Here is a 71,113-nt window from a genome sequence, read left to right as displayed (position 1 = left end):
AGAAATCTGGGACACTAGTACATTGTTTGTAGACTTGTGAGCTGATTCACCTTTCTGGAGAGCAGTTGGGAACTAATTCGAAAGGGCAATAATACTGCATACCCTTTGATCCAGCAATGTCACTACTAGATCTGTATCCCAATGAGATCACAAAAAAGTGTTAAAACCCACATGCACAAAACTATTTAATGCAATTCTTTTCATAGTTGCAAAGAATTGGAAATTGAAGTGCTGTCCATCAACTGGGAAATATCTGAACAAATTGTGGTAATTGAAAGTGAAAGATGACTGGAGTTTTGTAAGTAATCATGAGCAACTGAGCTTTAGAGAAGCAAGAAAACACTGCTTAAATTGAGGGTGAATGAAGGGAGCAGAACCAGGAGAACATTATACACTTTAGCAACATCTTTATGAAATGATCATGTGGGATGCAAATCAAGAACAATGCTGAGAGCCCTACTATAGACAATGCATAACACATCAAGAAATTAAAAAAATAAACTATGAAGTCTGAATGCTCACTTTTTAAAAACTTCTTTTATATTTTTCCTTTATCATGATTTTTTTCCGTTCCCTTACTTCTAATTTTGCTTTCACAAAATGACTAATATGTAAATATGTTAAAATGGAATGTGCAACTTTTACCAGATTGTTCCCTGGAGGGGGAATGGAAGGCAGGATGGTAGAAAAATGTGGAACTCATTAATTTGCAAATGGAAGAATGTTTAAAAATTCCCCATTACATGTAATTGGCAAAATAAAATAAAATTTCAATGAAAAAAGTAAAGAAGAAAAGAAATCATGAGGAACAGATCTTCAGAAAAGCCTGGAAAGAAGTTTATGAACCGATGCTAAATGAAATGAGCAGAAACAGAACAACATTTTACACATTAACAATAGCATTGTGTGATGATCAGTATGATAGATTTGTTGATATCAGCAGAACAATAATCAAAGACAATTCTAAACTATTTGGGATGGAAAATAAGATTCACATGCAGAGAAGGAACTATGGTGTATGAATGCAAACGAAATTTTCAATTTTTAAAATTTGCTTTACATTATATATTTTTTTCTCTCAATTTTTCTTTTTGTTATGATTCTTCTTTTATACATGATTAATATCAAAATATGTTTAACATAATCATACATTTATTTCCTATATTAGACTGCTCTCTTTTGAAGGAGGGGCAGGGAAGGGAGGAAGGGAGAAAAATGTAAAACTCAAAACCTGGCCAAAAAATGAATTTTAAAAATTGTCTTTGAATATTATCTAAAAATAAATAATTTACAAAAAACAGAAATGTTCCATGATGTGTATCAGACAGTACTAGTGCCTATATGTTGCCATAATATGTATGAGCACATTGACCTTAGTCCCTCTTTCACAAGGATTCATAAGCTGGCTCTCATTACCTCCCTTTTCACCACAGTTCAATCCCATCTAAAGCCTCCCCTCAGTATTCTGAACTGTGGGCTGCCTAGGTTCTAATTATCTTTCTGATCTTCAGACTCTATTTTACCATACCCATCCATTTCAACATCTTTCTCCTCAGTGTTCCCTCCTGCTCTCCCCTAGCCTTTATGTTCTCTACAAGCCCTGTTCTTTTGTTTCTTTTTTTAATCGATATTTTATTTGTTCTTACAAATACATGCTCTGGTAGGTTTTCCACCAATCATCCATTAGCAAATTGATAAGTTACACTTTCTTCTGTAGTCTTCCCTTCCCTCCCTCCCTTCCCCTTGACTGCAAACAGTCTGGTAAAAGTTGTACATATGTTTTATATTTAACGTATTTACTCACTAGTAATTTTGTTTAAGAGGAATTAGGACAAAGGAGAAAGAAAATCATGAGATAGGAAGGAAAAACATAAGAGAAGTTTATAAAAAGTGAACATTGTGTTCATTCAGATTCCATGGTTTATTGATTTTTCCCCTCAGAATGTGGATGGCATTGTTCCTAATAATTCTACCATGACTGTCTAAGCTTTCTGAACTTCTGAGATTTACTTCATTCAAGTTGATAAACTCACTATTTTGTTGTAAAAGTTTACAATATACTCTTGGTTCTGCTCCCTTCCCTCAGCATCAGTTCATGGAATTTTTTCCACACTTCTCAAAAGTTCAGCTATACATGGTTTCTTATAGAACAATAGTACTCCATCACATTCATATGCCATAATTTATCCAACCATACCTCAATTGATGGACATCCCTTCAATTTCCAAGTCTTTGTCATTACACAAAGAGCTGCTATAAATACTTTTGGAAATATGCATCTTTTCTCAATTTTTTTGATTTATTTTAGATATAGGCCTAGTATTCTTATTGTTGGGTTGAAGGGAATATCATTTTTATTACTTTGGGCATAATTTCCAATTGCTTTCCAGAATGACTAGATCAGTTCATAACTCTACCAACAGTGCATTAATGTCCTGACTTTTTCACATACTCTCCAACATTGATTATTTTCTTTTTTTGTCATATTAGACAATCCGATGGTTGTGAGGTAGTATCATTGCTCTTTTAATTTGCATTTATCTAATCAATAATGAATCAGAGCCTTTTTATATGACTAAATATAATTTTAATTTGTTCATCTGAAAACTGCTTGTTCATAGGCTTTGACCATTGGGACATCAACTTTAACCTTATAAATTTCATTCAATTCTCTCTATATCTTCAAAGTGAGGCCTTTATCAGAAAAAGTAATTGTGAAAATTATTTCCCAGCTTTCTGTTTTCCTTCTAATCTTGGCTGCATCGATCTTATAAGTACAAAAACATTTTAATTTAATATACCATACTTCCCAATGTATAAGATGCACCTTATTTTGAGGGCCCCAAATTTGGGAAAAAAAGTATCACGTAGTTATTGAACTCATTTTATGCACCACAAAATTCCAACTCCTCATCACGGTCAAAACTCCCATCCATGGGCTTGTCCTCATCTATGTTTGATGATGAATCACTGTCTTAGGAGAGGCTCTGCCCGCTCTACTGCCTGGACTCTGGTCTGGTATTGACCAGAAGCCCATCCTGCAAAGTCTGGGGCAAGGACACATGCTCAGTCCATTCTGGTTCATGAACCTGAAATACCCATTGTGTCCTCCTTGAAAATAAAGCACTTTTTCTTCATCAATAATTCTTCTTTTCTCCTGCTGAAACAACTTTCTGGAATCAGGAATTCCACTGGATCTTTGCTCTTCCATCAATCTCTTTAATTCCTCTCAAACTCAGGCCATTTGACTGCCTTGTCTCACATACTTCTTCTGCCATGTTGTTGTCAGGAAGGTTTCTTGTTCCCATAGGCAGTCTTGGATTGTTCACGATTTCCATTCACTTTGTAAACTGAATTCAGTACTGGATGAAAATCTTTTCTAAGCTATTTCTGGGCAGAATGTGGCAAAACATAACCTAATATACTGCTAACAAATGCAATAAAATGAGCGCAAAGACAAGCTTGAAAAACTGGAAAATGCAAGTAAAAAAATCTACAACCACTGTATAAGATGCTCCCAAATTTCAGACCCCAAATTTTTTGAAAAAAAAAATGCATCTTATACACAGGGAAATACAGTAAGCAGTCAAAACATCCATTTTGTATTTTATAGTTTTCTCTCTTTCTTGTTTGGTCATAATTTTCTCCCTTTCCCATAAATCCCATAGATAGAGTTCTTGATCTTTCCATTGGTATCACCCTTTATGTCTAAATCCTGAGCATATCCAGACCTTATTTTGGTATAGGGTGTGAGACATGGGTCTATGCCTAGATTTTACCATACTATTTTCCAGTTTTACAAGTTGAATAGTGAACTTTTATCCCAGATACTACTGTTTTTGGATTTGTCAAACGGTAGATTACTATAGTCGTTTACTAGTGTTTCTTTTTTATCTACTCAAATCCACTGGTCTATAACACTCTTTCTTTTCTTTTTATTTAATTTTTTTTTTTTTTTGGTTTTTAGATAGCAATGAAGTTAGGTAATTTACACAAGATCACACAACTAAGCATTAAGTGTTTGTGGCCAGATTTGAACAAGGTCCTTCTGACTCCCAGAACAGTACTCTATTCACTGTGCCACCTAGTTGCTACTATTACACTGTTTCTAAGCTATTTCCAGGCAGTTTTGATTACTACCGCTTTACAGTATAGTTTTACATCTAGTACAGCTACGTCATCTTCCTTTGAATTTATTTTTTCTCCACTTCGCTTGATGTTCTTGACCTTTTATTGCACCAGATGGATTTTTGTTACTATTTTTTTCTAGCTCTTTAAAATGATTTGTTGGTAGTTTGATTGAAATGGCACTGAATAAGTAATTTGTCTTGGGTGGACTTTTTATTTTTATTATATTAACTCAGCCTAACTCAAAGAACAATTGATGTTTTTCAAGGTGTTTAGAGGTGACTGTGAAAAGTGTGAAAAATATTTTTTCATTGTGCTCATTTACTTTCTGGGTTTGTTTTGGGAGGTAGCTTGCAAAGTATTTTATATTGTCCACAGTTACTTTAAATGAAATTTCTTTATCTCTTATCCTTGGGTTTTGTGGTCCATCATTAATCCTTTTTTTTTTCTTTTTTTTGTTATGCTTTTTTTCTCATGCAAACATCTTTAGCTATAGCCAGTAATTTTAGAATTTTTTATCAATTTCTTTTGAGCAATAATTATTTTTCTTTTGCTTGTTTCTCCATTTAGGATTTCATTGTTTATCATCTATATTTGAATTTCTGTTTTTTAGTTGTAATCCTTGAAATGAATTTTATTTTTTAATGGTCAAGAAATTGTACATTTTCTACTTTTATATTTTTTCCAAGGTTTGAAAAATCTTTAGGGATTAATACAATCATTTCTGTTTGATATATATATATATATATGTATATATATATATATATGTATATATTTATATTAATTAGGAGTCCCTTTTAGAAGATACCATAAGTTTTTTACTTGTAGTTTCTCCAGCAATATTTTTTTTAGTTTCCTTTTGTTTGGCTTTCCTTTCCATATATACAAAACTGAGAATAGCAGCAAAACTTTCCATCATTAATTAATCTCTATAGATTCTTGTTTTTTGTGAATTTAGATGTTAAGAGATGTTGCGTCACCGGTCCACATGTTATCTCACCAGAGAATGGAAGCCTTTATTAATTGTGTGAAATTGAGTAACTGAACCTTTATCTTCCTCAGTCTTCTCATCTGAGAAATGCTGATCATAGAGAACCTACTTCCCATGTTGTCATGAGAATCAAATGAGACAATATTTGAGATATATTACAAAGTTTAAAACGTTGTATAAATGATGAATATTGCTCTTGTTGATGGTGATATTATCGTTACAGTTGTTCACCCCAAAAGAGCAGAAAATGAGAGTGACCCAAGAGCCATATCACACATGGGACATAAGCTCAAACACCAGCTGAATTGGGACACTGAGACCTGGTCTGCCAGAGCCAGGGTGTGAGGTTCTGTGTACATCCTTGCTCTTTTAACTGTGAGGCTTTCATGGGGGTCCAGTCTTTCTTTCTTTCTTTCTTTCTTTCTTTCTTTCTTTCTTTCTTTCTTTCTTTCTTTCTTTCTTTCTTTCTTTCTTTCTTTCTTTCTTTCTTTCTTTCTTTCCTCATTGATTCATTCATTCATTTATTTTCATCCATATGCATATGAATATTTTTAAGTTAAAAAATTTCTTTCCATCCTCCCTTCCCATCTCTTGCCCCCATCAATGATCAGTCAGGTTAGCATCATACATACATATTTGGGTAAATATGTTTACAATTTAGTAATTTTTGGCACAAGGAATTAGGATTAAGGGAAAGAGATACATGAGATAATTTTTATAAAGTGGTCATCAGATTCTGAACAGTTCATGTTTGTGTGTGTGTTTGTGTGTGTGTATGTGTGTGTGTGTGTGTGTATGTGTGTTTAGTTTGGTTTTGTTATTCTTCCTGTGGATGGGGATAGCATTGTCCATAGTCAGTCAAATATTCTTGACTGACTCTGAATTGCCATCAAGGCTGATCATCTCACACTGTTATTAATGTGTACATTGTTCTCTTGGTTCTGCTCCCTTTGCTCAGCATCAGATCCTGTAAGTCATTCCATGCTTCTCTAGAATGTGGCCATTTATTATTTTACTTATAGAGCAGTAATATTCCTTAGTATTCATGTACCATACTTGTTTGGCCATTCCCTAATTGATGGGCATCTCTTCAATTTCCAATTCTTTGCCATTACAAAAAGAGCTGTTAAGAATACTTTGGAACATGTAGGACTTTTCCCATTTTTTATAATTTTCTTTGGATATAGACTTAGAATTGGAATTGTTGGGTGAAAGGGTATGAACAGTTTCTTTGCTCATTGAGCATAGTTCTATATTGCTCATCAGAAAGGTTGGATTCATTCACAATTCTGCAGCAATGCATCAATGTCCCAATCCTCCCACAACCCCTTCAGCATTGGTCATCTTCTCTTTTTTCCTCATCTTGAACAATCTAATTGGTGTGAGATGATTCCTCATTGTTGTTTTAATTTGCATTTTTTCTAATCAATAATGATTTGGAGCATTTTTCCATTGGATTATGTTTATCTTTAAGTTCTTCATTTGAATATTGCCTGTTCATATCTTTTGACTGGTCTAGTCTATTCCAGGCAAGTCTCAGTATTTTGGGTCCTGGTAGCCACTGATACCCATATTCCAACTCATAGTTCTTGCCAGGTTTCATCAACCTTAAGACTCACTGATCCTCTCAGAGCTCAACCTCGAAGGAACAGGGTCCTGCTTTCATCAGTATAGGATTGTATATTATGGGGCCTAAGTTTAGGAGTGTAGATCAAAAGAGCTGGTCACCACATCCTGGGCCAGTGCCTGGCCTGCCTACTTTTTCCACTCTGCACAGTTGAGACCAAACAGCCAGAACAGAGCTGCAGAACCACCATGGTACCCACAGTTACATTTTTGATCTCCATTGGTGAGTCTCCAGAGTCAGATCTGGGAAGGGATGGTAATGAGACTAGGCCTTTGCTTGGATGACATTGAAGGTAAGAGAGGAAGCCTAAGGAGGAAGCAGACCCTTCTTGGGGATTGGAGGACCCAAGTGTTTCATCAAAGGGCTCTTCTTTCATATTCTGATGCAGAATTAGATGCTCAAGGGCTTTGGTAAAAGCTGGGGAGGGGTCAATGTGGGTTGGAGGGGAGCCATCTGAACCCTAATCTTCTCTTTCAGGGCTTTGTCTGGACTGGACACCTAGGGAACCAAGTGAGTCCTGTCCTCAACAATGCTTTCCTTTCCTTATTCCAAATCAATAAAAAAAATCTACTCCTAGAATGAGCAGAGAGGGAAGCCATGGGCATTGGCATGAATGCATGGGGTAACTCAGGACGGGTCTTCACAATATGATGGTGATGAAGATAAGGAAGGTAGAGAAATCCCTAGGAATCTGCCTCTTTTTGTATTCAGACACCATTCCCAGGCCTACTCTCTGGGCTGTACCAGGTCCTGTGGTTCCTAAGGGGGCAGATGTGACCCAGGTGGCAGGGCCAGATGGAGAGTGGCAGAATCCAAGTACAGAAATATGGAGAGCTCAGACAGGAGAGGAAGTCATCCTAGGAGTTGGAAGAATTTGTGCTCTGGAGCATGGAAGACTGGAGAGATGTGGGGAGCTACAGCTGCTGCTCTGGGCAGGGTCCTTGGTGGTCAGAGCTCAATGAGCTCCTGGACCTGGTGGTGACAGGTAAGGGGGTGCTGGGATATGACCCTCCCTGGTGGGAAGGAGGCCAGTCCTGAGATGAGCCCCAGATCCCTCTCCAGAAACTTGGCAACAAGCAGGGTAAAATCCCTGGCTTTACAAGCTGCCTATTTTGCTGCCTTCACCTCTCATCTTTGGGAAGCCCCTGTACTTATATTCAATTTGGGGGGCAAAGAGAAGGTTCTTAGATAAAATCCCCTTGATACCTCTCCGAGAAGGAGAGCACATAGGCCATGACTTCTCTTTTAGAGATGGGAGACTGTGGGCTAGAGAGGAGGAAAGGGTGTCTAGAGCAGGTCAACAAGTTCATTGATGTCAAGGACAGGATTTGAACCCCTATCTCCTCTCTCCAAACCCAGGGATCTTATCCCCAGGTGACCTTGCCAGGAGAGTCAGGCTCCTCCTCCTTTAGAGGATTCACAGCAGCCTTGGAGACAAGAGTCCAGCAGCTTCTAGTGAGAAAGCTGAACCTAAATCAACATTTCCAGTCTTCTCTCAGGCACACACTGGCAGCATCCAACTTAGACCTTGAATTTCTCTTCAATAACATGAAACTCATGGCTGCATTATCCAATGGGGTCATTTGAACTCAAACCCCTGTGATCCTTGGCACTGTGAGCTCCCTGAGGCAACAGTAGTGGAGTCTTCTCTAAATGTTTGGGGCTCCCCCATCACTGACATGAGGCACCTGATATGTGTGTTCAGGGAGAGCAAGAGGATCCCAGAAAATTTGATTCCTTGCAGAATTGCTCCAAGGGAGATTCCCCCCCTCCAGTTCCTGGCAACAAAGGGACACCCCAGGTATGCTCAGACTTCACTGTGGAATGAGCAGGGGGTGGCAGGACAGGGATCTAGCATCACATAAAAGTGAGGGGATCCTGGATTTAGAAATAGGGTCTCTTTCTAATCCCCCCAACTGTAAGAGCAAGGTCTGAATTAGCCAGTGATGCTGCTTTAGGATCCAGCCTTGCCGAGAAGGTTCAGGCTGTAGGGGCAGAGCAGGTCCTCTAGTATGAGGAGAAAGACTGGCGGGGGAAGAGGGGGGCCCTCTCCTTCCCAAGTCCCTTCTTCTCCCTCCACTCTCTGACCTAAGAAATTTCCAGAGCCAGACTATCTTTCTGAGGAGGCCCAGGGAGCTCAGGCTTGAGCAGGCCACTAGGTAGGCACAAGGAGTCTGACCAGGGAGCCACAAATCATCTTCCCCCTCTTCAGTTCTGTTTTATGGAATGATCTGAGGGGATTAAGGGCAGACATCAGCTCCCTAACTTTCTTCCTTCCTCTGTTCCCAGGAGCCTTCCCCATTTCCTCCACTATAGCCTCACCTATCTCCCCAATACCCCCAGGCTTAACAGTGACCATCTGGTGCCAAATCCCACTCCAAGTCCCCCCTGAGGACTTCAATTATTCTCTGCTGGAGGCCAAGAGCCTAGAGACCTTGCAGATACAGAACCCCAGAGGGCCCCAGGCTGATTTCTCCCATCTATCTGTAAGGATGGAGGACTCTGGGAGCTACAGTTGTGTTTACTACAAGAAGACAGCCCCCTACCAATGGTCAAGTCCAAGCAAGACCCTGAAGTTGACTGTGCTTTGTGATGGGTGATGGGAATCCCCAAGTCACTGAATTCAACCCCACAGAGATAGTTGCAGGGTTAGAGTAACAGTATGAAACCCTGAGAATTCTGCAGGAATAGTTTTGGGGAGACAGGAGAAATACCTGGAACCCTCTCCTGTTCTACATAGACTCAGAGGTGGGTCCAGGATAGTGGGGCTGTTCCCAGCTTATGACAAGTCCCAGAGAAGAAATTGAGAACAGAGACAAGATTGCTATTTCCCCTCTCACTGAAGGGTTAGAGGGTTGGGTCTAGAAACAACATGTGACCTTGACTTGTGGCACACCTTTCCCATCAGGACCAATCTGGCCTCATGATGACCCCAGGGGCCAACATCACTCTCTGGTGCTTAAGGCCCAAACTGTCTACCCTGGGAAATGTGACTTTCCTTCTGTGGAAAACCAGGACACAGGAGCCCTTACAGAACCAGACCTCAGCAGATCTCTGGACCAGCTTCCTCCTCCCATCTGTGAGACCTGAGGATACTGGGAGCTACAGCTGTGCCTACAGGAAAAGGACAAGCTCTGGTGAAAGATCAGAGTCCAGTGATGTCCTGGAGCTGGTGGTGGCAGGTAAGGAGAATGTAGGGGCCCCAGATTACCTTGGAATATAACCTCAGTACTCTGCCCAAGCAGGGGCCTCACATAGTGTCTACAGGGTCAGCTCTGTCCTAGGTCCTGAAACAATTCTAGGATCTTTGAAGATATGAGGCATTTTTATTCTGGTTTAGAATCCTAAGAAGATAGGTGGGGGGGGGGGGGGAGTTGAAGAGAAGAGTCACAGAAATCTAGAAGCAGAAGGGGCCTTGGTGGTTCCTGTGACCAAACCTTCCCTTATGAATGAGCAAAGGGAAACCTGAGAGAAAGGACATGTCCAGAGTCACACAGCAAGTAAGTGATGGAGCCTAGAGATGAATGTGACTCTTCTCCATCCTGGACCAGGATCTGTGTCCTGGTTTGGGCCAAGCCCTGGGCCGGCCTCTGATCACCCAGGTGAAGAGTGAGGGATCGTGATCTTTCCTCCTGGGCATCATCGGAGGCATCAGACCAGAGACTGAACGAGCTCCCCAAAATGTTGATCTCTTAAACTTCCCAGTAGCTACAGTTAGAAAAGTTCCAGTGATGTTCTGGTCAAACCCTTCATTGACAGAAGTTTCAACTGAGGCTCATGGGCAGCCAAGGGATCTAGAGTCAGGAAGACTTATCTTGAGGTCAAATCTGGCTTCTGACTATCACTAACTATGTGACTCTCAACAAGTCACTTTTCCCTATTTGCCTCAGTTTCCTCATTTGTACAATGAACTGGGGAAAGAAATGATGAGCCACTTTCTACCAAGCAACCCCCAAATGCAGTCAATAAAGAGATAGACAAGAAGTAGAGAACCAGACTGAGAATCAAACAGGCCCAGTCAATGGACCAAGATCACACAGGGGCTTAGAGGCAGAGTAGGTACTTGACCCAGATGTCCTGACTCCCAGCCCCATGTTCTTCCTCTCACAGGATCTCTCCCCAGACCTTCTCTCTCCACCTTCCCAGGTCCTGTGGTGGAGCCCATGTGATTCTCCAGGGCACCTTTGGTCATCACTCTGGAGGGTGACATTCTTTCTGCTGAAGGTGGGGTCCCCTCAGCCCCTGCAGAGTCAGAGACCAGTAGGGATCTTGGCTGACTTCTCTCTTCTCTCTGTAAGGGTCCAGGATGCTGGCAACTACAACTGTGTCTACTATGGGAGGATGGCTCCATACCAGGGGTCTGAGGCCAGTGATGTCCTAGAGATCTGGGTGACAGGTGAGAGTGTGTCCCAGTCCCCAGGGCCTAAAGTATAGCATAGGGACACAAGACTGGGAGTCATATCTGGAAATCTAGGAGTGTCAATTGTTCTGGGATCTTTTGACTTATGAGATAGGGGTTAAGCCAAGTGATGAGGGTACCTAAGGAAGGTGAGAGCAATGGAGGCAAGATGGGTCAGCTCAAGGATTTCTCCAAGCTCAAAAGACAAAGATGGAAGAAAGCAACACCTCCCTATTTCTAGGGGACCCAAAGAGCAGGGAAGGAGATTTTGGGCAAGGAATGAGCAAAGAGTCTAAGCTAATTAAAGCTGATAGACAGGGAGTTTTTTTCCCAAGACCTCAAAGTTCTTGTTTCCTCACCTCCTCTTTCCTACCTTAAGGGACCTTTGCTAACCTCTGGTTTCTGTTTGAACTACTAGATGAACTTCCCAAACCTTCTCTCTTAGCCTGGACTGGCCCAAAAATGTCCTCAGGGGATGATGTAACCTTCCTGTGCTATGGGCCCTCATGGAATAGCAAATTTATTTACTACAAGGAAGAAGATGAAATAATCCTAACAAGAAATTGAGATCCCATGATGGTACTTGTGCTTCCACACTCATGTCATCCCCAAACACTCAGAAAATTACACATGCTCCTACCAGCTCAGTGCCAATGGAAAATCCTGGACACAATGCAGTGACCCTTTGCAGCTTAGAGTGAGAGGTCAGAGGAAGAAGCCCACAGGACCATTGGAGAGGGCAAAGACCACTCCATCCCTCAGCTGCTAGAAGGAAATGAAATCAGTCTTTGTTCTGCCCAAGAGACTTTGCCCAAAAGACAATCGAGTCTTTGACACTGTCCTCAGTTCAGGACTATTGATACCAAGGCTATAAGCTGGGAGAGGGGCCTTCCCTTCATAATTCTGCAAGTCCCCTTAGCTGTATTTTGAACCAAAGAATAAGGCCATTCTGAACAACGTTTGTGCCACACTGTGGAATCCTGGGGACCTTGGTGCCTGTGGATGGAGATTAGATGAGAACGTCCAGGGGCAATTTAAGGAGAAAAGGGAGGGTCACCACAGTATATGACTTAGGATGATTCTACTCTCTCCATCCTCCTAGGTGCAGGGAGAGTCACACCCTCATTGTGACCTTCAGCTGTGTTGCCTTCTTCTTCCTCCTTCACTGCCTCCTCATCCTGGAATTCTTCTATCATGGATCTATGCCTATGGGTGAGTGTGGAAAGAGAGCGAAGTCCCATGGGGTTTTCAGGAACAAGGAAATGAGAAAGGAACCTTAATTTCCTCCTGAGAGATTCATTCTAACATTCCATTTCCATCTCTCCCTACCAGTCACCTCAGGGAGACAACTCTAGGAGGTAAGAAGACTTAGCTTCTCCTTGCAGAATTCCCTTTCTTGTCATGTCCCTTTTGAGTAGAGGAAACTCCCAGATCATTCCTGAGTGACCTCCTTCCTCCCCTATCCTATGCCCTCCTCCTCTCCCTACAGGTGCCCAGAATTTTGCAATCCAACTGCATCCTCACTGAGCTTGACTACAAATTCCCTCCAACATTGATTTCTGACCAAGGACAAACTTGGTTTTGTTCATGAGGAGTCACTGATGGAAGAGTGAACTCAATGCAGGTGTACTCAGTTTCCAGCTTTGGAGGCCTGGGATAACAAGACTGGATAGTCAGGGTATTCAGCTCACTCCATTTGTCCTAAAGGCCCTCTATCAATCTTCTCTCCAGGATCCAGAATGATACATTCCTGAGGTCACAGCTGGTCTCCCGAGGGGACAGTTGATATTTTGAAGATCCAGACTCTTAAATATCAGTTTGTGTCTTGTCTTCCTCAAAGTGTTGTGGTTCATTAATAAATGTTCATCTCATGAAATGTAAGGAGAGACTCGACTCTGAGCTTCTTTTGGCATTTCCCTTGGATGTTTAACCTTTTTTTTTATTTCACATTGCCCAGGCAAGTCCAAGTCTCCCCTGACAATTGTACTAGCTCAGGGTAGGCCTGAATCACCCTTGGCATACCTAAGTACCCCCTGGAACTCTCCTTCCTCCAGGATAATTGGACAGACTTACTGTTACTGCGAGTCTTTTAATCTTCCAATCTCATCTGCACAAGCCTTGCGATGGTTCCCAAAATTCCTAAAGGAAATGTAATTTTCCTTAGTCTCTCATAGATCAAACCCTTGATTTGTTGTATGAGAGGAAGGAGACTTTTGCATATCTCTGCATGACTTGCTGTGTCTCTTTGTCTCCATATTTGTCTGTCCCTGTTTCCATCTATCCATTTTCCCTTTAGCTATTTTCAGACTCCTTCTACCATGATCACTCAGAAATTCTCCTTCAATAAGTTCCAAATTATCCACTTCTTATACCAGTGTATACTCAAGGGCTCTTCCTTCATATTTTTCAGTGAAGACTTCCATGAAGCAATTACATTTCAAGCTGCTCACAGTATGGCCAAAATAAAATTGAAGAAGTAATATTTTTAAGGGTAGCCACAGTAGAAGACAAGCTTTAGACAATGTAGCTGATGGAACTTGGGATTCACAACTCTATTATCAATACATTAGTGTCCCAGTCTTCCCACATTGATCATTCTTCTTTTTTTCTTTGTTATATTGGCCAATATGATAGTTGTGAGGTGGTATCTCAGGTGGTATCTTAATGTGCATTTTTCCTATCGATAACAATTTAGAGAATTTTCTATTTGACTATAGATTGCTTTAATTTCTTTACCTGAAAACTGTCTAGATTCTTTTAATGATTTATCAATCAGGAAAAGATTTTTATTCCCATCAATGATTCCTTTTCCTATATATTTGAGAAATGAAGCTTTAACAGAAATATTAGCTATAAAACTTTTTTTCTCAACTCAATTTGGCTGCATTGGTATTTGTGTATCTTTTAATTTAGTGTAGTATAAGTTGTTAACTTTGTAACATATAATGATTTTCATCTCTTGCTTAGACATAACCTCTTCCAGTTCCCTAGACCCGACAGATAGACTATTCCTTGTTTTCCTAATTTACTTATGGTATTACCCTTTACATCGAAATCCTGTTACCATTTTGATCTTATTTTAGTTAGAGTATAAAATGCTGTTCTATGTTTAGGTTTTGCCATACTACTTTCCATTTTTCACAGCAGTTTTTGTCAAATAGTGAGCTCTTTTCCCAGAAGCTAGAATCTTTTGGTTTATCAAACAGTAGATTAATCACTTACTTCTGTTTCCTTTGGTCCTAATCTATTACAATGATCCCCCTCAGTGTTTCTCAACCAGTACTAGACAGTTTTTAGGACTGTTACAATTTATTATAGTTTTAGATCTGGTACAGCCTGGCCATCTTTCTTTGCATTTTTTTCATTAATTCTCCTGATGAGATAGAGATAGAGATAGAGAGATAGAAAGATAGAGAGAGGGAGAGATAGAGAGAGAGAGATAAATTTTAATCACTTTTGTTTTTACTTTTTTTAGATTTTTTTATTGATATTTTATTTTTCAACCACAAGTTATGAAAAATTTTCAACATTCATCTATATGCATATGTATATTTTTAAGTTACAATATTTCTTCCACCCTCCCTTCCCAACACCCTCCTCTCATTGGCAAAAAGTCAGATTGATATTGTACATACACATTTGTGTGTAAAACATTTTTTACAGATTAATCATTTTTGGTATGTGGAATGAGGATTAAGGGAAATATACACAAGAAATATTTTTAAAAAGTTAATGTAATGTTCATCTGATTCTGAAGGATTTTTTTCTTTGTTTTATTTTTCTTCCTCTGGATCTGGATCTGGATGGCATTGTCAATATCCAATCTTATAGCGTTGTCCTGGCTCTCTCAATTACTGAGAGGAGCTGCATCCATCAAGGTTGTTCATCTCACAATGTTAATATGTAGAATTTTCTCTTGGTTCTGCTCCCTTTGCTCAGCATCAGATCCCGTAACTCATTCCATGATTCCCTAGAGTCTGACAATATGGTGGTTTCATAGAGAATTATAGTACTCCATACCACTCATATGCCATAAATTGTTCAGCCATTCCCCATTTGATGGGCATCCCCTCAATTTCCAATTCTTTGCTGCTATGAAAAAGATATGAAGGAATAAGTTATGAATATTTTGGAACATGGTAGATTTTCCCATTTTTATGGTCTTCTGGATATAGGCATAGTATTATATTGTTTTTTGGGTAAAGTTTCATATTGTTCTCCAGAATGGTTGAATCAGTACGCAACTCCACAAAATATGAATTATTCTTCCAATCCTCCCATATATAATCTAGCTCAGTGCCTCTCCTCACCCTCTTGTTCCCCAGATACCACAGCACAAACAACACTGGCTGAGCCCTTTCCCGAAATGTCCCTGCTCCCTCCCGCCCGTTCAGAATTGGGAGTTGTCCTCTGGGCAGCCAGAGGGAAAGGAAGATGGGGCAGTGGGTAAAAGAGAGAATTCTGGGACAGTGCTATTGGTGAGGCCTGGGGAGACAGGGGTGAGGGGAAGCAGGGACCCTTTGGGCTCAGCTTCTCTTGCAGGCTCATTGCCCAGAATGTCCTTCAGGGTTGATCCAGAATTGGTGATTCCCTGGGGGAAGTCAGGGAAACTCTGGTGTGAAGAGTCTCTGGATGTTGATATGGACCTTCTGGAAAAGGAAGGAGGTCATCAGTACAGTGAGATATCTGTAACTTGGACCAAGATCAAGTTCCTCATCTCTAACACGGGACCAAAATACTGTTAAGAGATAAAGATATCTCTACTTGAACCCATCATCATGGTTAGAGACCAGTGCCTCCTGGAGCTGATAGTGACAGATGATAGTGTACAGGGGACCCTAACCCAAAATGACTACTAGGAGGCCTCTCAAAGTGGCAGCAAAGAGTTAAAATTTATTTCCTTTCTTGCAAGAAGAAGGGCAGTTCCTAACTCTCTATGAGAGAGCAGGAAAAACCGAATTATAGAAATTGAAGCAGGGTTAAAAAAACACAGAAACCACAACCCATTCCCCCTCCTCTTTTCTGCTGCCCCTTACAACAATTGGTCAAACTTGATAGTCTGAAGAGAAGGGAAGTATACCTAAGAGTTCCCAGGAATGTTAGTCTTTGTTTACATCTTAAATGGTTAGGGTGACATCATTTTTCTAGCCTGAGATCCGGGTTCTCACTCTCACCTGATTCTTGAGAAATAGAAACTGAGGCCTATGGCTTAGACTAATTTAGCACTATGTTTCTGATTTAGAATAATTTAGCACTATTGCCCCTCACAATAGAACTCCTCCCCCTCCAACCCTCAGCCCCAGTCTCAGACTTTGACCCCAGGCAGGAATGACTATGGGCCCTGTATCCCCAAATCCCTGACAGCCCCTGATTCCCTTGAAGCCAGGAGAAGGAGAGAAGCATGAACCAGATGCTGTTTTTCCTCTTGCCAGCTCCAGCCTGAACACAGGGAGGGGAGGGCAGTGCAGATTCTAACTTCAGACTCCCAGGCCTTCCCAGGTGGAGCCAAGGAGACAGCATGAAGCTCGCATGTTCCCAGAGCTTTTTCCCTACCAAAGATAAATGAAGCTACTATTCTGACAGTCAAACTACAGATCCCATCAGGAAAAAGATAAGATTCAAAGAAGTTTTCAATGGTAGTCATCCTGGAGGATGTTCAGTGAAGGTTGACCTCTCTAGGGGAAAATGGGAAGTAAAGTTCAGGAGACAGGAAAACAGGAAAAGGCAGCAGGAGGCTTCTAGCCAAGTGCAATCCAAATTCCAATGGCTTTAAAAAAATCAGAGGTCCTGGAAACTGGAAAGCAAGCCAGGAGGGAGGATCCTAACCCCAAACAAAGTGTAAACTTTGGGAAATCTAGGATAAAAGACAGGACTGAATTGGAACAAAGCATTGCTAAATCATAACCTGGATATAAGGTAGGAAACAAGTTGGGAACAAAGCATTGCTAAATCATAACCTGGATATAAGGTAGGAAACAAGACACAGAAAAGGCAAGACATGGACTGCATAGGCAACATCTTGGCCAATAAGAAGACAGGCATCAGACCCCAGCCCCAGCAAAAAAAAAAAAAATAGCTTGGGTCTATACTCCCCATAACCCAGGAGCAGAGCTAAAACAACAAAGATGAGGAAAAAAGTCAAAAGAGTGCCTAAAATCGAAAACTACTTCACAGGCAAAGATGATAACAATGAATTGTCAGAAGAAGAAATGAGTGAAAAATTAAGCAGAGGGGAAGTCTCAAAAAACTCAAATACTAAAACTCATCAAAGAACTTAATAAAAGAGTTTAAAAATCAAAGAAAAGAAGAATAAAAATGGAGAAAAAGAAATGAAAGTCATTCAGGAAAATTAAGAAAAACTGACCAAAGAAATCAACTCTTTTGAAAATGAAAATAACCAACAATAAAAGAAAATACAAATGCCAAATGAAGAAAACAAAACTAAAAATTCAAATTGAACGAATAGTAAGCAATGAATCTACAAGACTATAAGATTCAATCAGACAAAATTAAAAGGCTGAAAAAATTGAAGAATATATAAAATACCTTTTAGGGAAAACAAGTGAACTGGCAAATAGGTTCAGAAGAGACAATCTACGAATCAATGGCCATGTCCTAGGGCACAAATACATGTTTAAATGGTTCAAGCTTACTTAGTCCAGAATGATTAAAATGGTTTTTATTGACATCTTAACATGGTGGGAGAAGGATGGGGAAATCCCAAATTACAAGCTCTTTTATGCAGTTTGAAAGACTTTGTTTGTGCTCCTTCATGTCAATCATAGGCTGGGGTCACAAATCTAATTGATACATTGGTTCCTATACATTTCCCTGGCACTGTTCATTATGCTAGTGAGCAAGAACAGCTAAATCTCCTTGCACAAGCACAAAGGAAGTCAAGACTAAGTTAACTTAAACAGTTTGGGAAGTTTTTGATCAAATGGAAGCTAAATCTTTTATCTTAACTCAGTACCTGCCCATAGGCAACAACATAGGCAGACCTTAGTTTTTGTAATGTAAACTATGCATCCTCCCTTCACATTCTGGTGGAACTCAAACATCCACATTTTCCTCACAATTTCCACTTTTTCTTTTATAATAATAATTTGGGGTTCCACACCTTTTAGTGATTTCTTGCTTGAATCACAATCCTGCTTATAGTAATTACTGACTTTTTCTTCTATCAAGATTTTTGCTTCCTCATTATCAGAGACATGGACCTGTCCTATTTTCCAGGTTTGTGTAGGGGCACATGTCAAATTTCTGATGTCTTATACTATTTGCATATTGACATCTATCTTGATAGAATCAATTTACTAACTCCTCCTTCTTTAATCAACAAATTTCTTTGCATGGCATAGCCAGCTAGCAAGTCGAGGCCCTAGCTGTTTAATTGGTAATTTTTCCACTCTGGGTTAGAATCTAATCAGGATATAAATTAGGGTTTCATAGTCCCAACTCCCATCCTGTGCCTAGGTAGTAGGCCTTTAGTCTAGATAACAACTCTCTGACCAACCCTTTGGACAAATGCATGTAGACAGTAGTCCCACAAATCCAATAATGTCCCTTTAGTGCTGGTGGTCTTCCAGGAATATAGTTTCTTAGTTTCCAAGAAATGCATAATACTGTTCATCCTTACTTCCAAGGGGTCCTCCTAAATAAACCATAAAATTATCATGATCCTAGGTACATTTCCAATGTTACTGTAACTCCTTCCACTGGCAATTTTTAAGCTAATGTCTTTAGATAAATCTTCCTGGCTCCAAAATTGATCAAACTAAATCCCTGATTTTGTGCCATTGGACCAACTCCAAGAATTGTTAATATATTTATTGATGTTCCTTAAATTATTTTTCTTTCAAATGTCCATTTCAGCCCTTTCTTTGCAAGTCCATACTACCTCAGAATCAGTTTACCCTAACAAGTCCCCAAGTTTGCAAATCTTTTCAAGGGATCCAGGTACCATCATTACATCTCACAAGAGTCTCAATCACCTATCTCTTTAAGTTGTAAAGTTCAGAATATGTGTATTCTGCTTCTAGACATCTCCAGACATTTTTACTCCCCAGGAAATTATCCTGGCCAGACTGGTATAAACAGTCATCCTGAACTGACTCAGTCATATGCCACTGGTATTTCTCTCCTCTCAATCAGGATCCTGTTCACCTCTGATCAGTAACTGAGAATTTAGGCAGGACCCAGAGGGACTGGCACCTAAGACCAATTCTCAAACCACTGTGGACCACTGAAAGTCCAACTGTTAGCTACACCAACAGACTAGACAATGACTTTTGTCAGCTAGATTCTCCTCCCATTCTCTAAATCAGAGAAAGGACTTTCCAAAGATAGTATAAAGGGACTCATGTAGGATATCATCATGCCACCTAATAATCTCCCTCCTTTTTTTCTCAGTAGAGAACATCTTCACCCTGCCTCTCCTCCTCCTTTCCATAAGGAGAGGGACATAAGTATGGGTGTCACACTTACAGAATCAAAGGAAAGTTACAAATAAACAGTGTACACATAGGCTAGAGATGGTGGAGATGAACTAGTCCAGTGCTCTCCTTCTCTTTTCCCCCTGGAGACATCCAATGTCCTTCATCTTCTGAATCTATTCAAAAAAATCCTGTGACTAGTGGAGTACTTGTCTTCTGGTAAAGAAACAGCTTAACATTTTACTCAGACCAAAACTTATGTTTTCATCACAACACAATGAGATTCTGGAGTTATTACAATTTACATTTTGCCTTATTGCCATATTGACACACATACTTCACTTTAATGCATTAAACATTCATTAGTGATTTACTACGTGAGCAAACTCCCAATGGGAATTATCACATTGACGTAGGCTTGTGACATATACATTCAACAATCATCTTAGTTCAAAGACTACCCAATATATGGCTTAAAAATAAAACAATCTTAACTGTTGATCTCATTACAATAATGACTCAAAATACCCTTAACCAAAATGATTTCTTTTTCCAAAATATTCCCAAATATACCGTATATTTTCCTTTTCCTGGTATACTTATCTGACTTACATTCTTTTCTTAAACTAGACCTTGAAACTGTAATTATCCTAAGAATTTTCCATTCTTTTTCTTAAATGAATATCCCTTAATAAAAAATTAAGGAAAGTTCATTCCTATCTTAACATGTAGCTGATAGCAGGTTTCAGAGCCACACACCTAACCTACATCCGGTTATTTGGTCCAATTCACCTAAAACTTCTTTTTTTTTAGTTTGCATAGTAACTATAAAGGTCCAGGATATTAAAGGAAACTTCCTTTATAGACATAAATATAGAATTTCAAGGTTCAGGCAGAGGTCCTTTGGGTAGTCAAATATCTTATGCCAGATTTATTCTTCCAGGTGAGACATTATCCAATTGTCATTTTGGGGTAATCAAATCAAAAGGGTCCATCCTCAGGCCTTACTAAGAAGCTGCCCCTTTGGCTGCACATCCCTGTCACCTGACATCTTTAATACATGGGCTTCCTTGGCTCCAAGAACATGACATTGACCCAGGAGCATTTCCTTTTGTTGATAATCCTGGTAGCTGACATAAAAAAGAGAAAATTGATTTTAAAGTCCTATAATCTAAAATAGTTGTTTTACTTAATAAGAACTTCCAGTGAATACAATTCACTAAATTCCAATTACAATCATAATGGAGCCCCAATAATTAAACCCCTACCTAAAGCTGTGAGTGTCTTTCTTGGGTCTGTGCTAAAGCCAAGTATTCTAATGGTAACTGTCCCTACAAGTCTCATCTCCTACCTCTTACTAGAAACACCCCTTTGACTGAAATTATATCTTCTCTATCTCTAAATATAGATGGTGTATCAAATTCCCCTAGATTAGAGAACCTTCCTTCTAGCCTATTGTATTTTACAACAAATAAACACCTCCTTTGTCCAGGAGATTACACAGAAATATCTCCAATTATCTTGTATTTATCTTTCTCATATTACATAAGTGCTTTTACTTCAAAGCAAACAATCACAGCTTTGGAATACACACACACACACACACACACACACACACACACAGACACACACATATCCAAATATTGCCAATTCAATTATATACTATATAGCTAGAAAACTTCTATACAAAAACCTATTTAGCTACTAGCCATCCTCAACATACAAATTGTTATTTTTATTTTGGCAGACAACTGGGGTTGACTTGGCCAAGGTCACACAGCTAGGCAATCATTAAATGTCTGGGGCTAGATCTGAACACAGGTCCTCCTGTCTCCAGGCCAGTGTTCTATCCACTACACCACCTAGCTACCCCCTAAAATAAAAGTTACCTTGCATACTTCTATAAAACCATTAGAACATCTTAGATGGCTTTAAATTTCCAACATGGGTTATTAATTTCAATATAATAGAACAGCAATAAGAGTAACATAGAAATTACTAGATTGTACAAAGCATTCCTTTCATTATTGATGGACCCACTGATCTATGCCAGAAGGGTTAGGGTTAGGGTTCTTCAAAGCAATCACATTAATCCCAGGCTTTAACAATACAGTATTTAAATAACTTATTTTCACAAAAGATTTGCACCTGATAAATACATCTTATTCATCAATAAGTTACCTTACAGTGGGACCACACAACTGTCATTTGTTCAGAGCTCCCCTATCAGCTGTCTGCAATTACCCAGAGAGAAGTCCATATTCTTGACTTCTTTTGTAATTAAACATACATTGTTAATATACATTAAACATAAGATTCTTATTTAAACATTTTATTCGCCATATAACAAGAGCCAAGTGAATATCTCACTATCTTTACACATGTGTCTTCCAGACCTCTTTACCCAGATTCTAAGAACCCAATTTCATACATATAATACATTTAAAACCCATTGCAATTACAATTAAACTTCCCAACAATTAAGTTTGATAAAAGCTAGAATACCTTATACAGAGAAACTAGTACTCACATTCCAAAAGCTCCATCCAAATTAAAACTACAATTGTTATTGTCAAGCTTAACATTAAAATGAATTAGAGCTTTTTCCCCCAAAATAAATCAGTAAATATCCCTTGTAAAATGAATCTTTCTCTTCTTAGTTGACCCAATACTACTTTTCTTTAACCCAAAGGTGTTACAATAAAACTTAAAATCCCAAACCACTTAACTCCCTGCAATAGTTACAATAGTTATTGTGTTAAAATAGTTAATATTACATAAGTAGTTAAAATAATAATAACAATAATAATTTTTTATATAAAATAGTTAAATGTTATAATAGTTTAAAATTCCAAACTAATTTAAAAATAGGTTATTTAATTCCTCCCATTCTGTACAAAATTTGTCAGAATGTAACAATGCTAATATCCCTCTTTTAAAAGCCTTAGAGCAGGGGCTGCCAGGTGGTGCAGTGGATAAGCACCAGCCCTGGAGTCAGGAGTACCTGAGTTTCAAATCCAGTCTCAGACACTTAATAATTACCTAGCCTTGTGGCCTTGGGCAAACCACTTAACCCCATTTGCCTTGCAAAACCCTAAAAAAAAAAAAAAAAAACTTAGAGTGATTCTGAAATCTCCTTTTCAGAAACTTTAAAAACAGTGAGAGTCATCACTCTTAGGCCACATAGCCAGTGCAGAGAAATTTATTAAACATGATTTCCTTTCAATAAGTGTGACTCCTAACCCTGATTTTATATTTTCTTCCTTCCCCAATCACATCAAATCTGTGGCAGGGTCTTTTTTCCCATTGAAACTCTTAAGTCTCTTTCCCTTTAAGGCATAGGCATTTTAAATCTCACCCCCCCCCCCCCATGGGAAGGTGGAGCTCTCACTTGAACTCAGTTTACAATTCAAGTCTTAATGAGATGGTGGATGGAATCCAGACTACCACATGTCCAACCCACCATCCCCTTCCCTCAATCTATGGAGAAAGCGTGGGATCTTTCCCAGACACTCATAAGGATAGGAAATCTTCCCTCCTATAACTTTTCACTCTTTCTCTTAAAAGTTCTTCCTCTCTTCTAAACTCTTCCCAAACCACAGCTTTTTCTCCTTAAGAATCCCCCTGCCCTTTTCTCTTTAACTACCCACCAGCACAGCTACCACCAGCTCAGTGAAGGAGGGGCCACTGCAAACCTACTTCCTTCTCCCACACCTTCTGAAACTCGTTGGCTCAACTCCTAGATCCCCCAGTTTAAAACTTAAGCTGAGTCCCCCAGACCCAGAAATGCCTAACACAAACACTTACACAAGACAGGACATTAGAACAAACACATACACTCCTGTGGGAACATTGGAACTCACTCACATAGCATTAGATCCAACTGGCTTCCTTCCTGTTTTCTTGGCTTCCATCTACCAGCCAAGTGGAAATTCCTGGAGAGGGAACCCAAATCCCCCTCCTTTAGGGCACCCTATCATCCTCTGGCCTCTCCTTCAGGACAGCTCTCCCACCTGGAGAATTTCTCAGCAAGTCCGAAGTGGTTCTCGCATCAATGCCACCCTGGAAATCACCCTTTACCTTGGTTCTACTCACAGAAATGTTATTCACTCTTGCCAAACCAGGGCCAATCTTCCCAGGAATCTCTGAGACATTTCCCCCAGTAAAGAACACCAAGAAAGTAGGCTGGAAATCAAGTCATTTGCATGGATTATTTTCTTGTGTTCTTCCTGGAAAATACAGGAAAAAAGATTTACACTAATATCTTGAAACAAGCCCCCAAATTGTTATAAATGACTCCTGAATACTTAGTCCAGAGCAACTAAAATGGTTTTTATTAAGTTATCTTAACAAAATGGCACACCTCTCTCATAGTGGGAGAGAGGGGCAGGGAAATCTCAATATACAAACTCTTTTTTTTTCTTTTATTAAAGATTTTATTTGAGTTTTACAATTTTTCCCCATCTTACTTCATTCCCCCCCACCCCCATAGAAAGCAATCTGTCATTCTTTACTTTATTTCCATGTTTTACATTGATCCAGATTGAGTATGATGAGAGAGAAATCATATCCTTAAGGAAGAAACAAAAAGTATAAGAGATAACAAGATCAGACAATAAGATAATCTGTTTTTTTCCCCTAAATTAAAGGGAATAGTCCTTGAACTTTGTTCAAACTCCATGGTTCTTTATCTGGATACAGCTAGTATTCTCCATTGCAGACAGCCCAAAATTGTCCCTGATTGTTGCTGAGTGAATCCATCAAGGGTGAACATCACCCCCATGTTGTTGTTAGAGTATACAGTTCTTCTGGTTCTGCTTATCTCACTCAGCATCAGTTCATGCAAATCCCTCCAGGCTTCCCTGAATTCCGATCCCTCCTGGTTTCTAATAGAACTATAGTCATACAAACTCTTTTAAGCAGTTTGAAAGGCTTTGTTAATGCCCCTTCATGCCAATCATGGGCTGGGTTACAAATCTAAGTGATACATAGGTTCTTATACATTTCCCCCACCCTGCTCATTATACTAATGAGCAAGAATAGCAAGACTAGGGTAAATTAAAAACAGGTGGGAGGCAACAATATAAGCAGACCTTAGTCTTTGTAAACTATGAATCCTCACTTCACATTCTCTTCTTTTTAGGTTTTTGCAAGGAAATGGGGTTAATTGGCTTGTCCAAGATCACACAGCTAGGTAATTATTAAGGGTCTGAGGCGAAAATTGAACTCAGTTCCTCCAGACTACAGGGCCAGTGCTCTATCCACTACACCACCAAGCCAACTCCAAACATTCATTTGGAACACCCAAATTTTCCTCACATACCTTTTAATCAATTGCAGAAAGGCAGAAAAAATAAATACACACTTCTCAGACCAAGATGCAATAAAAAGTACAGGTAATAAAAGGTCGTGGAAAGATAAGCCAAGCACCAATTGGAAATTATATAACTTTATCTTAAATAATGGGTGGATCAAATAACAAATAATAGGAATAATGAATAAATATATCCAAGAAAATGTTATAAAGGGACAACACACCAAAATTTTTGGGACACAACCAAGACAGTTTTGAGGAGAAACTTTATATCTCTAGATGTCTATATGGATAAAAAAGAAAAAGAGATCAATGAATTGGGTAAGCACCTGAAAAAGCTAGAAAAAAAAAAGAAATTAAAGATCCCAAATTAAATATCAAATTAAAAATTCTGAAAATCAAAGGAGAGTTTGAACATTGAAAGCAAGAAAACCATTAATCTCAAAAATAAAACCAAGAGTAGGACTCATGAAAAAAGTCAATAAAAGAGAAAAACTTTTGGTTAATTTGATTTAAAAAAAAAGACAACCAAATTACCAGTTTCAAAAATTGAAAAGGGTGAACTAACCACCAATCAGGAGGAAAGTAAAGATACAATTAGGAGCTACTTTGCAAATAAATTGGTAAACTTGAGGGAAATGGATGTATATTTTAAAAAAATACAAACTGCCCAGATTAATAGAAGAGGAAATAAATTTAATAATCCCATTTCAAAAAAAAGAAATGGAAGAAACTATCAATAAACTCATTAAGAAAACGTCTCCAAGTTCAGATGAATTTATAAGTGAATTCTACCAAACATTTAAGGAATAATAAACTCCTGTTCTACATACACTATTTTAAAAAATAAGAGAGTAAGGAGTTCTGCCAAACTCCTTTTTTGACAGCAACATGGTGATGATACCTAAACCAGGAAGAACAAAAATAGACAAAGAAAATTATAGAACAATCACCTGAATAAATATTCATGTAGAGATCATGAATAAAATTTTAGCAATGAGACTACAGCAAGTTATAACTAGTAAAATACACCATAATCAGGTAGGAATTATATCAATTAGACAAGGATGGTCCAACATTAGGAAAAGACCTAATATAATTAAACATAGTAATAGCAAAACCCAATAGAAATCATATAATTATCTCAATAAATGCTGAAAAAATCTTTGAAAAAATACAATACCCATTCCTACTAAAAAATTCTAGAAAGTTTAGGAATAAATGGAGTTTCCTTAAAATAATAAGTAGTATCTACCTAACACCATCAATAAACAGTATATGTAATGGGAATAAACTCAAAGCATTTCCAATGTCGGGAATGAAACAAGGATTCCCATTATCACCATTACAATTCAATATAGTATTAGAAATGCTAGCTGTAGCAATAAGAGAAGAAAAAGAAAATGAAGGAATCAGAACTGGCAATGAGGAAGGAATGCTTTCATTCTTGATAGATGACATGATGGTATATTAGAGAACTAGAGAAAATCATCTAAAAACCTCCTTGAAAGAATTAACAAATTCAGCAAAATAACATATAAAATAAACTCACATAAAGCATCAGTATTGCTATATATGGAGAAAAAAGCCCAAGAGCAAGAGATAAAAAGAAAATTTCCATCTAAAATAACTATCGACAGCATTAAATATTCAGGAATCTACCTCCCAAGAGAAACCCACAAACTGTAGGAACACTTCTCACCCAAATCAAGTCAGATATAAATAATTGGGAAATTGTCAAATGTTCATGGGTAGATTGACTTAATATAATAAAATGAGAATTCTACCCAAATTAAATTACTTATTCTGTGCCACAGTAATCAAGCTACCAAAATATCTACTATACTGAGCTCGAAAAAAAAAATAGTTACAAAATTCATCTGGAGCAACAAAAGGGCAAGAGTGGTAAAGGAACTGATGAAAAAAAAATGTAGTGAAAGTGACCTCACTCTACCAGACCTAAAATTATAGTATAAAGCAGGAGACATGAAAACTGCCTGGAACTGGTTAAGAAACAGAGCAATGGATCAGTGGATTAGGATAGGTTCAAAAGAAACTGCAGTAAGTGACTACAACAGTCTACTGTTGAACAAACCCAAAGACATCAGCTTCTAGAATAAGAGCTGACAATTTGATTAAAATTGTTGGGAAAACTAGGAAATAGTACAGCAAAAACTAGGCATAGATCCACATCTCACAACTTTTACCAAAATAAGGCCAAAATGGGTACAAGATTTAGATAGAGATATCAGAGATAAATTAATAGACCAAGAAATACTCTATCATCAGTTCTATTGAAAGGGGATAAATTTATGACCAAAGAAGAATTAGAGCACATTATAAGATGCAAAATGAATAAGTTTGAGTATATTAAATTAAAAAGGTTTTTGCACTAATAAAATCAATGGTGCCAAAATTAGAAGGAAAGTAGAAACCTGGGAAACAATCTTCACAACTAGGAGTTCTGATACTAGATGTAGAATTGCATCAAATTTATAACATCATAAGTCATTCCTCAATTGATAAAGGGTCAAAAGATATGAACAAATAGTTTTCAAATGAATGAATGAAAGCTATATATATAATTTTATAAAATACTCCAAATCATTATTGATTAGATAAATGCAAATTCAAACAATGAAGCATCATCTCATACTTGTCAGATTGGCCAAGAAAAAGGGAAAATGATGAATGCTGGAGAGGTTGTGGAAGGATTGGGACACTGATGCATTGCTGGTGGAGTTGTGAATGGACCTAACATTCTTGGAGAGCAAAATGGAACTCTGCCCAAAGAACAATAAAACTCTTCAAACACTTTGACCCTGCTATATCAATTCTAGGTCTATATCCAGAAGAAATTATATAAAAGGTAATAGTCTTACTGTTTACAGAATATTCATAGCAGCAAATTTTGGAGTGGCAAAGAATGGGAAATTGAGGGGATGCCCATCAGTTCAGGAATGGGTAGACCAGTTTTGGTACATGAATACTGTGGAATATTATTCTTCTATAAGTAAACATAAATGGTCAGAATTCTAGAGAAGCATGAAATGTCTTCCGGGATATGAAGCTGAGCGAAGGGAGCAGACCAAGAGAATAATGTGCACCTCAACAACATTATAAGATGAACAGCTCTGATGGAAACTGCTCCTCTCAGCAATCCATTGAGATAGAAACACTGTATTAAACTGTCTATGGACTATATTATTCCCTATCCAGAGGAAGAAAAACAAAATGACACAAAACACAAAAAATTTCAGAAACTGATGGACACTTTTTAAGAATTGTCTTTTATGTATGTTGTTCCCTTAATCCTAATTCCTCATACCAAAAATAACTAATAACATGTTTATCAAAATATTCATGTACAAAGCTAACTTACCTGCCCACTGCTGAGGGGAGGGGGTGGGAAGGCACGGTGGGAGGAAATTTTGTTACTTAAAAATATACATGCCTATATGAATGAAAAAATTTATAAATTAAAAAAAAGGTATGAGAACCTGGGCCTCCCTCACATGTACAGACATCTCCATGTTTAGGTAGCTTCCTTCCTTCCTCAGACAGTACAGATCAGTCCCCTAGGACCCCTTACACCAGAGGGTCACTGCCTTCCCCCAGGCAATCACCAGGTCTGCCTCAGCCCTGATGTAAGGTTTGGACAATGGACCTGCAAGAGAAGCAGAGCCCAGAGGGACCCTCAGCCCTGCTTCCCCAGGATTCTTCTCTCCTAGATTGCCCCTCCTAGATTTTTCCCTCAGTCCTGTCTTCCTTTCCCCCTGGCTGCCCTGGAGGCAGCTCACATGCTGACCAAGCAGGACGAGCAGCAGGCATTTGGGGAAAGGACTCCCCCTCTTGTGCCCAGATGCCCCAGCACAGACCCAGCCCTGTAGGAGAGGATCTGGATAAGACTCAGCTTCCTGTCTCAGAACCCATATCCTTGTCATTAAACTTGAGGGACAAAGGAATGAGACCCCAAAGCCCCAGGCTATGACTGGCTACAGGGGGGGCAGCCAGACACCCTGAGCCCTGGGCCACTCTCTTTCTTGTACCTTTTCTCATGGAGCCTCCATCTCCTGCTCTGAAAATGGGGAAGAGTCCTTGCAGTGACTCTTGGGGTCCTGCTAGTCTTGAGTCTCCCTCTTGAAGCTTCCCCTTCCTAGGACTTACCAAGGCAGAGTTGGGCAGAGACTATGGGGGCCATTGTGCCCTCCAGGCTGGTGAGGACATAATGGGCACATGAACAGCTTAATAGAGAATCATCAGCACAGGGTGGGGGCCAGGCTGGTTGTATTCCAAGTTACACAATCCCTTTCCATCAAAGGAGAGAGGTTGCTACCTTCCTCTTTGTGGTTTCTCTTGTATTCTTGGGGGTGGGCTGGGTTTCTTGCCAGGAGGCACTGGCCAGCTCCTGCCCTTCTCTGGGCCTTAACTTCTACTTTTGTTAAATGAAGCAGGGGTAGAAGCCTCTTCTTTCTACTAAAATTCTCTGTTTCTCTCTAAATCAACCAATCAACCAATATTTACGGATGACTCCTGGGTCCCAGTCACTGAGCTTAGTTCTGGGGCTGTAAAGAAAGAAATAAAGACCATCCCTGCCCAGTGACTATCCAGTGGGGGAGACGCCAAACTCAAGTGCATGAGCAGGATCTAAAGAACAAAACTGGAAATGATCTCAGGGAGAAGTCACAATCTTTAACCTGAGTCCCAGAAAGCTTCTTACAGGATATGAGATTTTATTTTCTTTTGATTTTCAGACTTTGGAAATTCAATTCTTTGTTTTCTCTTCCATACTCTCTCCTGTCCACACCCTTCTCCTCCCATTGAGAGGGAAATAAAGGATAGGCCTTACCCAAACAACATCATGCCCAGCATTTCTCATCTTTTCTCCCCTTTCCCCAAATGGAAAGTAAGTCAGAGGAAAGATCTAGAAAATGTCTGCTTCAGTCTGCCTTCAGAGTCCACTAGTTCTCTCTTTGGAGAAGGAAGTATATTTCCCCATGAGACTTTTGGATTTGTGGTAGATCTCTTTATTGATCAGAGCAGCTAAGGCTCTCACACCTGATGATCAGGATAATATTATTTTGGAAATTTTTCTCCATTTTCTGCTCCTAGAGTGTCCTCAGATTTTTCTGCAGTCATCCCAGAGGTTGGATTTTAGCTGGGGCCCACAGGAAGCCTGAGAACCATCAGCACAGAGATGATAACTGGATGAAGAGGAGTTGATGAGGTCACCAATCAAAGTGGCAAAGAGGGAAAAGAGAAAGGACCCAGTACAAGATGGATTTCAAAATTGGGGAGAAGAGACAGAGGGATGGTCAGAGAGAGAAGAGGAGACCCAAGGAGGGTGGGGTCCAGAAAACCTAGAGAAGACAGTGCTAGACAAAGTCATATGCTGTGATGACCACGATCAAGAATGAGGAATAAGAGCATGGCAGGGAAGGTCACTGGTCCCTTTGGAGAGAGCTGGGGTGATGCAATGGTGAGGCCGGAAGCCAGACTGTAAGGGGTCAAGCTGAAGCAGGAGAGCTCAAAGAATCCAGGGCAGAGAAGAAATAAAAACAAAACTGGTTAAGAACTCTTGTCTCTGTATGTTTTGTCTTGTCTCTCTATTTTCTGGATTCTTCTTACTTCTTTTAGCATCAATTCATCCAAGTCTTCTGAAATGTTCAAGATTTCAATTATTCTTTTTACTTTTTCATTTTTTAAATGCATTTATTTTTCCATTTATATGCAATGGTAGTGTTCAGCATTCATTCTTTTTATTGCAAAATTTTGAATTTTACGTTTTTCTTCCTCCCTCCCTTCCTCCCCCCATAGAAATCAATCTAATATAATATTCCTTTATATTGAAGTGGAATACTATTCTGTTTAATTCATTTTCCACCACTAATTTTTTAATTTCTTTGTGAATTTAAGATAAAGAAGAAAAAATTCCCACAAATAAAAGGAAAGTGAGAGGAGGGAAAGTGGAGACACCATGTGCAGCCCCCCTGCTACTGAAGCTGAGGCAGGAAAGGATGGGGGGCAGAGACCTGAGAGTGGGGGGCACTTGGCTCCTGCCCCCCAGCCTGTCCCCTCCTTTCCTCAGTGCTTATACTTCCTCCCCAGATCACTGCCCTTCCTCTGCAGCCTGGTTCTACTCAAGGCACTGAACTGAAATTGTCCCCCCATCCCCTGAAAGTTCCTGGGGAGGTCTTCACTGTCAAGAGGCCCCACACCACCTGTGACTCCCAGCACCCACTCTTTTCTTGGACACAATCCCCCTCCTCAGTCCTCCCACCCCCCCACTGTAAATGGAGGGTCACAGGGAGAAGAAGGAAGGAGCTGGGAAGGGGGGAGGGACCCTCTGGATCTGTCTGATGTGTCTGGGGAGGCAGAGGGGTAAAAGAGGGAGGAAGGGGGAGGAGCCACACTGGGGCTTCAAACTTAGAGGAAATGGGGTGGGGGCACCTGAATGGCCCCTCCCTCATTTCTGGGGAAGCCAGGGATGGGAGAAGCAGAGCTTCCTGGATTTGACAGTTTGGGTGAGCACGGGGGCCATGGGGGGTTCTGGGGAAGGGAAGAGAAGGAGAAGGGAGGAGGCTCACTGCCCATCCCTGCCCCCCACTTCTCCAAGCCCCTTCCTCTCCTGCTGTATGCTTCCTTCTTCTTCAGTCTAGAGGTGCCCCTGCCCCTGCCCCTCCCCTCTAGCCTCCTGCTTTGATTTATTCTGGGATCCCCATTAACAGAGCTCCCATTTTATAAGAGAGACACTGTGTTAAGTCAGTGCTCATCCTGGTTCCTCATCCCTCCCTCAGCCAACCTTCTCCAAGGTCCCCTTCTTCTGGTACCAGTGTGTCTGCCCAAAGCCTGCTGGTTGGCACATACACCTCTGCCAACATGGGGCCCCCAACCCCTCCTCCTGGGGACCCATTCCGGGAGCCAGCCCCAGCTGGACTCAGGCTCCTTATCCTGGGGCTTCTCCCCAGCCAGACATCCCTGTTTCCAAGGAGGGCATGAGACTGGCCAGTTCTGCCTAATGAAATACACCTGGTGGGAGCAGGCACTACCCTGCTTCTGAGGTCTCTTCTTCCCCAGGGTTTCCTGGCACCCCTTATTTGGGGTCATGTTTGGATCATCGTTGGTTGAAGGCAGGGTTGTCCAGGGTCATCCCTGCTGTGGATGGTCATGGGCCTGAGGCCAAAGTTAGGAGAGGAAGGTGAGGAAGAAGAGAAGAGTGGGGTAGGTCAAGTCCCTTCCTCTCTTTGGAGGAGGCAGAGCCCCTTCCTCAGAGCCCCTGTAGTCCAACCAGCCCTTCGTCAAGTGCATGGGAGAAAGAAGGTGACTCCCAGATGTTTATTGATGGAGGAATGGATCTCCATGGGCATCCACAAGCCCCCCAGCACCTGCCTCCTCTCCCTGACCCTCTGCCCCCTTCCACCTCCTCAGAATTCATCAAGACTAAAATGCCAAGAAGAGCCAGGGCAGTGTGGGGCACCAGTGACAACGAGGAGAAAGACTAAATGAAGCCCCCTCCCCAGGTTAACATCTTTATTTCTGAATAAAGCTCTTGCTGAGCTGGCCCTCCTTGACAGGGAGGAGATGATGGGAACAGTGGGGACCAGGCTCTGGTGGCAACACCCTCTGCCAGCCTCTGCAGCCCATACTGAGGGAGGAAAATGGAGAAAGCCACCCCCCCAGCAGCAGCTCCTCTGGGAGGGGCGCCAGGGCTGAAGCTGGACCCCTGCAGTCTCCACTCCACCGTATCCCACCATGGTGCTCCACCAAGGCTAGGGCCCCAAAAAGAGGATAAAGGCAGATGCTGCTCTAAATCAGCTTCCAGTCTAATGGAGAGAATGGGCCACATGGAGGAGAAATGGGGAACGGAGGTTGGCAGTGGAATGGGGGGGCAGATGGGATGGGGCAAGAATCTGGAGGGTCTGGATTAGGGCACAACAGGTGGGCTCAACTGCTGAGGAGCAAGTGTGAGAAGACAGGTGGGAGAGGGCTGGCCTAGGCCTGAAGGGCCTGGAGTGCTCTTTTTCTATGAGTTTCTGGATGAGAGGGGGTCCTCAACCACTTTAGGAAATGACTCTGGTGGTCATTGCAAGAGACTTAGGGTGTGGGAGCATGGGGGACTTGAGGCAAGGGGACAGCCACCTGGCCCCTGGGGTTGTGATCCTTCTCCATTTTTGCTGTAAAACAATCTGTAGGGGGCAACTACCCCGAAGACCATCACCATTGAATTGCACTTATGGAGAGGGCCTGCCATGTGCCAGGCACCCTGCTGGGGCTTTGACATGATCCCAGGTCCCTGAGAACAATGGGGAGGTAGATGATGATTTCTTCAGTTGACAAAGTGGGAAACTGAGTCACCAGTCAATGTCTTAGGCCAGACTGGATGCTGGATAAGGAAGTTCCTGCACCCAAGTCCTCAGCAGGGTCTAAATGGTCCATTATCAGATCCTGAGGTCATTTCATCAGGACAGATGACATCACCCTCACCTGAAACCCTCCCTGTGTGTTGTCTCCCTTCACCCTCAGAAGGGGGAAGAAATGGGTCATAAATGGTCTTTTTCTGGAAGTTTCCCATGAATTGGAAGAGGCTAAGCACCGTGCTGGCAGGCCAAAGGCAAAGAGCAGATGCTTGGGAACCCCAGGGGGGTCCTCCAGCTGTGACTCCGGTGTCTCTTAGGGGAGCTGGTTTAAGCACAGAGCTTCCCCATCAAGTCTGGAAGCTTCAGTTTTCTCAGATGCAGACGTGGAAAGGGTCCCACTTTCTCTTGGGGTCCCCTGGGCTCTGGTGGAGTTCATTTCAGGGCAGCATAGAGGCTGGGGTCTCCTGCTCCAGAGGGGGAAGGGTCCTCAGCCCTACCCTTGAGGCTGTTGAGGTTCAGCAGGGCATATGTCACTTCCTGAGGGTCTTCTCCTACTGGAGCCTGGCAGGAGATGAAGGAATGGAAGGGGACATGGGACAGGGAAGAGAAGGGGAATGACCTGAGCCTCCCCTAGCAGTATAACTTTGGGGGAGCCCCCCCCATTCCTCTCAGAAGGAAAGCTCTGCAGAAGGGAGGAGGGGTCTGGGGGGAACTCACAGCCGCGTCCTCTGGTCTGGCCTCCTCTGTGTGTCTGTCCTCACCCACATCTGCATCTGGAGGCAAGAAGAGAAGGCATGAGGGGCCAGGACCCCGGCCCTGCCCAGCCCAGGCCCCGCTGCCCCTGCCCCTCACACTCACACAGGGTCTCCTCCAGGGGGGTCCCAGCTGGGTCAGAGCTGGGGAGCAAGAAGACACAAAATGTTGAGTGGGGAGGTCTGGGAAGGTAAGCAGGTGTTGGGGGAGGGGCTGGGGAGATTCGGGGGTGTCTGGAGCCCCACCTTCTGGTGGTCCTCTTGGCCTCTGTGTCTCTGTCCCCTTTTCCTGCAAAGCAGAGTCGGCCTTTAGTGGGGTTCAGCTCCTCTCCAATCCGTCACTCCCCTTCCCCCCAAGAACTCACTGAGTCTGGTTCGATGTCGCCAGCATCGGCAGAAGAGGAAGAGGAGGAGGAAGAGCAGGATGAGGAAGGTTGAGGTGCCCACCAAGATGCCTACTTGGAGGCTGGAGAGACCTGGAGTGGCTGAGGGTGAAACAAGGGCAGGGGGAAATGACCTTTTTAGTGGCCCTTGGCTGGGGCACACTCACTAATCTGGCCTGACCCCCTTTGGTGAGACCCTAGGTAAGGAAATGCTCCCCTGCTAGGTGGGCCCTCTAGGGCCTCACTTTTCCATCTGTGAAATGGACTCCAGGACCAGTGGGGGGACGGTGGCAGGAGGGACAGAGTCCTGCTGCCTGCCTCTGTATGTGGGGGGGCTGTGGTGCCCCTCAGGGAGAGCAGGACAGCATAGCTCAGGGCTTCCAGGATGAGAGAGACCCCAGCCCATTCTTGGTCATTCTCTGCACACTCTTCTGGAGGCTCCTTGCCTTCCTACCACCTCTCCTGGGGGGCCTACCCCAGGGGGAAGTCCCGGATGACCAGAGTGGGGAATCGACCTGGGGTCAGGGAGGGGAGGCCCCTCTCTCAAAGGATGATCCGGTGCCCAGACTCCCCACCCCCGCCCAGTGAGTCCCCTATCCCCTGGCCCTGTGGCCCCTGGGGCCCTCTGGAGCAGGACCCTGAGGAGGCAGGGTGGGTCCCAAGATCAGTGAGGGAACTTGGAGTGGTGGGATTGGTGGGGAGGCCTGGGGGTCTCTCACCTGTGACCCTGAGCACCAGGGGGTCACTGGGGGCTGACCACACATACGGGTAGTTACTGATAAAGCTGTAGCATTGATAAGTCCCTCCATGGGCAGGGCTCACAGCCGGGATGGAGAAGTTGGTCTCATTCTCCAGTTCATTGTTCTGGTCCCCCCAGCGGATGATCTCTTCTCCATCCTTAAGCAGAGCAGAGGTGCCATACCCCAGCTGTGACTGACACCGGAGGGTCACCTCCTGTCCTGAGGGCACCTGGGAGCTGGGCAAGGCTGAGAGGGAGGGCGGGTCATAGGCACCTGGGGGAGTATGAGAGCCTGGCATGAGAACAGGCACAACCTTCTCCCCTCCGTGCCCAGGCTAGAGCTGGCAGAGGAGGAACAGCAGCCACTTCGTGCTTCTCTCCTCCTGGCTTTAACTTAGCGGAAGTCTGACAGGGGTTTGGGGATTCAGGAGCCGAGAGCCACCCCTGGATGGGGCAAGATTCTGAGACTAGGGATGAGGATGGGCGGGAGTCTCCTCTCACCTGTCACTCTCAGCTCCAGGGGGTCACTGGCCTCTGACCACAATGATTGGTTCATGTAGAGACATTGGTATCTCCCAGTATTTATTGCTGTCATGTGAGAGATGAGGACCTGGGCCCTCCTCCCATCCCCAGACATCTCCATGTTCAGGTCTTCTCCTTCCTTCCTCAGAAGGTACAGATCAGCCCCTGGGGGCCCCTCACACCAGAGGGTCACTGGCTTCTCCCAGGTGATCACCGAGCCTGGCTCAGCCCTGAGAGTGGGTCTGGGCATTTGACCTGCAAGAGAAGCAGAGAGCAGCAGGTCCCCCTCAGCCCTGCCTCCCCAGAGCTCACCCCCAGGGCCCCTTCCAGAATCTCCCCTGGACCCTCAGCCCCAATGTGGGTGGCAGATGAGGAAGAGGAGTATGAGGAAGGTTAAGATGCTCATCCAGATGCTTGCTTGGAGTCTGGAGAGACCTGGTGCCTCTGGGGTGGGGGGGGGAGGATGACACAAGGGCAGCAGGGACAGAATGACAGCCTGAGTCCACTTGGGGAGGCCCTAGGTAAGGACCCGGCTTCCCCCCAGGTGGGCCTAGGAGTGCAGAGAACATAAGGGACTCCTGTGATCTGGAAACTTCCATACCAACAAATCTAGGCAATATTTACAGGAAATGAGGCTGCTAAGATACAGGAAGGGCTGGGGGAGAAGGGTACCCTGGGGGTAAAGTCTAACCCAGAAAAAGTACAAGGAGGGGAAGGAAGACCCCCAACTGGGTCATTCCCCAAAACAGAGAAGTGTGCAGAGGAGTCTGGGGGCTGGCTGGAAGATTCCTGGCATCCCAGCATCCCCAGGGCATACCCCTAGGGCCCCTTCCAGAATCTTCCCCTGGACCCTCAGCCCCAATGTGGGTGACAGATGAGGAAGAGGAGTATGAGGAAGGTTGAGGTGCCCATCAAGATGCTTACCTGGAGTCTGGAGCAGCAGGGATAGAATGAGCTTTTCCGGGCTCTTGGCTGGGGCTCATTTAATCCAGCCAGACCCCACTTGGGGAGGCCCTAGATAAGGGCCCGCCTCCCCCTAGGTGGGTGCAGGAGTGCAGAGAACATAAAGGACTCCTGTGCTCTAGAAGCTTCCATACCAACAAATCTAGGCAATATTTGCAGGAATTGAGGCTGCTAAGATACAGGAAGGGCTGGGGGAGAAGGGGACCCTGGGGGTAAAGTCTAATCAGGAAACAGTAAAAGGAAGGGAAGGAAGACCCCCAACTGGGCCATTCCCCAAAACAGAGAAGTGTTCAGAGGAGTCTGCGGGCTGGCTGGATTTTCCCTCAGGAAGAGCTGAGTTCCAATCCAGCCTACATCTTTCCTGGCCATGTGACGATGGCCAAGTCCCCTAGCCTCTGCCTCACTTTCCTCTTTGGTAAAATGTGGATAAGAGCAGAACCTCTGGCACAAGTTGAAGGAGCAAAGGGGGATTTCAAGACAGACATCCTGGGGACAGGAAGCCTCGGAGACCTCCACATTCTAAGGGGAAGGGGAGGCACACACCTGGTGCCAAGGGGCAGGAGGTGGCAGAGGAGGCAGACTGGACCCTGACTGCCAGCCCAGCCCCTGCCTTGTCCATCTCACAGGGGCCAGCTTCAGGCACCAGTGACCAAGTCTCCTCAGAGAGAATGAAAAGGGGCTCGGTCTGGAGGGAGCCCTGGATGGGGAGTGGGAGGGGGCACGTCCCTGCCCTCTGGGGCCTCATTTTCCCATCTGTGAAATGGGGTCCTGGAACATTGGGGGAGGGGGGGAGGAAGGACAGAGTCCTGCTGCCTGCCTCTGTGGAGGAGGGGCTCTGGTGCCCCACGGGGAAGGCAGGACAGCAGAGCTGGGGGCTTCTAGGATGAGAGAGACCCCCGTCCAACCTTAGCCATCCTCTGCCCCCTTTCCTCCTGGAGGTCTCTTGCCTTCCTAGCTCCTTTCCTGGGGAGCTCATATCCATGGGAATGTCAAGGGGGGGGGCAATGATCAGAGTGGAGAATGGACCTAGGGACAGGGAGGGGAGGCCCCTCTATCTGAGGATGACCCACTACTCAGAGTCCCCATCCCTTCCCTGTGAGCCTCCGGGCCCCCCCAATCCTTCTAGTCCCTGGTCCCTTGCTGGCAGGTCCCTGAGCAGGCAGAGTGGATCACCAGGATCACTGAGGGAGATTGGGAGGTTGGAAGGGGTGGAGAGGGCTGGGGGTCTCTCACCTGTGACCCTGAGCACCAAGGGATTGCTGGGGGCTGACCACACATAAGGGTTGTTACTGTGAAAGCTGTAGCATCGATAAGTCCCTCCGTCGGCAGGAGTCACAGAGAGGATGGAGAAGTTGGCATGAGCCCCCCGGCCAGTGTTCTGGGTCTGCCAGTGGATAATCTGTTCTCCAGCCTTGTACAGAGCAAACCTGCCATAGGTGCTCAATGACTGACACTGGAAGGTCACATTGTGTCCTGAGGTCACCTGGGAGCTCGGAAAGGCTGAGAGGGAAGGGGGGTCATAGGAACCTGGGAGAGGGGAGAGCCTGGAATGAGACCAGGCACAGTGCCCCCCCATGCCCAGGCTGGACTGGCAGGGCAGGAGCACAAGCCTGCTACTATCTCTCTCCTGGTTTCAATGGAGCCCTGGGCTGGCAGGAATGTGGGGGTTTAGGGGCCAGAACCAGTCCTGGATGGGGCCAGAGTCTCAGACTGGGGCTGAGGGGTGTAGGGAGTCTCCTCTCACCTGTCACTCTCAGCTCTAGGTCCTCACTGGCCTCTGACCACGATTGCTTTTTGTAAGAACATTTGTATTTCCCAGCAGTCTCTCTTTCCATGTAAGAGATGAAGGCCTTGGCCTCCCTCCCATCTGCAGACTTCTCCATGTCCACATAGTTTCTTTCATTCCTCAGACGGTACAGTTCGGACCCCAGGGTCCCTACACACCATAGGATCACTTGCTTCCCCCAGGGGATCACCAAGCCTGGCTCAGCCCTGAGGGAGGGTCTAGGCAGTGGACCTGCAAGAGAAGCAGAGCCCAAGGAGTACCCCTCACCCCTGCGTCTCCAGGGCTCACACCCAGCCCACCTCCCAGAATCTCCCCTGGACCCAATTCCCATCGTCCTTTCCCTTCCTGTCCCGGGGACAGCTCCCAGTGCTGAACAGGAAAGAAAGGAAGGGGGCATTTGAGGAAAGGACTCACCCTCTTGTGCCCAGATGCCCCAGCACAGACACAGCCCTGGAGAAAAGGCTCTGGGTTAGACTCAGCTTTCTGCCCCAGAACCCACATCTTAAACTTGATGGACAAGGGAATGAGGCCTCAGAGTCCTAGGCTAGATCTGGATGCAGAGGGGCAGCCAGACCCCAGGAGCCCTGGGCCACTGTCCTGCTTGTGCCCCTTCTCCTGGTGCCTCCATTTCTTGCTTTGTAAAATGGGGAGGAGGGGTCCCTGCACTGACTCTCAGGTTCCTGATATCCTTGTTCTCCCTCTGGAAGGCCACCTCTGCCTAGGACTTACCAAGGCACAGCTGGGCAGAGAGTGTGGGGGCCATTGTATTGTCCAGGGCTGGTGACAGAAAGAGTGGGTGCAACCTCTTAGTAGAGAGTCATCACACAGGGTAGGGTCAGCTTCCTCTTTTGTGGTTTCCCCTGCTCCATGGGGGTGGGGTGAACTTCTTGGGGGTGGAGGTTGGAGAGTCCAGCTTGAGATTGGCCCAGGTCTTGTCCTTTTCAGGACCTTGCCTTCTCTCTCTGTAAAATGGACAGAAGGTAAATGGCCCTTTACTCTGCTACAACTTTCTGGGAAACCCTCTAAATCAATCAACCAATATTTTTGGAAAAAAACAGTGTTCCAGTTACTAAGCTAAGCTCTTTGGGTGTTAAGAAAGACAGTGAAGACTGTCCCTGCCCAGTGACTGTCTAGTGGCCGGGACACCAGACAATCCAGATGGATAAGCAAAATCTAGACAGGATAAATTGGAGATGACGTCAGGGGAACATCACTGACAGTAAAGCAATGATAAAAAAAAATTGGAGGTGAGCTTTCATTTAGTTTTCAAATGGTTGAAAATTCCATTTTATTTCTATTTTCTCCTTTCCCTTCTCTACCCATTGAGAAGGAAATAAATGGTAGCCCTTATCCCAACAAAGTCATGCACAGTATTTCTGGGCTTTGTCCCCTCTTCATCAGAATGAAATGTAAGAAAGTGAAAAGAGGCAGAAGATGGTGGGATGAGGCTAGGAGTTCTCTTCCAAAATACTTCAGAAAACCTTAAAGTTATTATTCAAAGTAAATTCTCAAGAGACAGAACCCACAGAAAGATCCAGTAAAGCAATTCTCTATCCCAGAGTAACCTGGTAGATTGTGGGAAGGCTCTGTTTCTCCAGGTTGGAGGGGGCAGCAGTGCAGCCAGGATCCCTGGGTGGGAGTGAAGGAGCTCCAGTGTTGTGGTCCACTCTGGGCAGCCGGGCATCAGCCTAATTTACACAGCTCTTCAGGGCACACCCCAGGACATGTCCTGCATGTTCAATAATGAAAGTCAGCCAGTGAGAGATAAGCAAGGAGTTTAATGCAGGTATATGCTACATCTCTGACTCACTTAGTTGAGTAAGGGTATATATAAGCCTAGTCCCCTTGTATCAGCATTCCTCATCTCCAGGCACTGTGAAAGTGTAAGGGGCATGCCACAAAAGGTGTGTATCCTGGAATATGTGGATTCTTCAACAAGATAAGGATGAGAGGCAGAGGGATAATGAGAATATTCAACAAGATATGGGTGAAGGGCAGGAGAACAAAGAGAGAGAAGGGCCAGAGCACCTTCCTGAGTTCAGAGCACTCTGGTATAGACATTCCTGTTGTCCCTAGTCTCAATGACTCTCAGGATGAACTCCTCATGGCCAAGTACTCTGTCTATTAACCCCTTACACTCCAGCCTTCTGGGAACAACCTGCAGGGCACCTGGTCAAGTTGCTTCCTGCAAACCCAGGAAACACCAAGCACAACTTGCAATATCAGCTGGAAACCTCTTTCAGAATGAGTACAGAGACCAGGTCAGGGTGGTCTTCAGTGCACCCCAGATCCCAGGAAATGGAGGCAGGACTGTGGAGTCTCCCTACAAGGAACCACTCCTTAACTACTTCCAGAGAGCTCAGACCATGGAAGCTAAGTGGTTGGGGGGAAATTTTTGAGGTTTCTCCTCTGTCTCTTGGGCAGGAATCTCGTTCTTTGTCCATATTTAGACCCTGGTCACAGTCTGGGCCCTCATACTGTCATAGAGCAAGGATACTCCTCATGACTCCAGGGCAGAGGACATTGCTTGTGGTCCTCCACAGACCAGAGCACAGTCCATGAGAGTAGTCAAAGCCTTGCATAGGCCCTTGAAGGAACTGAAGTACTTGTGGTATCCCAATAACACTAAAAAGTTCAGGAAGTGTCCTTCTGCAATACTTAGTCCAGAGTGATAAAATGACTTCTATTAACTCTTCTCTGCAAAGAAAGACCCTTTCTACCAACAAAAGAAAGCCTTAAATTATGAAATGTCCACTCTTATATGGAGTTTGTAAGGCTTGTCCCTCTGCTTCATGTCAATCACTGACTGGGGTTACAATCTAATTGATATATTCACCCCTATATTGTTTTCTTTCCCTGGTTATTATACTAATAAGCACAAGGGAGAGAAAGCAATATGCATGAATCTCCTTAAGCAGCTCACTTGTAAAGGCCAAGGACCATGAGTCAACTGGGAACCACATGGGGCATGCCTGATGCAATCTCAGGTCTTGCTCAGGTAGAGGTCAACTTCTTCATCTTACACTCACATACCTACCCCTAGGCAACAATGCAGGCAGACCGCAGTCTTTGTAATGTAAACCAACAATCTCCCTTACATTTCTTGTGGAAGCCAAACACCTCCCATGTTGATAAAACAGTTGCTTCCATTTTTTAAATATCAAAATCAAAGTATTGATTTTTATTTCATTTTCAATGGCTATTTAAATAATTATTTCTTTGCTGGCCAGGTTGTTTGATGGTGACGAGCAAATGTTAGGATCTAAAATTTCTCATTGTTATTGATGTCTTTTTTTAATATTAGCCAAATTTCCCTTTGCCCCAGAGAGCCAACCCTAATCACAAAGATTATTGCTAAAATGAGAGAGGGGAAAAGTCAGCAAAACTGATCAATATTTTTTTCAAGTTCAATGAAGGCAATTATTTTGTGGATTATGCTCCCAAACAGTCCTCTGACCTCCCAAAGAGAGATTGCAATCCTACTGAAGAAGAGGGTGAGTTAATAGGGGAAGTAATTAAGAATACTCAAAGACTTAATCCTTTCCATTTAGGGCAGCGAATTATTGTTTTGTTGACAGGGGCTTGTCATTTTTAAAAATAATGAAATTCCTGAGCAGTGTCATAGACCTGTGGATTTACTTAGCTAATCCTGCAAAGATGGGAGGGTTTGGTCCCATCTTTGGGTTCAGTCTTGATTTTTATAACTTTTCAACATTCCAAATATTTACTTCCTAACAGGGAACATTGTTTCAAGAATTTTAACCATTAGGGTGTATGTAAGGCAATTTTTACTGTAGGTTTGAAAAAGTATTAATGGAAATCTCCTTATTATTCACCTCAGATCTGCTGCCTACACCTGAGCCATGGGAGGGGGTGGTGGGGAGGTTGTCACTGTGTTTTTTTTTCTGGGAAGAGTCCCTTTCTCTCAGAGGGATAAGAGGGCCCAACTGGAAACACAGGGACTCCCCTGAAAACACAGGGCATGTGGCTCTGGTCTTCCCGGACAGCGGAATGAACAGATTGCTATCCAGCCACTGCCTTGGAGTTCTCACACCCATTGCACTGATCTCACACTTACTCTCCAAGCCAAAGCCTCTACAGATGTTCTGAGGTTAGTCCTGATCTCACCCCATGGCTCTGAGCTGACCCTCTGCTCTCTGTCTACAGATCACTCCCATTCCCCTGAGATAGGTTAGTAGATATTCTTTCCTTTGCTTTTTCTGGATTTTTGTGGATTTGAATTCTGTTAAGATACTCATTTCATATTAATTCTGATGAAAATCCAGGAGACCTTAGCACAGTGCTTGGCTTCTCTCCATCATCTTGGCTGGAAGTAGGATAGATTTTTAAACTTGAGTGTACATATATATATATATATATATATATATATATATATATATATATATATATATGTATATTTTATTCTCTGGGCCAAATTTATTGAATACAGTTTACTCAGAGTTCACACCCTCCATTCTTTCCATCTGAAATTATAAAAATTTGTTCTTCTTCACCTGGTTTTATTTATCAACTAAATAGTGTATTTGAAGTACCATCAAGCAGAGCTTGACTAATTGATTCCTTGATAAACTCAAAGTATTACATGATAAAGAAGTTGTTTGACTATTTCATAAGTAGCTTCACCTCAAAGTCACTAAGAACCCTTCCCTCTTCTCTTTCATTAAAAGCACAATTCTGAAGAGACTTTAATTACATCAAATTATAATTTTTTTACCTTTTTTCAAATACCCTTCAAAGACACACAATCCTCATGAACCCAAAGGATCTTCCAAAACCAAATCATTTCATAGACATTTGTACCCCTTCCCCTAAATATACTTTCTCCCTCACTCCTGCATTTAGCTCCCCATCTAAGGTACTTAACCTTTACATGATGAGTAAAATATGGACTAAATCCAACCCTGATTCCATTAACTATAGACCCTCAAAATGCTCTAAGTATTGGGATACTCTGAAGGTCTCTCTTAAGAACTTTACTACTGATTGTAAGGTAAGGGAGACATTGACTCAGGCCCACACAGTTTGTGTTGCCCTCATCAGAGAAAGGGTTAAGTTTTGTAAACAAAGTCCACAGGTCAAGTAAAACTGAGATATTTAAGTTTGGAGTAAACACCCTTTGCTATTCACCAAGGCTTTTTGTCTCAAACATAGTAATGTCACCTTGGCCCTCTTCAATGGAGGAACAAGACCCAACCATACCTATATGCTCTAAGTTCAATCTCTTTATTTACTTTCAGCCCTACAAACATCGTAAAAGAAATATTATTCTCAAGAGTTACCAGTGTTATATCTTCCCTTTTAGGACTTTTGATTGTCTAGACTAACATTTATTTTGGTTTTTCCTTCCCCTTTTGATTTACCTTTTTAATGCATCTCCTGAGTCATGAATTTGAATGATTGAATTCTTTGCTCAGTTCTTGTCTTTTTGACCGGATATTTTAGAAGTCCTCTGTAGTATTGAACATCCATCTTTTCATCTTTTCCTCCTTACAGTATATGCACAATTTTGCAGGGTAATAAATACTTGGTTGTATTTTGTCCTTCGCAATCCAATATACGGTATTCCAGGTCCTTCAGTCCTTCAATGTTGTGATTGATAAGTCCTCTGTGAGTCTAACTGCATATATTTTATATTTCAATTATTTTCTTTTTCTGCTTGCAGTATTTTTTCATTTATTTGCAAATTCTGGAATTTGATTATAACAGCCTTTGAAGTTTTTATCAGGTGTCTCTTTCTGGAGGAGCTCTGTTTATTCTTTCAATGGCTATATTGTATTCTTGTTCTAGGAGATTGGGACAGTTTTCCCTGATAATTTCATGCAAGAAGCTTTCAGGTATTTTTACTTTTTGTCTAAGCACTCTAGTAGTCCAATGATGCATAATTTTTTTTTCTCCTGAATCTGTTTTCCAGGTTGTTTGTTTTTTCCTAAAATATACTTTAACATTTTCTTCAATTGTTTCAGTCTTTTTACTTTGTTTGATGTACTCTTGTAGATTCATTGGTTTCTATTTTTTCTATTCTAATTTTTACAGTTTTATTTTCTTCAATTAACTTCTGTGTTTCCTTTTCCAGTTGTTAAATGTAATTCTTTTTGAGGAGTTACATTCTTTTTCCAGTTGGTTATTTTTACTTGTAAAGAAGTTTATACATTTGCTCAATTTTTCAAAGTTTTTCTTGCAGGACTCTCATTTTCCCCATTTTCATTCATCCTCTCTGATTTCAAATTATTTTTTAAAGCACATCTATGGGCTCTGATTAATTTTTCACTAATTTCTTCTTCTGATATGACACTGTTACCATCCTTATCCATAAAGTAGTTTTTTATAGTGAGTGCTCTTTTAGCTTTTTGCTCATCCTTTTTGTTTGAGCTCTGTTCCTGGAATATAGGAAGTATAAATTCCAGCTTTTTATGCTGCATCTTGGGTTGGATGTTTACTTTTCATTGGTCAAGATGCTGTCCAGATCTTGCCTTGCAGATGTCTGTTTCCTTCTTTACGTACAGGCTCAGATTATACAGCTGTTTGTTCCCAACTCAGTCCTGTTTTGACCCCAGTCTTCCAGGGTTCCATCTTTGGGCTCGGGACCCTCCCTGCTGACTTCCTATTATAGCTGCCTGACCTCTGAGCTACTTCAGGAAGAATTAGTAAAGTAAGTGTTAAAAGGGACCTTATTTTGAAGTTAAAGAAATATCAAATATTACCAAATATGTTAAACAAAGAAATCATAGAAAGAAATGCTATTTTAATTTGAAAATAGGGAAAATAAATTTCAGAAAGACAAGAGAGTCTGGTTAATCCTAAAGTGTATAAAGTGTTTACCAAGATATACCTGTATAGGGGAAACTAAATAATTAATCTTTTTTCAGAGAGATATGGCATCATTAGAGCCTCTGGAGTTTATCAATATAGATTCAGATATTGTTAGTTATTACAGGAAATTATGGGACATGGAAGGGTTGAAGAACAGAAGACCACCCCCCCCCAGAAAGAATCTAGGATGGTCTCTCTCTAGATATATAAAAGTTATTCAGTTTACTCTATTTGAAGAAGGGGGGCAGGAAATATTCTAATGAGGTTAAGGGATTTTTGAATGACTGCCTTCTCCAGGATTTTAGCAGTTGTAATCAAGAAATGTTAAATATTAAAACCTTGGAATGGAAAATGCATTGTGAAAAGTGGAATCATATCTGTGGTTTCACACAGCTGTATATGCTCTGTGACTCTAATTCGGAATAGCATGAATTAAAACCAAGAAGAGCTAATGAAAAGGAATGGTGGGAAATGTGAGTTGTATAGTTTGAGTAAGAGATTCTGAAAGTACTGGAAAGAAAATCAAGACTTAGAGACAATTGGGGTTCCTTTTGAACCATTTGTTAAGTATGGAAAGTGGTAAAAGCATGTAGACAGAAGGTTTGAGCAGCGTTGACTTTATATACAAAAGATGGATTTGGGGAACTTTGGAAAATGATGTACAAATCATTATGAGAAAAGAAGAAAGTATAGAACTCTAAGTCTATAGGGAGATATGTGTTTATATGAGATTGGGGGGGATTTAAAAATTGCATTAAATTGGTACTTTTTGCAATGTTTGGCAATGAATTGATTAGAAAAATAATAAACCCCATAAAGTGAAAAGTTTTATATGAAAGCAATTGCTAGGTAAATGTTAATTTTATTATGTTATTATTGATCCTATAGTGTGCTAATCTAAAGATACTTGTAAATTGAGTTAAGGGGTTTGTAATGAATAAGTTTGAGTTTGGATTCTGATATTTTATGGCCCTTCCAGAGTCATGTGAGTCAGGACAGACTTGTGAGTTATGTGTTCTTAAGCTTTAGAATAACAAAACAAGAGGAAGTTAACATTTTACACTCATTGAAATGTGGATCATGTATTTGGGAAGACTCTGGAGTGAGTGAGTAATGATAAACAGTAAAGGTTAAAGAATTAGTCGATATCACTTTGATATCTCAAATTGTGGGGGAATCTTCAATTCCTAGAACATAGAATGTTCTAATATTAAGAAATGTTGCTCTCAATGAGGATAGAAAGTTCTTATAAGTGAGAGCATTGAGAAGTTAGAATTGCACTGATGAAGATAAGAAGAATTTGCAAACTTTTTAAGCTTTGGAAAGAAAATGATTTAAAACTAATTTGAATATGACTTTTGGAATTTAAGAGAAACATGAAGAAAATCTTGTAGTCATAAGAAGGGATTTTTTTAGCAACAAATGGTCTTAAGAATTCTTTGTATTTTAAAGTTTTAGGGAATAAAGAAAATGTACATGTAATTGAAATATGCTGTGTACAATTAGTAAGCTTTCTATAAGAACAATTAAAGCTATATTTTTTGAGATTTTAAAATTGTTTTGTAATAACAAATGAATTGAAGTTTCACCTATCACATTTGTAAAGATTTTGTTATGAAAAAGCAACTAGAGACTACCTTGCCAACGGGTCCTTTTGGCCCAGAAAATTTGTGAAAGGCTTTGTTTTCCACCTCATGTTTATGAAAGGGAATATTGATACGTGAGATCAGTGTAGTTTGTTATCTGTTAAAAAGAAGAAATTATACATATAACTGTAACACTGTCATAGGTAATAAGTGTACATTGGGTATTTGAAATTACTTTGTAAAACTAACATTGATAGAGGATCTTATTTTCTTTGAAAACAGAAGTGTATTTGGAAGAAGAGATAAAATAAGTTATAAAGCAAAAATTCAGAAGAGGTTTGTTTGTAAAAGATACTTAATTATAAGGTTAACTTTAAGAGAACCAGTTGTTTTGTGTTGCTTTAAGAGAATGAGATGTCAACATGTTCTGTTTCATGTAGGTTAAGAATCTAATGTTTTCCTTATATCTTAACTGCAAGATACCCCTTTCCAATGATATTGAATAAATGTGAGGGGCTTTGGAAAATGATTAGGAAATTAAAAATTATGTAACCCTAAATTAGATGACTTATCAGTAAGTAAGACTGAAAGTTGTTATCAAACATGTGATCTGCTTTTGGAAATGTGAACTATTTTACTGTAATGATGTCAAAGTTGGAATTAATGATTGTTAATGAGGGAAATTATCAAAGCATGACCCTCTGGGTTCCCTGAAATTTTAAATGATGTGTTGGACCTTGCTCTAGATCGGTAGGTCCAGGTGTAAATGTAATAATGGAAAGATTGTTTTGTGAAATCTAGTTCTTTATGTGTTACACTTATTACTGTTTTGTTAAATTTAGAGCCCTCAGCCCCTGAATTTCCAAACCCCATCCCCCCCACCCTTGTCACCAGGTCCCGTCTGTTCCTCCTTGGAAGATTCCTTTCCTAGATCAAAAGCGGGGAATACAAGAGCAGGGAAGGGAATGAACATTCCTAGACCTGGCTCCCCTTCCCCTTGAAGCATCCTGCTCCCCTCTCGGAAGATTCCTTCACTGAATAAAAACGGGAGAAAATTAAAAATAAAAATGGTTAAGATCCCTTGCCTGAGTCTTCTTACTTGATTTTGCATCAGTTCAACTAAGTCTTCTGGATATTCACATCTTTATATATTCATTCTATTTTTAATTTTTTAAAATTTTTTCCCAACTATATGCAATGGTAGTTTTCAACATTCATTCTCTTTTACAAAATTTTATATTTTAGATTTTTCTCCTTCCCTCCCTTCTTATCCCTGTCAAGCCCCCCACAGAAAGCAATCTAACATAAAACTTATTCTTTTTTACAGAGCAGTAACATACAGTTGCACTCTTGTTCAAGACTTTTTTAAAAAAATTATTTCATTGTGAACTTAAGAGGTAGAACAAATATTTGCCACAACAAAAGAAAGTGAGAGGACAGAAATGGAGGAACCACTTGCAGCCCTCGCCCTCCAGGAGCTAAGGCAAAAAAGGGTGGGGGAACAGAAGCATGTTAGGTTGTTAGGCAGTGGAGAGGTAGACAGGGAGAGACTGGCAATATAAGAGAAAGTGAGGGTCACTGAGGTGACCTATGGGGGGGGCTGGGTTTCTTGGCAGGGGAGACTGCAGAATCTAGGTTGATATTTTGATCAATCCTTGAGCTTCTCTGTGCCTTGAGTTCTCCTTCTGTTAAATGAACCAGACGTCAAAGCCCCTTCCCCTTGCTAAGACTCCCTGATTCCCTCCAAATCATCCAGACAACAAATATTTATGGAAGAATTCTGTGTGCTAGTCATGGTTTTTAACAGGTGATTTTCTTCAGTATTTTTCTTGGAGGCTTCGGATACAGCATCTTCAATTTCATTATAGTCTGAGTATGTTTCTTGATATTCCTTGTGACCAAAGAAATTGTCTATGGGGAGGTTCTTCTTTCTCTCACTGTCTGCTCATGTCCCTGCCTATGGCCTGATTTTAATGTGCTTCCAAACCTTTTTGTTTTTTTGAGAGAACCCCCACCCCAGAACCCCAATTCCTTCAAGTTCTTATGAGAGGCTCTGTCTGCTCTCCTGGCCTGTGTTCTGGTCTGAGGATGACCACAAGATCCCACCCCCAACCATTGCACTGGAACTGTGAGGAGGATCCCTGCTTCTCTATGGTCATGTGGGGGCCCACACTAGGTCCTGGATCTGAACTTGGGCAAGACCATGGAGTCCTGCCCCAGGGAGAGCAGAGAGACCCTGTAGTCTCTCCTCATCCCCTTACAGGGTTGAGCACACTGGATTTGTTGGGGGCCCCCTGCAGATTACAGCTGCACCTTTATGGCTCTTACTAACCTATGGTCCTGAAGACACAAACCTTTCCCATTAATCTTCCAAGTTGTCTTGGATGGGGACATTACGTCACTCTGTCTTTCTGTGCTTCTGCCCCTCTGAAATTTGATTAGAGTCATAATTTTACCACTTTTGGAGAGTTGGGGGGATATTTCTGGAATTCCTGTCCTCATGGCAGCATCTTGATTTCACCCTCACTCCCCCAGTCTTCTTTAGCCATGGAGAAGATCACCCTTTCTTTGGGGTCCCATTTTGATCTGCTTTAGGTGGATTGAAGGCAGGGTTGTTCAGGGTCATCCTTGCTGGGGATGGTCATAGTGCTGAGGCTGAAAAGGGTAGAGGAAGGTGAGGAAGAAGAGTAGAAGGGTAGGGGTAGGCCAGGCCCCTTCCTTTCTTGTAGAGGCAGCACCCCTTTTTCAGAGCCTCTGTAGCCCCCAGCCTTACACCATGCAGGAGAGAGGAGATGTTTCGTGTTGTATGGATTTCTGTGGGCATCCACATGCTCCCCCCAGCACTTTCCTCTCTCTCCCTGCCCCTCTGCCCCTCCCCCCCTGGAGAATGAAGCTCTCTTCCTTGGAGCTTTCCCTTGGAGGGGTGGTCTGTCCTGTTACAGGGTCAGCTCCTGGAAACCCAGAACCCTCAGCTGCTCTCTCTCTTTCATCTCGCTGGCTCTGTCTCTCTTGTCCTTGCAATATTTGTATCTTTGTGCTTAATACAGAAACCAGAAGGGAGTCTCCATTCATTGCATCTGTAATTACTGGATTCACTCATTCATTCATTCATTCATTCATTCATTCATTCTTCTTGTGGTTGGGCAGGACCCGGATACTCAGGCAAGAGCCACCTGGACATCTCCTCAGCATCCCCAGAGGCTGCGCAAGCTTCTATGAGCAGGATGCCCAGGAGGATGAGGACCAGCCCAGTCAGGAGGAGACGGATCACATTGGCCACAGTGTGATTCCGGGAAACAGCATCTGGGAGATGGGGGTTCATCAGTGACAGAGGAACCTCAATCACAGGCCCCCCATGTCCCAGTATGAGCACCTGCTTTGACCCTGGGCTCCCCTCCCTGAACATAGTCTGGGATGCTGCCTGTGTGGGTAGGGGGGTGCCAGAAGCCTGAAGGGCTCAGTGTCCTCTGGGCTCCTGCTCCCACTCAGGTTGTCCCCTCCTTCTCACAATGCTTCCCCTTCTTCTCCCGGCTCACTTCCCCTCCCTCTGCAGCCTGGTTCTGACCAAGGAACCCCAGGGAAAATGCCCCCTAAGGCCAGAGTCATCAGGGAGATCTTCACTGCATCTGACAAAGGTCCCAGACCTCACCCCCCCACCCCACTAACCCCCAGCACTGCAGTCTGCTGTTGGGTCTAGTCCTGGACTGGCCCATCAGTGCTCCTAGATCCCAGGATGAGGGGAGGGGGCACAGCCTGTCCTCAGGGAGCCTCCAGTGGGAGGGAGGTGACACTGACTGTCTTTAAGGAGCCTCCAGTCTCAGGGGAGGAGACACAGGGAGAAGCAGGGAGTGGCTGGGGTGGGAGGGAGGGGTCCCCTGAATCCTCAGGCCCCCTTGTCCTTGCTATTCTATCACCCTGAGGTTTTGCTGTATCAGAGGAGGTGTTGGACAGAGGAGTGTGGAATGGGGCGCAGGTCACACGGGAGCTTTCTGCTTAGGGTAATTCGTGTGGGGGCACCTGAAATGTCCCCTCTCTCATCAGTGTGGTGACAAGGGTTGGAAGATATACACTTCTCTCCTCCTTAGTTGGAGCTCTGACTGTGGGTGAGGGGTGGGAGGCAACAGGGTCTACTGAGAAGAGAGTGGGGTAGGGGCTGCCCTGTCTTTCTCTGCTCCAAGCCCTCCCCAGGCTCCTTCCTGAACAGTAATGTTTATCTTACTTCCCCAGTCTGGAGGTTCCCCTGGCCCTCCCTGTAGTCTTCCTCACAGCTCGTTTTTCCTTGAGAAATGGGAAGCTGTTCCCAGGTCTAGACAGGAGATGGAGAGCAATGGGAAGAGGGGACCCCCCCCCCGTGTGCCGAGGATCACTGATTGTTCACTGAGTGGGGACCATGTCAGAACTTGGGCATCCTGAGGGCTTTGAGGATTTTGAGGGGGTTGGACTTGAGAGAGGAAAGGGGGGAGTGCCTAAGTGGTATTTACCCTCCCCTTTTCCCTGTCTACACCTCAGACTTACTGTGCTCCTCTCAGCGCCCCTTCCCACCTCCTCAACCCCACTTGTGGGACATTGGAGACACACTATAACTCAATAATCTCAGATGACGCAGGCATCTAGAAGGGCCCATGGGGGGCCTCACTGTCTGAGGATGACCCACTGCCCTGAATCCCCTTCCCCTCCCTGTGAGCCCAAGCTGCCCCACATTCAATCAGTACTTCTGGCCCCTGAGGGCAGGACCCCGAGCAGGCAGTGTGAGGCCCAAGTGGCAGTGAGGGAGCCTGGGGGAGGAGGGCTGAGGCTCTCTCACCTGTGACCCTAAGGGACTCGCTAGGGGGTGACCACATATAAGGGTTGTTACTGGCAAAGGTGTGGTATAGCTAAGTCCCTCCATGGACAGGGGTCACAGTCAGGATGGAGAAGTTGGTCTGAGAGCCCTGGGCATTGTCCTGGGTTCCCCCATAGGTGATCTCTTCTCCATCCCTGTGCAGAGAGGACCTGCCCTACCACACCTGACTGACAATGGAGGGTCACTTCTTCTCCTGAGGCCACCTGGGAGCTGGGCAAGGCCAAGAGGAAGGAGGAGACAGGACTCTGGGGGAGGAGGAGAGCCTGGCATGAGAACAGGCACATCCCACCCCTCCCTGTGCCCAGGCTGGAGCTGGCAGAGGAGGAGCAGATGCATCATGCCCTTCTCCCTCACTTGGCTTTGGGGAACCCGGGGTTGGTAGAGCATTGGGGATCCAGGGATCCAGAGCCAGCCATGGCTGAGGCCAGAGTCTGAGGCTGGAACTGAGGGTGGGGTGGATCTCCTCTCACCTGTCACTCTCAGCTCCAGGGGCTCACTGGCCTCTGACCACGATGACAGGTTCATGTAGAGACATTGGTATCTCGCAGCAGTTTCTACTGTCATGTAAGAGTTGAGTAGCTGGGCCTCCTGCAGACTTCTCCATGTTCAGATCTTCTCCTTCCTCAGAATGTACATAGCAATCCCTAGGGGCCCTTCACACCAGAAGGTCACCGGCTCCCTCCAGGGGATCACCAAGCCTAGCTCAGTCCTGAGGGAGGGTCTGGAAAATGGGCCTGCAAGAGAAGCAGCGACCAGCGGGTCCCCCTCACCCCCGCCTCCCTAGGACTGCAGGTCCTCTCCCAGAATCCTGCCCTGGACCCACTCCCCATCTTCCTTTCCCTCTGGCCGCCCTGGGGACAGCTCCCAGGGCTGAGCAGGCAGGAGGGACAGGGGGCATTGGGGGAAAGGACTCACCCGCTTGTGCCCAGACGCCCCAGCACAGACACAGTCTTGTCAGAGAGTCTCTGGGTTAGACTCAGCTTCCTGCCCCAGAACCTACATCCTTATCCCCAAACCTGTTTAGGGCAGCCAGACCCCAGGAGCCCTGGGCCACTGTCCTGCTTGTGCCCCTTCTCCTGGAGCCTCCATTTCCTGCTCTCTAAAATGGGGAGGAGTCCGTGCGCTGACTCTCAAGTTCCTGTCAGGCTTGGTCTCCCTCCTGAATGCCCCCTTCTTCCTTGGACTTTCCAAGATAGAGTTGGGCAGAATGTGTGGGGCACCTTATGCCTTCCAGGGCTGGTGACAGACAGACTTGACACATGAACCCCTTAGCAGGGAGTCCTCAGCACAGGGTGCTGCCACGCTGTTCCTGCTCCAAGTTCCCCAATCCCCTGCCCCCAGTAGAGAGTGGGGGCTACTCCTTCCTCTTTGTGGTACCCCCTGCATCCATGGGGGTGGGCTGGGTTCATTGGCAGGGCAGGCTGGAGAGCCCAGCTTGAGATTTGTGCCAGTCCCTGCACTTTTCTGGGCCTTGACTTCTCACTCTGAAAATGTGCAGAAGGTCAAAGCCCTTCTCTGTACTAAGACTCTGAATCCCTCCAAATGAACCAGTGAGCTACTATTTATAAAGCACACCTGAGTGCCAGTCCCTGAGCTAAGCTCTGGGACTGTAAGCAGAGACAACAAACATGGTCCCTGCCCAGTGACTGTCCATTGGGGGAGACAGCAAACAGTTCAGATGGATAAGCAGCATCTAGAGAAACAAAGTAGAGATGATGTCGGGAAGTCACTAACTTTAAAGAGAAGCCCTGCCACCCCTCTGGCTGACACTGGAAGGTCACCTCCTTTCCTGAGGCCACGTGGGAGCATGGCAGGCTGAGAGACCTCGGGCCAGAGGAGAGCCTAGCATTAGAACAGCCACTGCCATCCCCTCCGCGTGCCCAGGCAGGAGTTGGAGGAGCATGAGCAGTAGCCACTTCATATTCCTTAATGAGGAGATGAAATTTTATCTTATTTTGTTTTCAAATTTTTGACAATTCAATTCTATATCTACTTTCACTTCCATGTTCTCTCCGCTCCCTTCCCTCCTCACTGAGAAGGACACACATGAGAGCCCTCATCAAAGCAGTGTCATGTCCCACACCATGTCCCCCCTTTCCCCACATGAAAAGATGAAGTAAAGAACTAGAAATTGATCTGTTTCAATCTACATTCAGGATCCTCTTCTTGCTTTGAAGATGAAAGTGTTTCCGATCTCTTTACAGATCGAGCAGCTAAGTCTTTCACAGTTAACTATCCGTACACTATAATTTTGCTAATTTTTTTCTTGGTTCTGGTCACCTCAGTTTTTAGGAATCTTCTCTTTTTCCCCCCTGAAATCATCCCAGATGTTGGATTTTAGCTGGAGTTCACAGGAAGCCTGAGAAGCTGGTAGGTGGATGAAGGGGAGCTGAGGAGGTCTCCAACCAAAGTAGCAAAGAGGGAGATGAGGAAGGAACCAGGGACAAGATGGATTTCAGACTTGGGGAGAGGAGACAGAGGGAGGGTGGGATAGAGAGGGGGAAACCGAGGGAGGGTGGGGTCCAGAAAGCCGGAGTTTAAATGCTGCAAGGTCCAAGAACAAGAATGAAGATTAAGAAAATGGCAGGGAAAATCACTGGTAAGTTTAGAGAGAGCTGGAGTGATGCAATGATGAGGTTGGAACCCAGATTGTAAGGGTTAAGATGAAAGAGGAGAGATGAAAGAATCTAGGAGAGGGAAGAGATAAAAACAAAAATGGTTAAGAACCCTTGTCTAAAGGGGCAGCTAGGTGGCTTAGTGGACAGAGCACTGATCCTGGAGTCAGGAGGACCTGCGTTCAAATGTGGCCTCAGACACTTCATAATTCCCTAGCTGTGTGACCATGGCCAAGTCACGTAGCCCCATTTCCTTGCCAAAAAAAAAAAAAAAACCCAAAACTAAACCTTTGTCTATATATTTTTTTTCTGGATTTTCTAACTTCTTTTAGCATCAGTTCATCTAAGTCTTCTGTATCTTTCAAGACTTTATTCATTCTTTTTAATTTTTTAATTTTTTAAAAATTTATTTATTTTTCCAATTTCACTCAATGTTAGTTTTCAACTTTTATATTTGTTGCAAAAGTTGGAATTTTTCATTTTTCTTCCTCTCTTCTTTTCCTTTCCACCTTCCCCACCAAAAACAATCAATATAATAGTTATTCTTTTTATTATACTGATATTCTATTATATTTATTTTCCATGATTTTTAAATTTTTATTTCATTGTGAACTTAAGAGATGAAACAAGAGTTTTCCACAAAAAAAAGCAAGTGAGGGGAGAGAACGTGGAGGCATCTCCTGCAGCCCCCTGCTTAGCTTTCCTGGAGCTAAGGAAGGAAGGGATGGGGGGCACATGCATGTGTGTAAACAGTGGAGAAGACAGGGAGAGATTGTCATTATGTATGAATGTAGAGGTCTTTGAGGGGACTCAGTTTTGGTGTAAAAGCATCAGACCACCCAGAAACTTTGTTGCTCCTGGGCAGTTTGTGCAGTTTCTAAGTCAGGAAGAAGACTCTCAAGCTGTGGGTTCTAGAACTGGACACCCTGAGACTGGGAATTCCTCCCTCATTTTCTCCTTTCCAGGTGTCTCAGTTTCTCTATCATTTGCCCATAGATATTGTGACCTGGGAGTGAGTATGATTCTGGTTTTTGTGAGACTTGCCAAGTATCTTTTTTATTTCATCATTTTCCATTTTCATTACTTTTTTCAAGGCAATGGGGTGAATTAAGTTGCCCAAGGTCACACAGCAAGAAAATTATTAAAGGTCTGAGACAGGATTTGAATTCAGGTCCTCCTGACTCCATGACTGGTGCTCTATCTACTCTGCCACCTAGCTTTGCCAAGTATTTTAAATTTTTCCTTTGTCTTTCTCTACAAGGACCTATGTTATTCTGATTTCTTTTACCTTACTGCAAAGCAAACCCTTGTGTTTCAGATCTAAATCTTCAATGGGAGTGGCCAAGGTCACATCAAAGGACTCATCTCTCTCCTGGGCCAGTTCTAGGTCAGGAGGATGCCCAGGATGATGACTCACCAGCTTGTGCCCAGATGCCCCAGCACAGACACAGCCCTGAATTGGAGGCTCTGGGTTTGACGCAACTTCCTGTGCCAAAATCCACAGCCTTGTCACCAAATCTGAGGGACAAGGGAATGAGGCCCCAGAGCCCCAGGCTGGAACAGGATACATCCAGACAGCAGGAGTCCTGGGCAGCTGTCCTGCTTGTGCCCCTTCTCCTGATGTCTCATTTCCTGCTCTGTAAAATGGGGAGGAGGGGTCCCTGCAGTGATTCTCAGGTTCTTTCTAGCCTTGGCCTCCCTCTTGAAGACCTCTTCTTCCAAGCACTTACCAAGGCAGAGTTGGGCAGACAGTGTGGGGGCCATTGTGCCCTCCAGGGCTGGTGAGGACAGAGTGGGCATATGAAACTCCTGGTAGAGAGTCATCAGCACAGGGTGGGGTCCAGGTTGATCCTGCTCCAAGTTCCCCAATCCCCTGCCCCCAGTGGAGAGAGGGGGCGACTCCTTACTGTCTGTGCTTTCCCCTGCACCCATGGGGGCAGGCTGGGTTTCTTGTCAGGGGAGCCTGGAGATCCCAGCTTGAGATCCTTGACTTCTCACTCTGCAAAATGTACAGAAGGGCAAAGCCCCTTCTTTCTGCTGACTCTCTGATTCCCTCACAATCAATTTGAAAACATATATTTATGGAGGACCACCATGTGCCAGTCATGGTTTTTAACATCTTATTTTCTTCAGTATTTTTTGTATCTCCTTCAGGAATCACTGACTTGTTTTCACTATTTTCCTACACTGCTCTCATTTCTCTTCCCAGTTTTCCCTCTCCCTTCTTTATTTGCTTTTCACAGCTTAAACCAATTTCTTATTGTTCTTTGGATCCAGAAGGTTCCACTTCATCACCCTCTGTGTGTGTGAGTTTTGATCCTCCTTGGGACCACAGTCATAGTCTAAGGTCGGGTTCTTCTTTTTCTGTCATTTGCTTGTGCCCCCAGACTAAACTTGATTTTAATGGACTTCCAAAGCTTTTGTGCTTTTTTGGATAACCCCTGGAACCCCAATTCCTCCAAAGTCTTATGAGAGGTTCTGCCTACTCTCCTGGCCTGAGCTGTGATCTGAGGAGGACCACAAATCCTCCCCTCTTCCCTGGAGCTATGAGGGGGGATCCCTGATCCTCTATGGTAATGTGGGGGTCCAGTTTGGGCCCTGGATCTGAGCTTGTGCAAATCCATAGAATCTTGTACCAGGGAGATCAGAGCGACACCTTCAGTCTCTCCACACCCTTTAACTGGTTGTGGGCTCAGCAATCTGGAAATATTGGGGGGCTCCCCAGGTTCCCACCACAGGGCTGGTCTGAGGCCAGTGCTGGCCCAGGCTTGGTGAACTCCATGTGGCAGAGTTCTCTCACCACCCCTTCAATCTGTCTCCAGGGATCTCTGGGCCAAGAGGTCTGGGAAATGTCCCTGCTGCAATGGACCCAGGAGCCCCAGGGACCCAGGTACCCCTAGCCCTGCTCCTGGAAGACCGAAGCTGGTTTGCTCTTGTGTGGCATGGCTGTGGCCAGGATGAGCTGCCGCTCTTTCCAACCTCTGGTCCTAGGGACACAGACCTTTCCTGTGGATCTTCCAGGTTATCTTGGATGGGCCATTGTGTCACTCAGTCTCTCTGGGACTTCTGCCCCTCTGAAATTTAAATAGAGTCGTGGTTTTACAGCTTTTAGAGATTTGGGATGGATGTTTCTAGAGTTGTTGCCCTCGTGCCGCCATCCTGTTTCCACCCCCCCCCCAATTCTTCTTTATCCAGGGGAGGATCGCCTTCCTAGTTGTTTCACATACATTTTCTGAAGCGAACAGAATCCAGACGAGGTGGTCCTGGACCAGGGTCTGTGTCATTGTCTATCAGTCTCCTTCTGTCCAACTGACCCTCAGGTGCAGATTATCTAGGGTGAGGGTCTCCTGTCAGCCCCCACCACTGCCCATTTCTCTCTCCATATGTATATTGTAGGACCAAGCAGTTTGGTGCCCAAGACTGCTTCCGAAATCTTTGGGGGAAGAGATGAACAAGTCCCTGAGTTTTCTTGTCCTATCTAGTCCATAAATCTATGTGACTAATGGAGGGAGGGTCTTTCCATTTTTCTCATCTCTGTATCTCAAGCATGTGTGGACCCCCCCGGCACACTTTGCCTTTATTTACTTTGTTATACCTATGGCCCTCCCCAGTGAGAAGTAAGTTCTGGGGGAGGGGAGGGTACCACTGCTTGTTGGTGGGCTTCTCTGAGTCCTCTGCATTTTCTGACCTTTCTAGGGGACAGAATAAAAGTGGTTTTGTCCCAGGGGTCACAGGAGGGTGGGTGGGGAGGGGGCTCAGGTGAGTGGGGGCTTCTGGCCCTCCAGAACATATGACTGGGGCTATCTGCCCCTGGGGGTCCCATGGTGTTGCTCATTTTGGGCCTTGGAGCCCCAGACAGTGGTTCCCTCCAATTCTCTACAACTTAACATTTTAAAGTTTTTATTGAAACGATAGACAATATATTGTGATTTGTCATTTCTAGTGAGAGCTCTGTGGTAGCTGAACTTCATTAACTAAAGCATTGGTTAGCCCTAGTCTGCCTGTAAAGGGGTCCCTGGGCCACATCTTGGTCAGCCCTGGTCTCCACACAATGCTTTCCTTTCCATGTCCCTGGGGAGTGGTGAGCCCCGATAGCAGAGCTCCCATTTTATAAGAGAGACAGTGAGCCCTGGTATTAATTGATGTGCTCATCCTGGCTCCTCCTTTCTCCCTCAGACCCCCTTCTCTAAGGTCCCCTCCTTCTAGTGCCAGTGTATCTACCCAAGGAGTGGTGGTGGGCACTTGCCCCGCTGCCACCTCTGGGCTCCCAGTCCCTGCTCTGGGAGCCAGCCCTGATTGGACTCAGGCTTTTTGACCCTGGGGCTTCTCCCCAGAGGGGTGTCTCTGCTTCTTAGGGGGGTCTTGGCCTTGACTGCAGCTCCTCCCCTCAAATGCCCCTGGTGGGAGCAGGGCACTTCCCTGCTTCTGAACTCTCTTCTCCCTCTGCGTTTCCTGACACCCCTTCTTTGGGCATCATGTTTTAATCTTCTTTGGTTGAATTGAAGTCAGGGTCATCCCTGCTGGAGATGGTCACGGGGTTGAGATCGAAGTGGGGAGAGGAAGCTGAGGAAGAAGAGAAGGTGGAGTAGGCCAGGCCCCTTTCTCACTCAGGAAGAGACAGCAGCCCTTCCCCAGAGCCTCTGTAACCCAATCAGCCCTTGGTCCAGGGTATGGGAGAGAGGAGTCACCTCCCAGATGTTTCTTGATGAATGGATGGTTCTCCATGGGCTTCCACAGACTCCCAGCACCTGCCTCCCCCTCCCTGCCCCTCTGCCCCCTCCCAACTCCCCAGAAATCTGGAAGAGGAAGAATGCCAGGAAGGGTCAGGGCTTGGTGGACACTGGGGACTATAAAGAGGAAGACTAAATGACCCCCCCCCAGGTTTACACTTCAGAATCAGCTATCTGACATGTGAAGGTGTCCTGAGGCTGTTGAGCCTGCCCTCCCCCCAGAGTGAGGAGTTGATGGGACCCTGGGGGTGGGGAGGATGTTGGCGGTAATGCTGACCCCTGCAGCCCTTCCTGGGGGAGGAAGTAGAGAAAGCTCCCCCCAGCCCCCCAGCAGCAGCAGCAACTCCTCTGGGAGAGGTCCCAGGGCTAAAGCTGAAGCCCTGCAGCCCCCTCCCTACCTTGTCCCCCACCCCATTGGTCCACCAAGGCTAGGGCCCCAAAAAAGAGGATAAAGGCAGATGCTGCTCTAAATCAGCTTCCAGTCTAATGGAGAGAATGGGCCACATGGAGGAGAAATGGGGAACGGAGGTTGGTAGTGGAATGGGGGGACAGATGGGATGGGGCAAGAATCTGGAGGGTCTTGATTAGGGGAAAACAGGTACCCTCAATTGCTGAGGAGGAGGTGGGAGATGACAGGTGGGAGGGGGCTGGCCTATGACTGAAGGGCCTGGAATGCCCACTCCCATTTTGTAGTGCCCCTAGTGGGGTTTGTAGATGGGTCCCCTAGCCAGTCTGTGCTTTAGAAAATGATGCTGGTGGTCATTGGAGGATTGCGGCTTGGCGGGAGGCAGGAGACTTGAGGCTGGAGGACAGCCACCTGGCCCCTGGGATAATGATCTCTGATGCCACCAACCCTTCCCCATCATTGCTGCAAAGCAATCTATAGGAGGGCCGCCATTCCTCAAGACCACCACCATTAAATTACATTTATGGAGAGGAATCAACATGTGCCAGGCACCCTGCTGGGGCTTTGACATGACCCCAGGTCTCCGTCAGAACAGTGGGGAGGTAGAAGATGATATCTCCATTTGACAACTGGGGAAACTGAGCCACCAGCCAGTGTCTTAGGTCAGACTGGACACTAAACAAGGAGGTTCCCACACCCAAGTCCTCAACATGGTCCAAATGGTCCAATACCAGAACCTGAGCTCATTTCATTAGGACAGATGACATCACCTTCCACTGAAAGCCTCCCTGAGTGTCATCTTCCTTCCCCCTCAGAATGGAGCCTTCCTTCCTTCATGAGTGGGAGGAAATTTATCATAAATGGTCTTTTTCTTGAAGTTCCCCGTGAGCAGGAAGAGGTTAAGCTCAACACTGGGGAGCCAAAGGCAAAGAGCAGATGCTTAGAGGCCCTTTGGGCTCTGGTGGAAGTTACATCAGGGCAGCATAGAGGCTGGGGTCCCCTAGTCCAGAGGAGGGAGGGTTCTCATCCCTCACCTTGAGTCTCTTGAGGTTCAACAGGGCGTAGGTCACTTCCTGAAGGTCTTCCCCTGTTGGAGCCTGGCAGGAGGAGATGAAGGAATGGAAGGGGACACAGGGCAGGGGGCTGAGCGGGGTCAAAGGACCCTGACCCCTCCCCCAGATGTGTGACCTTGGGGGAACCTCACCCTTCTGTTTCCTCTAGAAGGAGAGAGCTGGGGAAGGGAGGAGGGGTCTGGGGGGAACTCATGGCAGTGTCCTCTGATCTGGCCTCCTCTGTCTGTCTGGCCTCACCTATGTCTGCAGCTGGAGGCAAGAGGAAAAGGCATGATGGACCAGGACCCCGGGCCCTGCCCAGGTAAAGCCCCACTGGCCCTGCCCCTCACACTCACCCAGGGGCTCCTCCTGGGGGGTCCCAGATGAGTCAGTGTTGTGGAGCAAGAAGACACAGAATGTTGACTGGTGAAGTTTGGGAAGGTGGGCAGGTGTGCTGGGGGAGGGTTTGGGGGGGGGAATTGGGGGTGTCTGGAGCCCTACCTCCTGTTGGTCTTCTTGGCCTCTGCCTCTCTGCCCTCCTTCCCTGTAAAGCAGAGTCAGCCTTTAGTGGAGTTCAGCTCACCCACATCCCCTCCTGGCCCCCACCGCAAGAACTCACTGAGTCTGGTTTTATGTCGCCAATGTCGGAGGCAGAGGAGGAGGAGGAGGAGGAAGAGCAGGATGAGGAAGGTTGAGATGCCCATCAAGATGCCCACTTGGAGGCTGGAGAGACCTGGGACGGCTGGGGATGAAACAAGGGCAGAGTGAGCAGAATGACCCCCTGCCTGGCCCTTGGATGGGACTCATTCACTAATCTGGCTTGACCCCTTTTAGTGAGGCCCCAGGTAAGCGCCCAAACTTCCACAAGACAGACCCAGGGGTGCAGAGAACATGAGGGTTTCCAGACCTCTGGGGCTTTACTGTGCAATGAGCAAATGGACCAATGTGGGGAGGGTGGGAGGAGGAAAAGAGTCCTGACCCCTGCCTCTGGGTGCAGAAGGTGGGGGGGGGCCTCTGGTGCCCACGGGAAGGACAGGACAGTAGAGCTGGGGGCTTCCAGAACGGAAGAGACCCCCAGCCAATCTTGGTCATCCTCTGACCCCTCTCATCCTGGAGGGCCCTTGCCTTCCTACCTTCCTACCACCTCTCCTGGGGGCCTGCATCCAGGAGGATGTGCCTGGGGACTGGGGCAGGGGTGTTGATGATCAGAGTGGATCTGGGGCCAGGGAGGGGAGGCCCCTCTCTCAGAGGATGACCCACTTTCCAGACTCCCCACCCCCTCCCTGTGAGCCTCCTGGACCCCCAGCCCTCCTGCACACTGTGGCCCTTTGGGCCAGGACCCTGAGGAGGCAGGGTGGGGCCCAACGATCAGTGAGGGAGCTTGGGGAGTGGGATAGGTGTGGAGGCCTGGGGCTCTCTCACCTGTGACCCTGAGCACCAGGGGATTACTGGGAGCTGACCACTCATAAGGCTTGTTACTGTGAAAGTTGTAGCATCCCTCCATGGGCAGGGGTCACAGCCGGGATGGAGAAGTTGGTCTGAGCCCCCTGGCCTCCCCGGTGGATGATCTGTTGTCCATCCTTGTGCAGAACAGACATGGCATACCTCTGCTGTGAGTGACACTGGAGGGTCACATTCTGTCCTGAGGGCAACTGGGAGCTGGGCAAGGCTGAGAGGATTGGAGGGACATTGGAATCTGGGGGAGGAGGAGAGACTGGCATGAGAACAGGCCCTGACCTCCCCCCATTCCCAGGCTGGAGCTGGCAGAGGAGGAGCAGCAGCTGCTTCATTCTCCTCTCCCTCTCCTGGTTTCAAGGGCTTCCAGGGCTGGCAAAGGTTTAGGCAGCCAGGGGACTAGAGCCAGCCCTGACTCGGGCCAGAGTCTGAGGCTGGGGGTGAGAATGGGGGGCTCTCTTCTAACTTGTCATTATCAGCTCCAGGGGGTCACTGTTCTCTGACCATGATGATTGGCTCTTGTAGCGACATTGGTATCTCCCGGCATGATTTGGTAACATCTTAGAGATAAGGAACCGGGCCTCTCCACCATTTGCAGACTTCTCCATGTTCAGTTCTTCTCCTTCCTTCCACAGATGATACAGATCAGCCCCCAGGGACCCTTCACACCAGAGGGTCACTGGCTTCCCACGAGGGATCACCAAACATGCCTCAACCCTGTTTTCCTCTCTCATTATATCTATGTAGAGACTCTTGGTTACCTCTGGCCTAGGCAATGGACCTGCAAGAGAAGCAGAAGGTCCCCTTCACCCCTGCCTCCCCAGGGCTCAGTACCAGCCCCCTCCCAGACTCTTCCCTGAACCCACTCTCCATCTTGCTTTCCCTCTAGTTGCCCTGGGGACAGCTCCCAGGGCTGAACAAGCAGGAGGGGCAGGGGGCATTGGGGGAAAGGACTCCCCCGCTTGTGCCCAGATGCCCCAGCACAGACACAGCCCTGGAGGAGAGGCTCTGGGTTAGACTCAGCTTCCTACCCCAGAACCCACATCCTTGTCCCCAAAGCTGAGGGACAAGGAATCGAAGCCACAGAGCCCCAGGCTGGGTCTGGATGCAGAGGGGCAGCCAGACCCCAGGAGCCCTGAGTCACTGTCCTGCTTGTGCCCCTTCCCCTGGTGCCTGCATTTCCTGCTCTGTACAATACTGCAGTGACTCTCTGGTTCCTGCTAGCCTTGGTCTCCCTCTTGAAGACCCTGCTTCCTAGAACTTACCAAGGTACAGTCGGCCAGAGAGTGTGGGTGTCATTGTGCCTTCCAAGGCTGGTGACAGACAGAGCTGGTGCAACCTCTTAGTAGAGAGTCATCAGCCCACGTTGGGGTCCAGTCTGATTCTGCTCCAATTTCCCCAAACCTCTGCCCCCAAAGGAGAGAGGGGATGATTCCTTCCTCTTTGTGGCTTCCCCTGCATCGATGGGAGTGGGTGAGCTTCTTGGCAGAGGAGGCTGCCAAACTCAGCTTGAGATTTGTGCCAGTCCCTGCCCTTCTCTGAGCTTTGCTTCTCCCTCTGTAAAAGGAACAGAGGTCAAAGCCCCTTCCTTCTGCTATGACTTACTGGGAAATCCTCTAATCCACCAACCAATATTTTTGGAGCACCCCAAGATGCCAGTCACTGAGCTGAGCTCTGGGATTGTAAAGAGACAATAAAGACTGCCCCTGCCCAGTGACTGTCCATTGGGGACACACCAAACAATGCAGTTGGAGAAGCAGGATATAGTCAGAAAGAATTCACAAACTTTAATGCAAGTCCCCAGCAGTTTCTTCTAGAAGATGAAATTTTGTTTTCTTTTGCTTTCCGATTTTTGAAAATTCAATTCTATTTTTGTCTTTACTTCCATAGTCTCTTCATTTTTCTCCCTTCTTTCCTCACAAAGAGGGAACTAAAAGGCACCTCTTATCCAACAAAGGACTGCCAATGAACCAGGGGAATTTCAAATGTTCCTGTTGGAATGACCAGAGCTGAACAGAAGGTTTGATCATCAGATACAGGACTCAGGTGAAGCACAGAAAGTGAAGGAGAATGGGGAAATTATGTGGGATTTAATGATGATGAGTTGTGTGTATTCCTACATGGGAAGATGATACAGATAATACTAATATGGACCTTTTCATTTATTAGAGCATTTAGAAGGAGCTTTTATGGACAAGGCACAGGAGGGAGGTGAATATGAAGGTATAATATATTGTAAAAATGGAGTCAGTGGATGAAAAGGGCTAAGATATTTCATGTAAAAGAGTCAAGAAAAAGTTTTTGAGATGGAGTGCAAGGGGGGGAGTGAAAGGGAATGATGGAGCCATCATTCTCATAGGAAATGGCACAAAGAGGAAACAACTCACATACTTAATAGGGTATAGAACTCTAGAAGAAACAGGAGAGGAAGGGGATGGGAGAAAAGGGACAGGGGAAGGGGAGGGAGGATGTAGATGACAGAGGAGAGAATACATCATTGGAGAGAGTACTCAGTTATAACACATTTTGTTTTTTACTTTTTGCAAGGTGGTGGGATTGGGTGGCCTGTCTGGGACCACGAGGCTAGGTGGTGGATGGGTCTCTGGGATGGGAAGTCGAGGGTCTGATGACCACTCCTTACATCAGCTCCAACAAGGGAATGAAACCATGACATTGGCTCTGCTCAAGAGACATAGGAGTCACAGCTAGGTGGTACAGTGGAGAGAGAATGGAAACTGAGTCCAGAAGACCTGAGCTCAAATTTGGACTTTGGTAATAATTACCTAGCTGTGTGAACTTGATCAAATCCCTTAACCATGACTGCCTCACATCCAGGATCATCTCCAGTTGTCCTGATCTATATCTGGTCACTGGACCCAGATGGAGGAGAAAGTGAGGCTGGTAACCTAGCACAGCCCCCACTCAAATCCAATTCATGTCCTTGTCATAGTGTCACATCCCTGATGGCATGGTCTTCTTTGAGAAGGAAGGACAAATCATCCTGAACCCAGTGAGGTCCTAGAGATCTGGGAGACAGGTGAGGGTGTGTCCAGATCCTCAAGGCAGAGAAGATTGAGACTCAAGTCTTACAGGGAGTACTAGACATCTGGAGGGGGGGCATGTGGTTCTTGGCTGGGAGATGGTCTGTGGTCCCTAAGACAGGAGAGATCAAGGCTGGACATGTGGAGCAGTTCAGGTTCTGCTCCAAGTTCAAAGAGATGGGACAGAAAGGAGAAACTCCTTCATTTCTTGTTTGTCTCACCCAAGGCTTTCCAAAAAGGGAAACCGAGACAAGAAATAGTCAAAGATCCAGTGCAAATGAGGCTAATGGTCAGCTCCCAGCTCTTGTTTTCCTCTCTTATTATATCTATGTAGAGACTCTTGGTCACCTCTGGCCTCTGTTGGTTCTCTAGATGCACTCCCCAAGCCTTCACCCTCAGTCCAGCCTGGTCCAGTGCTCACATCAGGGGTCAATATGACCCTACTATGCCAGGGCCCCTCATGGAAGAGTAGATTTGTTCTGTCCAAAGAGGGAAGTGAGAAATCTTGCTGAGCCTAGACACTACTCCAAATGGGCCCAGTTCTTTCTGAGCCATGAGAGCCCCAAGCTCTCTGGCAATTGCAGACACAGCCTCCAAGTCAACAACAATGGAAGTGTCTGGACAGTGACCTCACAAGGCAGTGACCTCCTGGAGAATGGAGGGGAGGAAGCACACCAGACCAACTGAGGGGGCCGACAGCCCTCACTTTCTTGAAGAAAATGAAACTTAAGGCTTGTTTCTTACCAAGAGATATAAGGGAGAAACAATATTACACCACTGCCCTCAATCCCAGATTCATGTGGATCAGTATGAGAGCTGGGATATGGACTTCCCCCTGGATTTCTCTGAGACCCACATTACCCACCTTGGGATTTGGCTTTCTAACTCAAATTTGAATGGAGGACACTCTCTAAAGATGATTTGTGTCAAACCATTAGAGGCTGGTGGTGATGGGAAGCTGGGGAGGAGGAGGCAGAGGGGAAAGTTCAGGGACAATTGCAGGGACAAAATGGGCAATAATTCATGAGAATTCTCTCTCCCCCACCCAGGTTCAGGGTCCAGGTACAGGTTCATCATCACCATCATCCTCATCTTCTTCCTCCTCCTCCTTGGCTGCCTCATTCTGGAATTCTTTTGCCATGGATCTATCCCTCTAGGTGACTGTGGGAAGAGGGAGTGAAGCCCTTGGGACTGAAGAAACAAGAAGTTGGGTGAGGCCTAGGGCCTTCATCTCCTCTGGAATCCTCTCTACTTTTGCTTCCCTTCCCTTGTCTCTGTCCATGGGACCTCAGGGAGACAACTCTAGGAGGCACAAATTCTCAGCTCCTCTTCCCACAGTTTCCACTTCCCTCTTTTCCCTCTAAGCTTATACCTTCTTTATGAACAAAATATATGTTGAGGAGAGAATGATCACTCAGCCTCCAGAGTAACCTCTGCCCCCCACAACCCTATGCCCTCCTGTCTCTACAAGACTTCTGCAAACCACATGCACCATCTCTGTCACTGACTACAAATCCCCTTCAACAACGATTTCTGGGTCAGGACACAGCTGACTTTGCCCACATGGCACCCCATGGCAAAGTGACCTCAAAGCCCTTGGACTCATTTTCCAGGCTTTGAGGACTGGGACAAAAAGCCTGGAGAGTCAGTATTCATTTCACTACAAGGGAATAGGAGGACCCCATATCTGCTTTCTTTCCCCAGAGCCTTGGATGATAATTTCCTGAGGTCCCAGCTGGTGTCCCCAGGACACAGATGGTTCTTTGAAGACCCCAAGCATTATTTTCCAATTTATGGATCCCCTGGATCAGTCTTCTTCCCCTAAAATGCTGCAGGTTCTTAATAAACGTCCATCTAATGGAATTTCATACTAGCCTGGACTCTGAGCAGCTTTCTTTGGAATTTCTCCTTGTCTGAACCCTTCCTCTATAGGTCACATTGATCAGTTAATTGTAAGTCTCCCTTGAGGAATGTCCATGCTCAGTGTTGGAATGGACTTTGGGCTGGATTTCCCTTAGGGTACCTGATGAAGCTGCCCCTCTAGCACCTTCCCAACAGGATCCCTGGAATTTTTTTTCTGGTTTGTCTTGTCTTTTCCACCACATCAGCAGGCACCCCAAATCCCAAAAGGAAATGAGGGTTTGTTCACAATCTCAGATTTATTCTCTTATGTGACATTTTCCATTTATTTTTCTCTGTATTTTTTCCTTCTGTCAGTCTTTTTCTCTCTCCTCTCTATTTTTGTTTCTATGTCTCTCCCAAAGCTGCCCCTCATTATGCAAATGTTCCTACTCCCCTGGTCTGGGTACATAGGAAGTCTTCAAAATAGACTCTAGTAGAAATGAACAGAATTAGGGTTATTTAAAAATAGGGCAAAACATGAGATCCAGACATTGGGCATGCTCAGTGTGTGGACAACAATGCTTAAGAATCCCTCCTTCTTAACCTGAACTGATTCTCAAAGCTTGTCTCAACCCCATTTTCAGTGAGTCTGATCTTTATTTTTATGCTTCTTGTTTAAGGCAACAACCTCTTCCTGCCTCTTGTACTGACCAGTCCTGGATCATGTAATATTCCATCAGGGGTTTATGCAAAATAGGCAATGAATCAGTTAAAACATGAGCATAGTAAACTATCTATAAAATACATATATTCTAATTTATACATAATTAATTCAAATAAATACAAAAAGATATTTGATGTTGGGGACAGCTAGGTGGCACAGTGGATAGATCACTGGTCCTTGAATCAGGAGGATCTGAATTCAAATCCAGCCTCAGACACTTAGTAATTACCTGTGTAACCTTGGGCAAATCACTTAATCCCATTGCCTTGCAAAAGGAAAAACAACAAAGAAAAAAAGAAAAGAAAAAATGCATATATTTCAATTTATGTTTTTTTACTTGGCATCCCTGAATCACTTTACATTTGTTAAGGTTATGGTCTACAATGCGTTTTTCTTTCTACATATTTGGGCAAATGTTTTCAATATCTCTGGGGATGAATACATAGTCATTTTTGTATGGTAGGTATGTATTTGTGGTCAGTCTTTTGTAGAAGATACTATAAAAATTTTAGCTGTGGTTTCTGCAGCAATTTTTTCAGTTCTGCATTTTTATTTTACTTTCCTTACCAAGTAAGGAAAGACTGAAAGGTCATTATTTTGCTATTGTCCATAAATTCTTATGAACCTGTTAGCATTTTTAATGAATTTAGATTTTAAGATATTTGTAAAACACAATTTTGTAAATTTGTGTAAAAACACAATTTGTGTAAAACACAATTTTCTCTATGAGTTTCTTTCAGTATAAAGAAATTTCCTTGTTTCTCCCACTTTTATTTGTAAAAGGTTTTTTTGATATTTCTTTGCACCTGACAGTAATTTCTCATTTTTATTGTTTGTGATTTTTTTTGATGTTCTATTTCTAAGCAAAAATTTGTGAATGTGTATTATAGATGTAGTCTATTTGTTTTCATTGTCTTAACATGTTGCTACCTTCTTTAAAGAGATGAATTAAATTTTCAAAAGTTAAATTTAATGGACCTTTGTAGAAAATTGATTGGGGATAATAGGAAGTTTACTTAATCTCAGTTCTATATGGTACCTTCACAAAAAAATGTCAATATATCAGGGCGAAGAAATCTAAATTCATCCTTTTTAGAGCCTAAGAAGTAAAAGTTACATTCAATAAATAAGTTTGTAAACATGGGATACATTTAATAAGAAACTAACTTATCTAAGCTTACAAATGAGTGGGTAGAAAAAGAAAATTTAAAAAGGTCAGTGTCTCTAAATTAAAGCATTTCACATTTTTTCTGAGTGACTCAGTAACTGGGACCTATATTGGCTCTTTAATACTGAGACCACTTCCCATTGGACTGTGAGTATACTGATGAGAGAGTTACTCAGACATCTGGGGAAGTAGTGATGTTTAATGTAAAATTCACCTGAATAAATACACATTTCAGAAAGCTCCTTATCTTTTTTCTGACAATTTGCTATCATTTTATATTATGGGCACACACTGATGAATAGCAGGAGAATCCTCTTCCCCAAACAACATCATCCCCAAATTCTCTGGTAACATTGGGAGACATGGAATATTCTTTGCTCTCCTTTATTGATTTTCATTCTATATTATTTACAGATATATTAACCTTTCTCATTGAGTTTCATCCTTATAGTCTTCCTCTTTTTTTGCCTTCTCAAGGAAAAAACATAAAATGAGATAAAATGAGAAAATGACAAAACACCAGTCCCTGACTCCTCTGCAAAGGGGAACAGCATAAATTTGGTTCATTGCAAAATTTTTAGACTGCTAAAATCAGACTAGGGGTTTTTCTCTGATTTTTTAAAAATATTTTTCCTCTTTGATTTCTATTTTTCTCTTTCAAATACCATTAGCTTTATGGACAGATGTTCTGGAAAGAAGAAGTAGCAAACATATATTGGAAGAAATCCTGACCATGTAAAAACTCAAAAATCTGAATAAAAACCCATTTAAAAATATTCTAATGATATTCCTCAGTCTATTATAAAGTGGTATAAATAGACCTCACTTCTTTGAGCCTATCTTCACAGGGAATAGTCTTCCTGTGTCTAACACTGAGGGTGTCATTAAAATTTCCAAAGTTCCAATATTCTGACCAATAAAATGAAGGGATTGGAAGAGACCATCACTGAGTTCCATTCTTCAGGAAATCTGTATAATAATCATTCAGTTCACTGTGCATGGAATTTCCTCCAAATTTTGCTAGAGGGGCTCTCCCATAGGCATGACCCAAGAGCACAAACACAGCCTATGTCCTCAACAATACCTCATAATGTAGGTGATGCTGGGATGTGTCACATTGCATTGTTTACATCTCAAGCTTTCCATTCACTTAAACCACTAGATTGTTAGATAATAATTGAAGTTATTATTTTCACTAAACTGTTATATGTGCATGAAAGTATGCACACGATCCATTTCTATATAAAGATAAATTTCTTTAGACTACATGTCATATCTGTAATACTCTCTTGCTTTTGCCTCACAAAATGGTGATTCACTGAAGACCCTGCCCACACACAATCTTCAAGATAAAGTCTCCTGATACCCCAGCTTCTACTGCCTTCCCTCTCACAAGATTTTTCATTTAGTAACATGATTATATTTATTTATATTTGTTCATCCACCTTTTATATATTTTGCTTTTCTATCCACTCAATTTTAGGGTTAGATAAGTTAGTTTCCTATTCATTTTATTCCATGTTTTCACACTCATTTATTGAAAGTAACTTTTATTTCTAAGGATCTAAGAAGGATCAATTTAGATTTTTTTATACCCTGATATATCATAATTTTTTATGAAAGTGCCATGTAGACCTAAGATTAAGTATAGTTTCTTCTATCCCCAAATAATTTTTTGACAAAATTCTATTAAATTTAATTTTTCTAAAATTTTATTCATCTCCTTAAAGAAAGGTAGCAAATTATAAGACAATGAAACATGTTGTCTCATCTTAGAATAGAAATTCCGTAAGAAATATTCTCTCTATGGGTCTTCAGCAGTTAACTCAGAGTCTTGTCCATATTTAATGCTTAACAATGGTTGATGATTGATTGGTCATCCAATAGAAACAGTGACCTTCTGACTTGCCATCATATAATGGACTCATCCCCTTTTTCCAACCAATAGAATGAAAATGAATTCAATCTTACATTTGACTGAACTGAAGCATTAGCTATCTACTAACCAAAGTCTCCTCTCAGGATTCAGTTATAGACTGTCTAGGTCAAAACTGTCCAATCCACAGATTCTGTCCTATCACACCTAATGGTTTTAACTTCACTCCCTCTTGTGTCCCAGGCTCCCCTAATTTTCCTTTTGGGTCTACTGGAAGCCTTCTTCTATTATTAACAAAAATCCCCTAAAGACAGAAGTGTGACTTCCCCAAAAGGAATCATTAGGCATAAATATTTTGTATTGAAATATGTTTTTATTCTCTCTTTCCACTCCCAGCACCTAGAATAAGGCAGGGTTTTACAAATGAAAGTCAATTATTGGTCACTGAGTTTGAACTGGCTCTTGTCTAGGTGGGAAGTATCCACCTCATGGTAGTTCAAGTCAGGGGAGGAGTGAATGATAATGTCCAAGGCATCTCCATACTGGTG

General features: G+C 44.0%; 1 protein-coding gene and 2 long non-coding RNA genes across 5 annotated transcripts; 1 reads left to right on the top strand and 2 right to left on the bottom strand.

Moving 5' to 3' along the window:
* The first annotated feature begins 7,161 nt into the window (after positions 1 to 7,161).
* On the top strand, positions 7,162 to 13,012 carry LOC141509994 (uncharacterized). Of its 2 annotated transcripts, none has more exons than XR_012474749.1 (4): positions 7,162 to 7,731; positions 9,655 to 9,928; positions 11,045 to 11,142; positions 12,248 to 13,012. It is a non-coding gene; the product is annotated as an uncharacterized LOC141509994 (long non-coding RNA). The 2 variants fall into 2 exon arrangements; XR_012474748.1 differs by lacking the exon at positions 7,162 to 7,731 and adding an exon at positions 7,758 to 8,547.
* Positions 13,013 to 14,748: 1,736 nt separating this feature from the next.
* LOC141509996 (uncharacterized) lies at positions 14,749 to 29,131 on the bottom strand. Of its 2 annotated transcripts, none has more exons than XR_012474752.1 (3): positions 29,062 to 29,131; positions 23,676 to 23,809; positions 14,749 to 15,237 (listed from the first exon to the last, which is right to left on the bottom strand). It is a non-coding gene; the product is annotated as an uncharacterized LOC141509996 (long non-coding RNA). The 2 variants fall into 2 exon arrangements; XR_012474751.1 differs by lacking the exon at positions 29,062 to 29,131 and adding an exon at positions 28,944 to 29,051.
* Positions 29,132 to 32,359: 3,228 nt separating this feature from the next.
* On the bottom strand, positions 32,360 to 63,309 carry LOC141509179 (uncharacterized). The gene is made up of 25 exons (XM_074218512.1): positions 63,180 to 63,309; positions 62,381 to 62,695; positions 62,315 to 62,325; positions 61,939 to 62,264; positions 61,720 to 61,889; positions 61,043 to 61,201; positions 57,867 to 57,963; positions 55,689 to 55,789; positions 52,011 to 52,159; positions 51,820 to 51,901; positions 51,618 to 51,637; positions 51,450 to 51,534; positions 49,964 to 50,116; positions 47,682 to 47,740; positions 39,126 to 39,201; positions 38,811 to 38,846; positions 38,355 to 38,627; positions 37,844 to 38,137; positions 35,627 to 35,902; positions 35,106 to 35,399; positions 34,369 to 34,488; positions 34,250 to 34,292; positions 34,110 to 34,147; positions 33,969 to 34,024; positions 32,360 to 33,812 (listed from the first exon to the last, which is right to left on the bottom strand). The coding sequence occupies exons 1-25, from the start codon at positions 63,211 to 63,213 to the stop codon at positions 33,684 to 33,686; spliced, it is 3,396 nt and encodes a 1,131-aa protein (XP_074074613.1). The 5' UTR covers positions 63,214 to 63,309; the 3' UTR covers positions 32,360 to 33,683.
* Positions 63,310 to 71,113: the final 7,804 nt, after the last annotated feature.

This window comes from Macrotis lagotis, chromosome 1, assembly GCF_037893015.1.
Source record: "Macrotis lagotis isolate mMagLag1 chromosome 1, bilby.v1.9.chrom.fasta, whole genome shotgun sequence".
In the NCBI taxonomy this organism is placed as follows: Eukaryota; Metazoa; Chordata; class Mammalia; order Peramelemorphia; family Peramelidae; genus Macrotis; species Macrotis lagotis.
The sequence above is the reverse complement of the archived record's forward strand: the minus strand, read 5'-3'. Positions and strand labels throughout refer to the sequence as shown.

What these genes read in the sequence shown, in the direction of transcription:
- LOC141509179 (XM_074218512.1), bottom strand. Translation starts at nt 63,213, where the DNA reads ATGACACCCACACTCTCTGGCCGACTGTACCTTG. An exon ending in GGGGGTGGGGAGTCTGGAAA is followed by an intron (nt 61,202 to 61,719) that starts GTGGGTCATCCT and finishes TTTCATCCCCAG; the next exon opens with CCGTCCCAGGTCTCTCCAGC. An exon ending in GCCAAGAGGACCACCAGAAG is followed by an intron (nt 34,148 to 34,249) that starts GTGGGGCTCCAG and finishes CTTGCTCCCCAG; the next exon opens with CTCTGACCCAGCTGGGACCC.